Raw genomic sequence first — 72,089 nt, 5'->3', positions numbered from 1 at the left:
ACGACAGCAGTTGATATAAATCTATGTTCGTTTCTAATACTTAAAGTTCCCGAGACCGTATGAGATCGCGGCAAAAGCAAACTCCCCCCACCTGGTCTCGAGCCCGCGATCCAAAATACGTCACGCTCTCGAGGTACAGAGCAACCAACCGCGCCACGACAGCAGTTGATATAAATCTATGTTCGTTTCTAATACTTAAAGTTCCAGAGACCGTATGAGATCGCGGAAAAAGCTAACTGCCCCCACCTGGTCTCGAGCCCGCAATCCAAAATACGTCACGCTCTCGAGGTACAGAGCAACCAACCGCGCCACGACAGCAGTTGATATAAATCTATGTTCGTTTCTAATACTTAAAGTTCCCGAGACCGTATAAGATCGCGGCAAAAGCAAACTGCCCCCACCTGGTCTCGAACCCGCGATCCAAAATACGTCACGCTCTCGAGGTACAGAGCAACCAACCGCGCCACGACAGCAGTTGATATAAATCTATGTTCGTTTCTAATACTTAAAGTTCCCGAGACCGTATGAGATCGCGATAAAAGCAAACTGCCCCCACCTGGTCTCGAGCCCGCAATCCAAAATACGTCACGCTCTCGAGGTACAGAGCAACCAACCGCGCCACGACAGCAGTTGATATAAATCTATGTTCGTTTCTCATACTTAAAGTTCCCAGAGACCGTATAAGATCGCGGCAAAAGCAAACTGCCCCCACCTGGTCTCGAGCCCGCGATCCAAAATACGTCACGCTCTCGAGGTACAGAGCACAACCAACCGCGCCACGACAGCAGTTGATATAAATCTATGTTCGTTTCTCATACTTAAAGTTCCCAGAGACCGTACCAGATCGCGGCAAAAGCAAACTGCCCCCACCTGGTCTCGAGCCCGCGATCCAAAATACGTCACGCTCTCGAGGTACAGAGCAACCAACCGCGCCACGACAGCAGTTGATATAAATCTATGTTCGTTTCTAATACTTAAAGTTCCCAGAGACCGTACCAGATCGCGGCAAAAGCAAACTGCCCCCACCTGGTCTCGAGCCCGCAATCCAAAATACGTCACGCTCTCGAGGTACAGAGCAACCAACCGCGCCACGACAGCAGTTGATATAAATCTATGTTCGTTTCTAATACTTAAAGTTCCCGAGACCGTATAAGATCGCGGCAAAAGCAAACTGCCCCCACCTGGTCTCGAGCCCGCGATCCAAAATACGTCACGCTCTCGAGGTACAGAGCACAACCAACCGCGCCACGACAGCAGTTGATATAAATCTATGTTCGTTTCTAATACTTAAAGGTCCAGAGACCGTATAAGATCGCGGCAAAAGCAAACTGCGCTGGCCTGGTCTCGAGCCCGCGATCCAAAATACGTCACGCTCTCGAGGTACAGAGCACAACCAACCGCGCCACGACAGCAGATTTTCGTTTCTAATACTTAAAGTTCCAGAGATCGTATTAGATCGCGGCAAAAGCAAACTACGCTGGCCTGGTCTCGAGCCCGCGATCCAAAATACGTCACGCTCTCGGTGGTACAGAGCACAACCAACCGCGCCACGACAGCAGTTGATATAAATCTATATTCGTTTCTAATACTTAAAGTTCCAGAGACCGTATAAGATCGCGGCAAAAGCAAACTGCCCCCACCTGGTCTCGAGCCCGCGATCCAAAATACGTCACGCTCTCGAGGTACAGAGCACAACCAACCGCGCCACGACAGCAGTTGATATTTTTTGACAGTTCGTTTCTAATACTTAAAGTTCCCGATACCGTATAAGATCGCGGCAAAAGCAAACTGCGGCGGCCTGGTCTCGATCCCAGGAATCAAAAATCCATACCTAGATATCGCTAGATATTGCTATATATCCATAAAGTACAGTGTCCTTGGGATTTCTTGGGAATTTTTGGACCCTGTTCTTGGAAATAGCAAAATCGGGAGTGGTCACACTCCATGTAGGTCAGAGGACGACCTCTAGACGTGACTCATACACAACCCGATCACCTTTTATCGATTAAGTTGTGTGTTTTCGGATTTTGTCAAGGTTTTGGTACTGGGGGGGGGGGAGGTCTCTAATTAAGTTTCGTAACTCATCGGGTAGCGATTAGAGGCCGGGTGGGGCGTAGGGTTGTGGGGCGCGCGTTTTCATGCAGATGGGAACAATCTCAAGAAGTGATGGGTGCGTCCATAGTAGTTGGTTTCATAGCACACTTGTACAATTGTTTAAGGCGTCCATACGCACACACGCGTTATGATAGACCATATATATATATTTGGAAATTTTTGAAATATATATATATATATATAATTTTATATGAAATATTATATGAATGAAATATTATATGAAATATATATATTTGATTTGATTTGATTTATTTTGTTTTTTCACGTGCAAATATACAAGGTGAAAGGAAGTCTTCTATAAATCATACAATAGCTTAACAATGTAGAAGACTCCCTGAAGAAAGAAAAGAGAAGAAAAAATTAAAGATCAAATTTAACGTTTCGACAATAAATCAATTATATGATATTTTAATTAATATGATGCAATTGTTTCTTTAATATAACATTTTCTAAATGACCTACACGATAATTTATTTTTAATAATGTCAATAATAGAATATATATATATATATATATATTTTTTGAAAATTTTGAAAAAAACTAAATTTATTGAAATTAGATGACATTATAAAAGTTAATATTGCAACATTTACATACAAGGCTTGGAATGGATCATTACCAATCAGTTTTCGAAATTTTATAAATAGCAACACAGATTTCCATAATCATAATACCAGAACGGCTAGCAACGCACATTATAAATCATATAAAACACGCACTGGTATGTTAAGCCTCAGAAACCGTGCAACCAACATTTGGAATTCACTGTCAATAACTTTAAAAAATAAGGAAACAAGCTCCACATTTAGTAAATGTCTTGCTAAAGAAATTATCATGTCTTATTAATTATGATTTAGCTGCATAGTCGCAAAGCAGCATATTCACATATTGAAGCGTATACGTATTGTTATTAACATCATTTTCACTATTTTCTATCTTTTCATCATGGGAGTCTTCTGTTTTGCCAGCATAGTCAGACTTCCATTCACATTGTAATATTTATGTGAAAAAAAAACAAATAAATGAATGAATGAATGAATATATATATATATATATATATATATATATGTACATATACACTAGTGAGAGAGGGAAAATGGAAACGTCAAAAATGGAGTTGTTGGTGTAAGGGGTAGGGTGAGACGCACGCCCCTTCCGAAATCCTCGATCCGTCACTGGCTACCTTGTGTATATTATAGGGATCAGCGCTGTAATTATGTCACTGTTCCTCTTTCTCTTCCCGGTGTCTTGGCGTTTTTCAAGTCTTGTACTCCCTCCTTTTCTCCTTTTTCTCTCTTTCCTCTTTTTCTTTTCCCTTCCTTCCTCTCCTTCCTCCTCTTCCCCCCTCTGTTTCCCTTTTTCCTTCTTTCTAAATTTCTCTCATCTATTTCCTCCCAGGGGAGCGAGCACCTCAACGCCCCCTGGATACGCGCCTGTGTAAGTCGGATTGTCTAGATACCACTCTGTCGGATGAATAGATCTCTGTCAACCAGTTCTAGGGTAATACATTCATTACCATAGAAATAATCGTCTGTACTTCATTCAAGGAAATGGGATTTTCGGGAATAGGAAGTGTTATACATTCATGAACGGTTTCTGATGGCATTTGTGTTGGGATGACCTCATATATAAGGTCGCCAACCATTATAATATCCTCATCAATAAAAATACTGTTAAAAACAGTTTCACCGTTCTCTTCGCGTAAGAGAGAGTTATGTAAAATTGGTTGGATAAGCATCTCCTCTCTTGGCCTAGAGGGGACTTAAAGGGTGTGAAGACTCGCGCAAAAAGAAACGTATAATGCCGGTAACATGACCTAGTTTCGAATGAGATGTAACAAAAGTGTTAGACACCACCATCGATCCCAGAAAATACACACAGCTTGCTACCATCGGTAATTAGACACTAGTGTACAGTCAGTACATACAGCTGCGGTCAATACCTACAGCATAGCGTACAGACAATACAGCGCTGGACATCTTATATAACACGTTAACACATTTCATTACTGTACTGTCTGCATTTTGTAGCGACACGAACAAATCGTCACTTGCAAGCCACGGAAAGTTAACTGTTTCAGATGGCCGCACGCGGTTTGGGGCGACTCTTCAATGCCTTTAAATTGACCCAATTTTTGCTCAATATGTATGTTCATTTATGCTCTTCAACATGCAAGCCACAGAAAAACCCAGATCATGATTGATAACGGGTCAAAAAGAGATGTTCTCCTGCTGCTTTTTGGAACTTTTCCTGAGATTGAATAACAATCGGGCGGATAGATATTGATTCTAATAGGAGTATGCCACCTGCACCCTAAGGTAGCATACGCCTATTAAAAGCCCCATTGACTTACACACTAAATCACAAAAGTAATGTGGTCTCTTAAGTCTAGATAGAAGTTTTCACTAGCTAAACGCTACCCATCACCGGATAGCTGACAAGTTGGCCTTTCATGGCACCACCAATTTTCCGTACCATGACCGTGTAGATTTTTTGCTATCCGAGCCGGAAGGTTTCGTCACTTGTAAACAAACCTCTTCACTCAGTGGTAAACAAATTTCCTACGCTGCTCCCGGGAGGCCTAAAGGTCTAAAATTGCCTCAATTGACCCAATTTTCTCACCATATGTACTTCCATTCATGCTCTTCAACATGCAAGCCACAAAAATCTAGATTATGATTGATAACAGGTCACAAAAGATGTTCTCCCGCTGCTTTTTGGCACTTTTCCTGAGATAGGAGAACAATCGAGCGGATTGATATAGACTCTAATAGGAGTATGCCACCCTAAATCAAAAACTTTTAAGTTTTTGCAATGTGCAGACGACACTGGCATACAAACACATATTTTGTATAAAACGTGTGTAGGCTAGGCTAAAAATGGTTTTGTATTGTTTTAAAGAAAATATCTTGCCTTGCTGTGCGGCCTAATGTTGCCAGCATAATGGAGATAGAGTTCGTTTTTTTTTGGTTTGCCTACCAAAGTACAAAGACGAAAGATTTGGGAGACAAAATTTCAATTGCATGACTGTCTAGAGGCCTACCAAGCTGTGTGAGGTGGGGATAGGCATAGGACCATGGGCACTACTAGTACTACTACTCGGTACTAGGCTAGGCTTCAACAACTAGTGTTACGACAGTAAGAGTAGATCGGCATGTTTTGGTCATAAAGTCCAGGATTTCCTGTTGAGTTCCATTTTAGGCTTGGCTTACTACTTATTTGAGATCAAAGCAAACAAGCATAGGCCCTAGGCCTATGCCTTGCTTAGTCTAGGCCTACGACTGAGTTATAACAAGCCTAGCCTAGACCTAGTTATGCCAGTGCAACCCTGACTGTAGCTGGACAGAGTTAGGCCTAATGGACCTATATGCTGTGTATCTCGATCATAGGAATTGAAGTTGAATATGGCCATAAGAAGTAGCCTACTACTACTATGGGCATAGCAATACATACTAGGTCTAATGCTATGCATGAAGGCCAAGACTGTCTATAGATAAACAGTCCTCCTCAAATTCACTCGAGCATTAAGAACTTGTTACTTGATAGCATAAACTACCCCCAATACTGCCACTAGGATTCATCCTTGAGCTCACCTAATTAATTCACCAGTCAACATGTATGGTTGTAAACATAAGTGCTCTAAATCTAATGGCCAGCACTACTTTCCTGTGCATGAAGACATGTTTGGCTTGCCCTATGAAAAAATACTCTGTGTGCTTAATTAATCATGAATTTGTGCAGAGGAGCATTAAGTATGCCTAGCATTACCAAATGGGGTAGATATTCAATATCCCCTTTTTTGGCCAATGACAGGGGAGTCAGGTGGTATTGCAATAAGTATATGGAAGATTGTAATGGCTTAGCCTAAGATACTCCTAGGGTAAGCACCTAGCATGCTATGCAACAACGCTTTGATTGAAGATTTGATAACAGACTTATCAGCCATACGGCTAGTTCTAAATTAGCTAGGCCTTACACAGTTACAGTTTCAGCCAAAAATTCCATTAGGCCAATACAATTTGGCCTACTGCCACTGGCTAGAGTTTAAAACAATAGGGTTAAGACTTAGACTAGGCTCATGCAGTACATCAGCAAAATCGTTTACAACAAAAGTCGATGACTATTGCTACTGTAGGGTTTTGCAGGCCTGCCAACTCTCGCGGTTTACTGTACAACTCTCACTGCAAGTCTTCAACATTTTACAAAAGTTTGTTATACCTTTGAGTTTGACATCAGCGTTTTGGAAATTGGGTCTGTTCATGTTTCACGGTTGCCAAAGGTAGCAAATTTTCAAATTACAGTACAGAACTTCTATTCTAAATAAAAAAAAACATAATTAATATCTGCAATTTATGAATTAGAATTGACCAGACCTTAAACTATTCCGGAAATTATATTCAAGATGGTAGAAAAGTGTGACAATCTATAAATTTTCCAAAAGTGGTTCTTTTCTTAATGGTGGTGCCACTCCATTACTGCTACATTTTGGGAATTCTGTCGTTAGTTCCTTTATTAACATAAAATTTACTATAATCAGACAAGTTTTCAATGATATTGATGATGTTATCAAAGAAAAATTAGAGTATCGTGAGAAAAATCACAATTTTTCCTGAATTACAGTTTTCTCTTTAAAGAGCAAAATTGAAAGTAATTGAAACAAAATACCATAAAATCAAACCACAACATAAGCATATATATATTAACCAAAAGCTGACAGTTTTGGGTAATGTCCTCTCAGATTTTTTTGTCATGACTCTTGTTCCGAACATCACCTATCCAAATAGATCTTGTTTCAGACATCACCACCAATGCTTTACCTAATATAACCTAATACTTAGTAATAAAACATATATTGTTCATTTAAAGGCAATAATAATGAGTAAACAAACATGTTATTAATTGATAACCTTACTAAAAAAGATATATAAACTCTTAATAGGTTCCAAGTTCGAAACAAAGAAAAGTGATCAACAAGACATAAATTTATTAAACACAGGCCATGCTTGTTAATACTAAGCAATACATTTCAATGTGTGACACGCAGGCACACAAAATTCTTAGTAGTTGCATATTTGCATGCACTGTTCTGGCCTTCGGTTAAGCATTAGGAGTTGAGACCGTTAACTTACTTAGCCCGATCTGATATTACAAGATGACTTCTCCTGAGCTGGATACCGATGAAGAGTACAGTATCATTGGAAAATATCATTTGTCAGGACTGTGCCCTGAAAATTCAACATTAAATGTAAAAAGATCGATACGGAAAAGATCGAAGAGTTTAGACTAACGGGAGCAATAAACAGCCACCGAGCTTTGTGCTGAAAAGTGTGAGCAGTAATAGTTTTAAATCAAGAAAAGCCAAAATCATGCAATTTAAATCATTGAAATTAAAAAAGCTTCACTGTCCAGTATCAAAAGTATTTGCAAAATTTGATACAGCATTCTGTTCTGTACAAGAATGTTGTTGGTATGATTGTGTATGGTTCTGAATGCTATTTTCCTTTTTTTTTAGGTGGGTGTGGATATGATTGGACCCCTTGCAGAGACCATCAATGGAAATAAGTACATCATAACCCTATGTGACTATTTTTCAAAATTGCCAGAGGCTGTTGCTGTAAGAGACGAAACAGCATAAACCGTTGCAAACTTTCTGTTTGAAACCATGGCCAGGTATATATCCATGTACTTTGTTTTTACTTTACATAACATACTTTTGAAGTTACGTAGACCTGCATTTGTTCTCAGTTTTACCTGTGACCCAGAAAGCGGCAAAATGGTTACAGAAATTTCTTGAAGTTGTTTTATAAGTTAATGTTAATAAAATGTTAGTGGGATAACGGTCAGTGCATCCAAGACCAGGTGTTATGTCAGTGCTTAACTTACTTGTTTTGAAATCAGTGCTAAAAGAATCTCCTGATTAAACCACGCAGCCACTCTGAAGATGCCAATAGTTTACTGCATTACTCTAACCAGTACTTTAACAACTTGTTTAATTTTCCATTTATTTAGATTTGTGTGCATGAAAATTTTCATCTCAGACCAGAGAGGAGAATTTGTTAATGCTCTGAACAAGTCCCTATTTGACGTGACAGGGGTGAGCCACAGAGTATCCTTCAGCTACCACCCACAGACCAATGGGCTGGATGAAAGATTCCACCAAACTCTGCAAATGTCACTCATCAAAGTTGTCAATCAAAACCAAGATGACTGGGATGAAACACTGTCTTCCATTCTCATGGGGTACCGTACAGCAAAACATGGTTCAACAGGTCTTTCTCCTTTCGTTGTGATGTTTGGAAGGTTTGTAATAATTCAAACCTACCATTGCTGAATAGAGGTTTACATTTGTAAAGGTCATATACTGTACAGAGAAAAGCAATCAGGGACAAGAGAGTTTGGACAAATCCTGCATAGCTACACTGATCCTCTATAGGATAAAATCTCATTCGACACATCCCAGGTACAGGGAAAAACTGCTAAATAGAGGACCACCAATAACCCTATGTAAGTTACAACACCTAAACAAATAAACAGATTAACTCTGTATATGGTACACTCTTCAGCAAGTACAAAAGATGAACATTCATTAAACTATAAAAGCATGCCAATTAATTAAGATACATGCAATTAATGCCACTGACATTGGTTTTGTTTTTCACATACTATATATCATATTTTGGGCTGGTATGCAATTTGGACCTATAACAGCACAGAATATACTTTGGTTTTATATTTCTGCTGGTTTGAGTATGTGATGTGACTCAAATTTATGGTTCCAGGGTCTTAATAGCGAAAATAAAATATAAAAAAAATTAAATATTCTTCAGTCAACAAAGTGTTGGGAATAATTGATTGTTAATTTATCTTCATATATCCAGAGAGCCATTGTTACCAGTCGACATTGAAGACTCCATTGTCCAACCAGAATCTCCTGCTGCAGCGATGCACAGAGGGAGAGGGTTTTACAACTCATGTCACAGTCGCAGGACATAATCAAAGGTTTTGTGAAAGAAAATATTGGCAAAGCCCAAGAACGGCAAGAAAAAGAATTTTGATTAAAGGCAGCAATCAAAACAGGTTATTACATAATGCTATGTTGTGCATTGAAAACTGACTGTAGTTAAATGAATGGCAACATATACATTGTATTATGATGTTTATGTATATTTGCTGGATTTTGTTTTATTCAGAGCTTCAAAGTTGGTTCTAGTGTTCTCGTCCGGAATGCAGGAAAGGATGCCCGAAGAGGAGGGAAGTTCGAAACTCTTGGCTTGAGCCGTATGGAGTCAAGGCTGTGAATGAGAAAGGGCTGTACACACATACTAACAGTTCCACAGGCCTTCCTTTGAAGAAGAAATAGGACCAAAATAGATTTTAGCTGACGTTCTCTTGTTAGCTCCAATCTGAAGAATGGTAGGTTGGTTTGAGGTGATCCTTGAAGCAATGATGAGCTAAGGAGGGTCATTATTGCTTTTGGTGCAGATATTGTGCAACAAAATGAGTGGGCAGGGCTTAACATTAATAACTGTTAGCTCCAATCTGAAGAATGGTAGGTTGGTTTGAGGTGATCCTTGCAGCAATGACGAGCTAAGGAGGGTCGTTATTGCTTTTGGTGCAGATATCGTGCAACGAAATGAGTGGGCAGGGCTTAACATTAATAACTGTTAGCTCCAATCTGAAGAATGGTAGGTTGGTTTGAGGTGATCCTTGCAGCAATGACGAGCTAAGGAGGGTCGTTATTGCTTTTGGTGCAGATATCGTGCAACGAAATGAGTGGGCAGGGCTTAACATTAAAACCTGATCTGCAATTGCTCACCAACCATATGTGGTATGACTAAAGTTTATTGGGCTGAGCAGGTTGGTTACCCAATGCAATGTTTTCAGTGCTATTTTGATTTTGCTGCATATTGATGAGATGTGTGACAAAACAGGGCTCAGCTGAATTTTCCTTATAAACACAGAATCGGAAGAATTTTATTCCATTTGAGTTGATACTTAACATAATGATACCTCATAGCCTGCAGGAATAGTCTGTCTCGTTTTCTTGGCAGATATTTTCCATTTTCGCCCATGTTTGTTGCATCTCAATCATCATTGTTAGCTTTTTCTAATATTTGTAGAACCTTAATTACTATTAAGTGTGTGCAACCCCCCTTCCCTCCCCCCTCCCCCCACACACACAAACAAACGCATACACAAATTACTCATGTTACATCATGGAAACCATAATGCATTTTAACTTGGTTGATTTTTCATATATTGAACAAACTAATATTAAGAAAATGTCCCTTAACATATTGCTTAATTCAAAAGGGAATTGCGATATAGCATCATTACGGTAATGTTGCTTTACTATTCCAATATTGTTGTTATGGTAGAAATGATATACTGCTTAAATCTTCATGGTGGTGGCAGCAACCCAGTGAGATTCCTGGCTTGCAGCCGACAACATCAGGAACTTGGACAAAGTTGGTTGAGTTGATAATCTAACACACTGTCTAGACTGAGTTTGCAGGAAGAACAGCCATCAAATTACCATTTCCCCATAGAGTGGTGTAGCTGGGAACCACATTGCACTTTGCATGTGTGATTGGAGTATTAATTTTATACAGGTTGTAAAATACTGCATGAAGTCACATTTATTCTTTCATCAACATTGATTCTATCATCACAGTAATCCTCATAGAGGCAGTTCCAGAATAGGGACTGATATTGACCATCTTAAATTTCTGTTAGTTTAAAAAAAAATAAGGATACATATTATACATACAGTATATTTGATAGACAGTATACATAATATATGTGTTCAAGATCTTGCCACAAAGGCCAGTGTCTGCAGCTCAGCATTATGCAAGTATGGAAGTAGATGTTGTGTTACGTGGCCAATATCTCAGGACGTAACAGATACAGGGATATTGTGACGCTGGCCAGTTTCTTAGGACATAATCATCACACTTCATTAACTTTGCTATATGGTGCCATGTTTTACAGATAAAAACGTTGTAATTAAGCAATGTGTAAGTATACTCGAGTTTTCAAATTTGCTTGCAACTATATTGAATCAATAATTTCCATGCATGAGATATTTTCAACATATATCACCCAAAAAATGGTAATATTTGCAGTGGTTGGGATAACTTGATAACTTGTTGGTACATGACTCTGAAAATTATTACAGTACCAGCTATACTTGTAAGACTGTACCCATGCTATTGGTATAGATCTGCATTTATTGGTTCTTAGCAAATAACCATCCAACATATGAAAATCAATTTAATACTGTATAGCTTCTCAAATTGATTCAGTTGAAATCTGAATTTTATTGTCAACAACAATTAACAATATGCCATCTAATTGCAATGAATGAACTCAAGAAAGCATTTATTTGCAAGGAATAATTTGTCCTCTAAAATCCAAATTGCTATTCAAAATGTAAAGAGAACTTTTTTTTTTCCAACTTGACAGTTGCTAGAAGTACCACATACAGGTTTTAAACTGCTCTAACAAGTTCAAAGGAAAAGTTCAGTCATAGAGGTCATCTAATTTTCATCTTTTTTTAATTGATTCCCCTAACTAATTTTAATTAAACGTTAACTCAATTAACGATTTAATTAATTGACTGATCACTCACTCAATCAATAATTACAGTGAGACAATTCATTAAAAATGATTCAATTGAAATAACTGGTTGACAACTTGTCAGAATATATCAGCTTTATCAACTATTCATACAACTCATTTTAAACCATTTGACCAATATGTACAGGGAAGTTGAAAGAACAGAGAAAATTCAGAAAACAAGTCATGACTTTGGAATGAATTTGTCCCAATTCAGCCAACTTAAAGGACATCATATTTCTTAATTTGTCCAGTTTGCAATTTTGTCTTAAAAGCATGTAGTGGTCCTTCAAATTCAAATTAAAGGTAAGTAACCTAAGACAACCCATGCAGCTTTAGAAATAATTCATTAAGGCAGGGATTGCAAGCTATGGAGGTGCAAGACTTCATGTGACTTGATCCTCCCCACCTGGAAATGTTGAAAAATGAAAGACTTTTACTGTGCCAGGACCATATCCTTGACAAAACCTTATGCCTGGAGAAGTAAAGGGAAAAACCCAACCTATATCAGCACAATTGCAAGGAGCATTTTGTGATGTTCCAACCCCATCCCAAGGATTGGCACTTATTGCAGAATATCATAATTTTCACTTCAACAATGAAGGGTTTTAAGTTTTATTATCCCCCAAATATACTAGATTTTCCAACATGGGCACTCTTCTTTGTCAAGTTCATGATACCTCTACTCCTTTCTCCCAGTAGCATATTCCAACAAATGGTTATTAAGATATGATGTGTTTATCATTTTACTTGATGAGAGTAACTTTTCAGCTACAGAAGCTAGTGACAGACTTCCAAGAAAGTGCTTTGAAACATCAAGCAATCATTAACAAAAAATAGATAAAAATGAAGGTTGCAACCCAAATCTTTTCCACTTATATTGATGAGCCACCCATGTCAGATGTAGATTTCCTACAAATCTAAATTTTCCTTCTTTTTTTTTAGCTTCTTTGCAGCATCATTCGACACTATAATGGATATAGCTCTGAATTAATGGAAGTAATCAAAGCTCTCTTCCACGCAATTTCAACCTAAACTTCATGGGCCTCCTGTCTCGCAAGGTTGAAACAGATTCTTCCAGAGTTTGATTCAACTGCACAGGAGGATGCATTAGAATTCCTTGGTGCAGTTTACACATCATCATGCACTTCCTGTAACCAAAGCCAGTGCAAACTTTTAGATGAGTAAGAGATATAGATCGTTCTGTGAAAAGCATCAAAGCAACACAAACAAAAATAAGTGAACTTTTCAATATATTATTTAAAATTATGCCATGTTGGCCAAAAATATGCAAATATTCAAATATGGTCACCTTTGGTCAAAATTCTATAAACTGTTTTTATTACCACTTTTGATGAAATTTACCTCACAGGGACATTCAGTCATCTTGTGTGTTCATTAAGAATGTCTGAGAACAATTTGGACTAAGGGCCTCCATGAAAGTAACTTGTTGAAAACTTCTAGCAATTATAGCATCCTATAATTTGGGGCATATACAGACTACCTTTAACATTGAAACTGATTGGGAATTTGCTTAGGTTTGCAGGGAATTAGTCATTTTTGAAAGAGGTATTATGGCACCAGTTAGATCTGACTGATAAACTTGCATCAATACAATGAGGATGCACATTTTGTAAGGCTGGGTTTAGATGATAGTCTGTATCTGATTGATAAGTTTGTTGCTCTTAATAATAATTCTGATAATTTTAAGTAAAAGCTGAATGAAAGTTTTCATTTATACCTGATAATCCAGAGGGTAAAGGAACAAATGGAAATTGCAATAGAAATGCAACATTGTTGTAATGAGTAACTTATTTTTTCCTTTCCAGGTACTTCTTCTTACATACAACAAATGAGATGAAGTGGACTTCCTGCAATGAGACTTGGCACTGTCGGACAAACTCCTATCCAGTAATTCCGATATATCCTAGTAACAAGGGCTATATGTCATGCTTGAGTATGCAGGGGCACCTTGAGGTGTGTCTAGATTGCAAAGATCTTGAAGGCTTTTGTGAGTCCTGGTGAGTTCCTGCAAACTCCCTGTTTTTGTCATATTGTTTTCATTCCATGCTGTTTTGTGTTATGTAAAATTGTTTCAATATGTAACACAATGCATTTTTGTGAAGTAGCAGTATGTGTGTTTATGAGTGTAATGCTAACAGCCTGTCATTACGATAACTCAATAAACTGACAAATGAACAGGAGTCAAATTCTGAAACTATTAGTGATGTAAGCATGGGCGTCAGCAGGTTTCAGAAAGTGAGGGGGACACTATACTATCTAAGCGGAGCGCCACCATTGGTTGGCGCGTAGCGTACCAGAAAATTTTGGGTACTGCATAAGACCCCCTAGATCGCAGGAGACGGCCTTCCTGAGTCGTTTTTAGTTACATCAGAACCAGATCTGTGAGGAGAAATTTTGTCTCACAAAACTAAATCCCGACAGAAAGTACTGGTAGAAAGATGCCGTTCTGACACCAAGGGAGACGAATTACACAGCGTCCATCTCAAACGAAATATTGAAAAAGTGGCGCCGTCACCTCCGGGACGAGTGGAGTGGTATATATAATACATGCATGTAGGTGCGAGACGTCAGTTGTTATGTGCCCAGGTACTTTAATAATAATAATCAGAAAAAGGCACCGCCCGCAGAGCGTGTGTAGCGCCTAGCCGGCACTCAACAATAAAGATCTACCATATCCGGCGAATACATGTAGCCTTAATTACTTAACCCCTACACCCCTATTCGTCCGTCCAGTCCAAGGGACTGGAGGTAGTGATATGAACATAGTAACTCATCACCGTGTACCTGTATGGCTTACCTAATCCCTTGGAACCCATAAAAACAACATGTGTGCAAGATTCAATACACTTTCGAATGGTCTCCCCCCCCCCCCCCCCGAACGAATTAAATGGGCAGATTTAGGATATTGGGAGAATGGGAGATAAATGACGGTGCAAGTGATAGATAGCAGGGGCCCAGGGAGTCCAGATTTCTTGACCTTAAATAGAAAATCGCGCATATGCATGTGATTTTTTTTAATAACTACTCTGAAAAGTGGGTGGGACAAATGATATGATATCCCCTCCACTTTTGAAAGTGGGGGGGGACATGTCCCCCCCGTCCCCCACCTGTTGACGCCCATGGATGTAAGTTAATGGCCAGAATTCATACGTTGAAAATTTTCAGGTTTAGAATCCAGCTTGAGTTGTAATGATCCCATTGAGCAGTTCTAAATACTGTATACAGGCATCTTTTCATATTGACTGTAGATCTCTGGTCTTATGTCTTTCTCAATTTATTTATTTAAAGTGTTGTGGAAAGAGTTAATTTCACATAGGGTGACATGTATATGTGAAATTAATTAACTATTTAATTGTATTCTTTGCTATATGTACTTTGCAAAGGGATTATTATAAATAGTGCACATACTGGAGAACAATGGTCCAGTGTGACGAAATTACACTAAATCACCATCGTTGCCCTAAGTGGTGAGTTTATGCTATGTCGTCCTAAGTGTTGTGAAAAGAGATGAATTCACCTAGGGCGACAAAGATGTCGCCTTAGGTGCTTTATGTGCAATTCACTATTTTTTAATTAAATACCTTGGTATTTGTATTAGGCAGAGGGATTATTATAAATAGCACACCATCAGTCCGGTTCTCCTTCAATACTTCTCTCCAGAAAGGACACAATTTTGGGTCAATGGTTCAAGAACGGGATTGATAAAGTATACCGTTTGTATTAGAAACCATTACTTCATCTAGCTAAGGATGTGAAGAATTATTAGTCTCCAGTAGTTCTTGATTCAGTGGTCCATATTCAATTCATGTGGAGTTTTCAGGAACTATTACCAGTTATGCAACGAGTCAGGGCTAGAGTCACTAAATTTCAGAGTAATAAAGTAACTCAAACACAAGTTCATGGACAGTCTTCCCATAGATCTAGATTATGCAGTGACCCAAGTCCAAGATTCAACTCAAACGTAGGTTTCATAAAAGTGATATCTTGATTAAGTATCTTGATAGTCACTGACTTTTTCATGTTTGCTAATAGTGGTTGTACCAGATGTCATTGTCTTAAACTCCACAAGTCACAAAGTAGCATTAATATTCGGCATAACTTTTTTTCTAATAGGGTTGTGAATGAGTGGAATGGCTCGCCTGAGAAAGTTGTACTTGCAAGTACTGTAGTGTGAATGGGTTTAAGAATGCTTTGGACAAGCACTTTAAGCATTGTAATCGGGTCTGATCGTTTGTGTCATCAGTTTTCTTCCCTCTCCTATAGGGTCTTTGATGGGGACTTGAGTGTCCCTCCTGATCCTTTTTCTTTACTAAACTAATCTAAACTAATAAGGTCAAGCATAAAGTATGTGTGCTTAGGCCTACGCAATTGCAGAAGCCAATCTCCTTAACCTTTTTGAACTAGCACTTTTAAGGTTAACTTAACCTTTTAGAAGGCAAGCTTAACTTTTTCTTTGCAAATGTAACACGAACACTGTTGAGCAAGAGTCGTGCCAGCAATGCCACTGCATGAGGGAAATTCACAGTGACAGAGTAAATAATTGCTTTCGCACCCACGGATGAACACATGTTAGGTATATTACTATCACTAATCTGGGGAAATTGCATTTAAGAATATAAATATGTTTATCAGCTAGTCAACAGTTATTTAAGGTATCATTTAATTCTTTTCATTTACTCCATTAGTGATCTTCCCTTTTCCAACAGCTTTACTGGAAAGACTCTTGCTCAGCCGCATTACACAAACACCTTACGAACAGAATACTGCAGATAGCTGATCGTTAACTATGTTAGGAATCCACATGCAGTTCTGGTTATGAAAATAGTAAGAGACAAGATCTGTTTTTCAATCTATGTTTATGGTTAACTACGATTAAGAATAATGAGTTGTAATTTTAATAAATGAGCCCTTCAGTACTGATAACCAGGATTTTAGTTATCTATTTTTGCTTTCTTTACAGTACAGAAATGCAGGGTTGCACTACACCATTTCCAACAGAGGAAGTATGGCAGAAAACAGGTGGAATTTTACATATAAATGCCGAAAATGTGCTGGACAGAGAGGTTCAATAAACTTTTGGAACATTGCACCTCATTCACTTACATGAGGAAACCTTTTCTCATAGATGTTGAATAAACAGTTGTAAGAAGATTAACATGTAGAATTGGTTCTGAAACTAAATCAGTATTTATGAACTCCTCACATCTATGATCTCACCATAAAAGAACAGAAACAAGTTGTTGAGTTTGAAGAGTTAGCAACTTAAAATTAGGAAAAAGCTTCATATTCAAGAAGAAATCAAATTTCAACTTTATGATAAAGAATGGGATGATTGCATGGGTAGGTGTGAAAAACCTCTCAGTTACCTCAAAAGGGAAAAGTGAAAGTAATACCCATCACCTCAGTGCTTATACCATCACAGACTTACACTCACTAAGTAGTACATGTAGCTTATTTGATAGTGAAGTTGTTCATCTGGTGAGTAGCCTTCTCTGTGCAGTGTACCTAGTAGAGCAAAAGTGACTGTCAGAAGTTTAAAAGCATATATTACTACTCAATGTGGTGTAAGAATCAGCTGAACTGAGCCCCAAGCTGCATTCAGAATAAGCTTAGGCCTATATACATTTAGAAATATGTAACTGGAAAGCTCACACCTTTGCAATTTCAGATTGGATGGCATGGGCTGATGACATAAATGAAAAGTTGGCAAAACATACGTTAGCCCCAGCAAGTTACACAAAGGGATGCAGAATGTGGACAGGTGCCTACACCATCAGTAAGCCAGGGTCACCAGCATATGGCATTATTTTCACAATGCTAACAGCAGAGTCCACATTCTGACATATATGCTCTTCAAAGTATTGTGCAAAGTAAAGAAATCTTAAGGACCAAACCATTTGACATCTCCTACATATGCCACAACAGCCTACATGTGGAGAGAGATGTCACATCTCTCAACAGTATCTTGCAGTGCAACACAGCAGAAAGCCTTGAAAGTTTGATGGCACTTGCCAAGTTTATGGTTATCAGCTTGATTGCCTACTTCCCTGAATGAGTGATACTGTTTTAACTCATAACAGTGAGTGTGGATAGACTCAGTTTACAAATTACTGGCATCACTGATAAATATTGTCATCTTTATCATCAGTGTAGTTTTTCATCCTAGAGTAACTGGTCATGAATCAGTTGATCTTTCTTATAGATACTGGACTGGTTTATGTTTATAGTTCTACCATGTAGCTTGTACTTTCTCTCTCTGAGTTGTGCTCTCTTCCTTCTGTATGCTCTAGCTGCCTCTCTTACGTAATTCATCACATTGCTGTTTTCTTTGCATCTATTTCAGAGTCTGGATACATGGACTATTTGAGCTCACCTTTAATACTGCACCTTCCATCTTCCTGGCTATGGACTCTCCAGGCACATTATATGTTATGTGTATGGAACTGTAGTCCCTGTACTGACCATTGCATGAAAATGTGGTACTATGTTTTGGATTGGTCACAGTGAAAGCCTAATTGACGGTATCTACATTTGAGTGGAATTAAGTCTCAAAACGAGTGGACCATAATGTTTGCTGCAGGTGGGTGTCTCAGGTATTTTGTTTAGCTTCCTGCTGTCAGTGTGCGATATTAGCAGAGAACCCTTTGTAGCATTTGGCATACATGGAAATGTGTACTTCCTGGCCTCTTGCATACAAATGAATGCTTTGGGCAATGTGAATGATTTCCACTGTAGTCCTTTGCAAGGCAGTCTAAACATGTTGATAAAGTGCTTTTGATATTTAAGATATAAGGATCTTTATTGACCATAAAAATTGACATTCATAAATACATAAAAATCTGATTCTTAAAACGAAAAATTAAGACTACTAAGTCCATGTTCTGACACATATATTTGGCCTATTTCCTACATAATTCATTGGCAAGATTGAGAAGAGCCCTTTGCAAGAAAGAACGCCTGTATCTCTCGGTTCAGCATCTCATGACAATTAGTCTGCCCGTTTGATTGCTGTAATCTACCCGATGCCCCAGAGGATGTTGGGATGACATGATTGACTTCATATTACTCTGTGATACTCTGACAAGCAACTCATCTACTGAACTGAGGTAATGTGACCGACAAACTTTCCTTGCTTTAGAAACTAGTCTATTTAACTTGGTCATGTCTCTAGCAGTAGTATTTTCACCCCACGCTGCTAAACAGAATGTAATGGTGGTCTTGATTGCCGATTTTAATATAGAATAGAGAAATGAGAGTTGGTCTAGTCTGAATAAATTAAGCTTCTGTAATAGGAACATACGCTGATTAGTTTTTGCTAGAGTACGTTTTACATGTTCATCCCACTCCAATTTATCAGTGATGGTTTCTCCCAGGTATTTATAAGATTGTCAAGTGCTTCTTAGTCACAGTTTTTGCAGGAACATAGAGGAGAATACTGCTTTAATATAGTCAGTGCTCTGCGGAGTGACTTGAGTAGGTGAACTTGATCTAACAGGTTAAGTTCACTTTCAGAATGAGTAGTTACAGCCATTGTACTACTGAACCCTTTACATGCCTTGCCATCAGCATCAGTTGTGAGACACTTGACCGTTAGTGGATTCTTAGCTGTAAGTAATTTGGATTCACAAATCTTTCCACCATTTTGTTCATGATCTCCGAAATAGGGCATCTTTGCTGAACAGCTCTCATTGCCTGGACATTGTACCTTGTGATCCCTTCTTCTTTTCATTTCACCCATTAAGCACAACTTGTTACTGTGATGGTAATCAATAACAAATGTATCCATGGTGACATTCGCAACTATTACATCTCTGCATTGGCTTGCTGGAGCAAATGGAGTCTTACTTCTTGCATTATACTCAGAGGGTTGTGATATGATCATATTCTGCCTGAATTGGAAAGTCTTTGGAGAGGCCATGCAGTTGCAGTGTCTTCTTAATTATACCCCTCTTTTGTGCCATGTTATGTTTCATTAATTTCTTTCATTACCTGTAGGTACAAACTGGTTGTAGTGTACTGACAGCAGGACTGGGAAGAGACATGCTGTTGAGCAATCTACGAGCTGCACTTAAACTGCCCACTACTCAGAGGCAGCGGGGGTACCCGTTCCTGGGAAAGGCAGCCATATACCTGGAGCTCATCCTGTAGTAAGTAATGTTGATATGCACATGCTATTGTGTCTGGGCTGGGTAAAATATAATTCCTTATGCTAGGTTGCCAAGGTCAGCTCTGTGCATCGTTGTCTTTGTAGAGAATTTCAGAGTGTTTGGTAGACCAAACCAACTGTGAATAGGAAATAACGGCTTTCAAACAGCATGTGTTTGTATTTGATTAGATGTGTGTGTGTGTGAAGCTATGGGGTTGGAATGGGATTTATTTTGATTGGTGATTACCTAGTATGTGAACATAGAGCATTCGATATTATTTATAATTCCTTTTGAAACAGGAGTACTGGAGCATGAAGTTGATGGACAAATTAAGGAATGAGAGGAACACATGCAAGCAGAAAAGAGGAGAAGAAACATTGGGGGCACCTGTTCCACTGAAATTAACCAAGTAGATGACCCAGCTAGCAAACATAGGCATAAAATGTAAGTTCAGGTATAACTTTTGAGAATGAAGCTCATCTTGAGGAGAATAGACATTAAATAATTAACATACTAGGCTAAAATTGCATTATGCAGTCCTATTCACAAATTTGATTTGATTTGATTTATTTGTTTTATCACGTGAATATATACAATGTGATAGGAAGTCCTCTAAAAAATCTTCAGATGGCTTAACAAAGTAGAGGACTCCCTGTTAAGAAAAGGAAAAAGTGAACTAAATATATAAGAAAAAATGAACATGTTCAATTAATAAGATGCAATAATTTTTTGAATAAAGTTTCTTCTGAATGATTTTGCAGAAGGTTTATTTGTAATATTTCCTGATAGAGAATTCCAAGTTTTGATTGTACGTGCCCTCAGTGATAACATCCCCATTGTAGAATTATACCTGTTATAATGTGCATTGCCTGAAGATCTGGTATTGTAATGATGAATATCACTGTTACATATTAAGTAGTCATTAAAAGCATTTGGTAACAGTCCATTCCAGGCCTTATAAGCAAATGTAGCAAGGTTAACCCTAATAATGTCATCAGCTTTTAACAACTTAGAACGCTTAAAAAGAGGATTTGTGTGGTCCCTCTGGTTTGGCATGTGTTATATGGCGGACTGCTTTCTTCTGTGTAATACAAATGGGATTCAGATTGGTATATCTAGTACCAGACCATATGTTACAACAATACGTAATATGTGGCTGGACTAATGTCTGATAGAGAATCTTTAATATGTGTGTGGCAGATAATGCTTAAGCTTAGCTAAAACACTGGTGTTTTTTGCAACTTTTTTACAGACAGTTGTAATGTGGTCACACCATTTAAGTTCATGATATATATATATGCCTAAAAATCTAGTACTATTGACTTGTTGTAGTCTTTTACCACCCATAGTAATATCAGCATTCCATGTAAAATTTTTATAAGTATTAAAAACTATATAGTTTGTTTTATCAATATTCAATGATAATTTGTTGCCAGCGAACCAGTCGCTGAACTTGTCTAATTCAGTTGATACTTAAATATGAAATAAAGTTCTCGATTGTGATACGAAGAAAATATTTGTGTCGTCAGCAAACAAAACAACTTTAACTTTATCAGGAACATTGGTAATGTCATTAACATATAGGATAAAAAGCAATGGACCAAGTATAGAGCCTTGTGGCACACCACATTGAATTCTCTCCGGTTGGGAATGAGCATTTTTGTAGGATGTATATTGGTAGCGGTTTGCTAAGTAACTGTTGATCCATTTTAGGGGGGTTCCTCTTATGCCGTAACAGTGTAATGTATTAAGCAGAATTGTGTGGTCTATTGTGTCAAAGGCCTTTGAGAGGTCCAGGAAAACCCCGACACAGGTACTATTCTTGTCAAGATTACTATACAAATTGTCAATGGCATCAGCTAGTGCTAGCTCAGTGGAGTGTTCAGGATGGAATCCATACTGTTTCTGGCATAAAATGTTATATTTTGAAATAAAGTTAAAAATACGATTATACAGAAGCCTTTCAACTATTTTGGAAAAACATGATAATAGTGATATAGGTTGATAATTTTCAAAGTTTTCTGAATCCCCTTTCTTAAAGACAAGGATGACCTTGGCAATTTTTAGCATATCAGGGAAAATACCGGTACTGAACGACAAATTGCAAATATGGGTTAATGGTTTGGTAATAAATAAGATAACTTGCCTTACAATGCCAGGCTTAAAATCATCGTATCCAGCTGCTTTATCAGGTTTCATGCAAGAGGTTGCTGTTTTTAACAACTCCTCCTCACTGACAGGATGAGAAAACATGGAATGAGTGTTAACATCAATGTTAACAGATTCCTGTGATTTACGTTTGTGGTTGATTTTACTTGCCAGTGATGGCCCCAGATTGACGAAAAAGTCATTAAATTTTATTAGCAATATCATGGTCGGTGTTAATCTCTTTGTCACCATCCTTGAAAGAAGAGGGATACGATGATTGTTTACGACCTTTATGGAGTAGTTGGTTAATGGTATCCCATGTGCCTTTTGGGTTACTCCTCGCATTATAAAATTTATTGTTGAAATATAATTTTCTAGAAAATTTGATAACATGATTGAGCTTATTACGATATTGAGAATAAATAGTTTTATTTACACCAGACGGGTTCTTAATATGACTTTTAAATAGCTTATCTTTTCTTTTGATAGAAACTAGAATACCTGCAGTAATCCACGGGTGTCTCTTTCGACGTTTCTTAGATTTGGTGACACATTGCTCAGGAAAGCATTGATTATATATGGCATTGAAATTGTTATAAAACATAGAATAGGCAATGTGTGCATCAGTTTGGGATGAAACATTTTCCCAAGAAGCATCTCGGATTGTTGAGAAGAAATTCTGTACATTTGTCTTGCAGTAGTTCCTTACATACATAGGGCCCCTTTGTCTACTTTTGTGTATGGCAGTTTGGAGAAATATTGGATAATGGTCACTGAGATCGCTTACAAAGATACCAGTTATTAGTTTGCAGTCATCATTGGTTGTAACATTATCTAAAAGAGTTGCAGAAGTGCAACCCACACGGGTAGGTTTGGTAATAGTAGGAAAAAATCCACTGGCATATAGTAAGTTTAAAAAGTCAGCAGATTTAATATTGTCAGCAAGATCAATATTATAATCACCCATAATGTACGCACTATGTCGTTCATTGGAGAGTTGGGTTAAAATTTTGTTTACGTGTGTCAGAAAAATATGCAGTGAACTTTTTGGAGGCCTATAAATTACGCCTATGGTATAATTTTTCATTGCTGATGTTATGTCAACCTCTATGAACATTGACAGAATCATTGAAAATGCTTATATTGTTTCTGAGTTTGAAATTTAGATCTTTGTTGAAAAATGAACAAACACCACCACCTCTCCTTTCGGGACGATGCCTTTCAACAAGCGTATAGTTATTGATATGGATTAAGGGGGATATATCTGCAGTAAGCCAGGTTTCGGTAAATCCAATGACAGAGAAATCCTTCAATAGAGACGTAAATGTAGTTATGTCGTCTAAGTTTTTGTTAAGGCTTCGACTATTATGGTGGAATAAAGACAATATGTGTTCGCGAGACATCTTGTTGTATGAATCAATATCGTAGTAATTGCATGCGATAGCTTCCTCCCCTGTTTCAAGGTATTTTGCAGCTTGCATCACTATAAATAAATAAATGTACCGTATAACATGAACGCCATCATCTTTGCATAGGTTCGGCCGAAGAATCCTTTGTTCTGACATTTCTCGCTCTGCTGAGATTAGGAATAAATGTTTTCTTCTTTAGTCTGATAGTTTGAAAGCCGTCCTTGTCTAGGGATATTTGCCTTTTGTGGGATTGGATGTTTCCCCTTTGTGTGCTTGCCCCCTCCATCCGCTGAGATCCAGTCTCCGGTTGTGTTCTCCGTTGTTCTACTACTTTTTGTGTTGGCAATGTCGTCTTTTGTTCAGTTCGCTGTTGTTGGTGGGTTTTCTTTAACTCCTGGTTAGGATTACTCGGGTGTCTGGATTTCGCGTTATTGTTCTTCTTTGCTGTTGAATCCGTGTTTTGTTCGGATTTCTGTGCCCTGACCTCGTTAGCTTCTTGAATAGCGTGATCGTCCTGTTCAACCGACCCAGTGACTTATCCCTCAGACTGATATTGTGTTTCGTTTTCATGTGTATCTAGGGTCGAGCCAGTGTCTGTGTTGTCATGGCGATACTCTTCAAACGTTCTTGGCATTTAAAGCATCTGACCTTTGGGCAATTAGCTTCCCGGTGCCCTTGGACATCGCAAACTTAACATTTGTAGTTAGGACAGTTTCTCCTGATGTGATCGCTTTCCAAACACAAATTGCATACTTTAGTTTGACCATTGTGTGTTAAGGTCATATTAATCCCGTTAATTCTAATTGCGTAAGGCAAGCTCTTGTGTTCTTCAGGTAGTTTTAACTGTACATATCGTATTCCGTTCCCGATATTTGGGAATCTGGGGAAGGTCTTTCCTTTCCATTCGCCTCTTATTTTACACCCATACTCACAAAGTTTTCCTGTTAGATCTTCGTCCTGTATGAATGAAGGTACTCCGAAAACACTAACAGTTAGGAACGTTCTGTTGACACCAGTAGAAACTGATTCCCATTCACGAGGAGTCCACTGTCCAAAATAAGATCAGCTTGTTCCTTTGCTTTTAATGTGATAATCCAGCATCCTAAAGATTTCACACAACTTGCAATTCCATCTCTACCAACATCATTCATGATAGCATACATAATCTCAGTATCTTTATATGAACTGTTGGCAACTCTGATGCTACACTCCTTTAATTTCTCCACTGTCGCAGAATCCATACTAACAATCTTGTAGGCTAACGAACGTCGCAGGACGTCGTTGCCGAGATCTCCAGCAGAAAAAGTATTCCAAAATTGGAACAAAATAAAATTTTCTGCTAAATGTTGTCTCAATTAGTGTCTCAAATAATACAATTTGCAAGATGTAGTGAAAACCACACTCTATTTAACCTCGGAGATCATTAGAGAGTAGAATATATAAGAGCTCCTCAAGGAACAGTGTCAACAGGTTGACGGTTGGTTATCCAATAATGGTTGGTTATCCAATTTTTTGACTTCATGAAGTCAGACCAACTTAAAATTGATCTCAAGGATTGGGCTTTTTGATAGGTCTATTTATATGTAGAGATATGCACTAGTTAATTGCAATTTCAGCCCTCCAAACTAGTGTAGGGATATGCATTAGTTAATTGCAATTTCAGCACTCCAAACTAGTATAGGGATATGCAATAGTTTATTTGCAATTTCAGCGCTCCAAACTAGTGTAGGGATATGCACTAGTTTATTTGCAATTTCAGCCCTCCAAACTAGTGTAGGGATATGCATTAATTTATTTGCAATGTGACCCTTCAAACTGGTGTAGGGATATGCACTAGTTTATTTGCAATTTCAGCCTTCAAAACTCCAGGAAGTTGCGGGTAAGGAACCTGAAAAAGTTTGTGGTCAGGACCATTGACAATGTAGTTTATACACGAAACCTAAGATTTATGTATATATCCCAAAAAATTTGTTATTTTTAATTAACTTTCCCTGCGTCAGTTTATCATCAAAAGCTCTATGAGGTAATAACATGTTTCATTTGTAACTTTTCTAAGATTTTGACTGATATGATGCTTTTTTTGTAGTTTGACGTGAAGTTAGGTGTTGCAGAAAATGTACGTTTGCAGTGTATGCTGAGGGCAGCTATGGAGACCAGGTACAATCAGGTAAGTTTGTTCCTCACTTTTTAAACATCTTAGGTCCAAGCATGTATTATATTATGTGATATGCCTGCTACTACTGTACTAGATCCAATAATTATTTCAGTATGTGACAGAAGACGTTACAAGTATTCATATTTGCTTGCATTTGAATCATTTTTATGTTGTAGGTGATTTCTGTTGGTAGACAGCATAAGGCTAGATAGGTTGTACATATTCTGCAGTATTTGCCAGTACGCCCTCAGTTTTATCACAAGTTTTTGTAGTATAAGATGGCCGTGTCCATGTGTATGATAAAGGTAACTGTTGTGTTCATATTGTTGTTGGCGTTGGTACATAATAGTATTCCATGGCATTGGGTTTAGTTGGTCATATGCACACTTAGAGTTGTAATAAATAAGCTGTATTGATTCCCTTTAGCTATCATCTATTGACAAAGCAAATATTTTTTTAGATAGTTATGGATTTTGGACAAATTTAAGATTTTATATCTTATTTTTTTTTATCATATGTCGGTTATAGCCATGATTTTTAGAATAGAAGGTTAATTTTTGACATGAGAAGCATTGTGGGTTGCATGGCATAAGCATTTAAAAGAGCCTTCTACTCCTTAATATTAAAGAAGCCATTCACTCTTTAATATTTTCTGAGCATTAAAGGAGTGTTCCAACATTTAAAAGCTAGTTTATGATTTTATCAAGCATTGTTTATTACACATTTGTTTTCCTTTTCCTCCTATTTTTTGATGTAGAGCTTGCTAGTGGGGAACAAAATACCAGCGCTTAAAGAGAAAAACTGAGTTCTGCCTTCCCTTGCCATACTATATCTCCCCCCCCCCCCCCCCTTGGATGTCGCAACCAGACTCCTCTAACCACCCAATCCTTTACATATAAACAATGTCCAATCAATTGCCAGGTAGTGTTTATAGAGTTATAGAACAACAGTGTTTGCTTCAATTATCTAGGAGACTTCTCTGCATATGCTGGTCTTCTCTACTGCTTTCAAATGCTAGCTAATGGCTAACTTGATCAATTGTCTTTCTTGATATAGTTTTGCCTTCTTTTGTGTAATCTAAATAATTAAGTCACTCACTGTTTTATTTAAAGGCAAAAATGAACTAAGGGATTTTTTTTGGATCAACAGATAACTTCTGGAGATGAGTGGAATAACCCCAATGTTGGATGCTTCTCGGCCAAAAGATGTTTTTCTCATCAACTTCAAAGCAGTTGCTACATATTGATAGATAGTGTTCAAAGTTAAAAGTCTGCGAAAGCAATAGTAATAATAAATCCAGACCAGGTACTAAATGCATTTAACATGTGCACACTTCGGCAGCCGCTGCTGTGAGTATCCACCTTTATAATTACTTTCATGATTCTTAGAGCAGGTTCCTTTTTTCTTTACTTGGATTTTGATCATTTTCTTTAACATCTTTAGCTTGACTTGTCACATTTCGATTTGTTTTGATTAATACCCAGTTGGCTTTATAAATTTGCTGACCACAAAAAAAAAAAACTACCTTAAAAGCAATGATGTCATAGATTATGGAGGATTTTTAAATGTTCTTTGAATATTCAATATGTTTGCCTAGCATTACCCTTCCTGCAAGTTGTTGACCAAAGCAAATCTTTAAAAGCAAAGATGTCATAGAATATGGAGGATTTTGAATTTTTTGCTTTGAATCTTGACAGGTCTCAACTATGAAGTGTGGCCTTTTGTCGATGAGTCAAGAAGCCTTGATTTGTGGTGAGATCTCTACACTATGACTACACGGGGATCGTGGTCGAGGAGGAACAGGAGGATCAAATCATCAAAAACAAGATCCTATTCTTGCATAACCATGGTATCGTCTGCTGTGGTGGGTCCATAGAGGAGGCGTACTTCCTATCCCTCAACTGTGTAGCAGCATGCGAGATACAGGTAAAGAATTAGCTGGACTTGGTCCAACGTGGTCGGATTGCTTGTAAAACTTAGCAGTGTGAGGCCAAATGTTCTCTGGTTATATTACAGTTTGTTCATTCTCCTCCATTTCAGAATATTTTCGAGACCTGTGAAATTTACAGAGTTTTCCTTTTTTAAGCTGTTTTCTAAAGAGCCGGGAATGGGGTAAGGGGGTTGAGGGATGAAAATGGACAAGATTAGTCAACTCCAAACACAAAGTAAATGGTATGGATTGAGTTAATCTTTGTTATGACCCTCTCCTCTGAGAAAAGTTATCTGAAATTTTCAAACTGTTCCAAACAATATAATCAATTTGGAATTTTGATTGTCTTGGGAATGATTGTATCTCCTAGCCTACACGGAACTTGATTTTGCCATTAGCGTAGTCTACTTCTGTATCAATATGTAGTCATTACACTCTTCTAACTCTCTCCACCTCTGAAGATTCTGCTTCTGTACAAACTTTTGTTTGCTTTTCTCCGAGTCAAACTAGGCTCTGAGTAACAGCAGAAAGTCACCTGCAATAGCAAAGCCTGCTCCATGAAACGAAAAGAACAGCGGTTGAAGAAGTATGTTTGACTGGAATAATTGCTAGTCTTGATGCGACTTGCCGACTCCAAATCGGATTTATGGATTTAGATTAAGGCATAGTAGGGAGATGTTTGCTTTCTAACATGTATGGGCACTAATAATGTTGACATTCATTGATAAAATTCCCATAATATTCTTTTTGATGTCTGACCCCAAGGGCAAGGTTACCCACCTGGGAGATGTGTTTCATTATTGACCTTGGAATCCAGGGTCTTTTGGCTACTGTAAATCCTTAGAAAAGCTACCAGTTGAAACTGTGGGAAAAATCTCACTTAGAGATCTTTTATGAAAGTCATAATTGAGTTTTCTATTTGTTTGTCTTGAAGGTTCAGCAACACACTTTACTAGTGGGTTGGGATTACAAGTGGTGGGGGAAGTGGGGGGTGTTGATGGGCAGGAATGGGAGTACTTGGTCCTCTCTTCTCCCTGCAGCATCAAGAGCTGGTTGTCTGGGTTTTGTCAACCTACAATTTTATCAATCGGTGTGTGTGTGGTTTTTTTTGTCGAGTCTGGGTAACAAATAATGGTCGTTACAAAGCGGATTATCTGCTTTCTAATAAAGCCACCCTTACCTTACACAAATATATTCGATAAGTATTCAAAAAGTATTCAAAGATTTCCTCAGTATTCAGAAAATTTACCATATAACACACAGTACAAAATAAGTATTCCAATACTAATATGAATAACTATAAGCCTTCCTCAGAGCCAAAATATGTAAATGAGTGAAGTATTCGAATACCTGTTAGGTATTCAAATAGGTATTCGAATAGGTATTCGAGTAGATTTGGAATAGCTATTTGAATACTTAGCTCATTTACATATAAGTATTCGCTCATTTAAATAATTTGGCTCTGACGAATACTTATAGTTACTCGAATACTTATTCGCTAGTATTCGAATACTTGTATGCTAATTAGTTATTTTATGAAGGCTTAACAGGTTTTTGAATACTTACTCAAATACTTATTGAATACTTGTATGCTAATCAGTTCCATTGTAAGGAGAGTTAGGAATTTGGCCAGCTTGTTGTCCTAGTTATTGATTAAAACTCTCCAAACAAATAATGAGAATAACCAGAATTCTGAAGTCTCCTTTTTTATGCAACGACTATAAAATTACAAAACAAAACAAAAATAAAATACAGCTTCTTCAATTTCATGTATCTTTCTTGTAGCATTCATGCACTTGTATGCAAACCGTTTGTTCATCGCTTGTGGCTGTGGCTCTGTCCACTGGTTTCTGCCACACATACTGTGAATGTACTCTGAACATAAAACAAATAGAAATAATTAATAATGATAGGGCACAAATATACATTGGCACAATAACCACCCACCAGAAACGGAAAATATAATATATAATATTCAGTGCATAATGGACGTCGCAACGCGAGGGAGAGATGGGTGGCTTTAGACCCCACTTTTTTTGCAAGCAAGCATGTTTACACATGTCTTACAACATGTCACAAAGTTTATATATAACCTTACTAGCCCTCCCCCCCTGTAATAATTATTAAAATGATAAAAAATTTGGCCATTGCATATAACCACATATGAAAAACAGAAATGTAATCACATTAAACCCTGCATGCCCAACACTCAAATGTTTTGCATTTTTATAACGCTATTTCAATGGTAAGTAAAATCTCTGTAGTACGGTAAGAGAAACGTCAGACTTGAACGTGAAGTTTGACTAGGTAAAACTAGGAAACTAATCCAAGTACTGAATGTCCAAATAATTACCAAACATAGGTATTGCCCCATGCACCCATAAGAATAAGCTTAACTGTAGTAACCTTATAAGTTTAGGCCTAAACAAGAAATATTCTACACATGTAGCCTTGTCTTATTTTAATTTGATTATTAATTTTATTAACTGCAAATATGCTGTTTATCGTTGCACTAGACAGGATAAAATTAGAAGTTGATCTTGGTTATTGTGCCACTGTCAGAAAGTTTCATATGATTACACATAGAAATGAAACAGAAAAAAGGTCAACATACCACTTATTTTGATGATTTTTCTAGAATACGGCCGCTTTCCTCTCCACTTTATCAAGCAGACTGCATTTTCAGTTGCATTTTCTTTGTCCATCACCGACTCTGTACTAACTTGTTGATCTTTCATCCAATAAATAACACATTTTTTAGGCTTGGTCTTCTTCGATGGGTCAACAATATTTTCCATATTCTTGGATAACTGCAGCAAGTTCTGAACATCCATTATTGGATATTTAGGCCTAGGCCTATCGCTGTGGGATAAAATTTATTTTCTTCCAAGTTTCAGTCTAATGTTAATAAAGTTCAGTCGGGCTGCAAGGACTGGAATAAATTTAGTCCGACTCAAAAACTGAAACATTTATTTCTGCGAACTCAAATTCAATCTGCTAATAAAAGTTGAATAAAATTCAAGAGGAATAAATATCTGTTCAAAAGGGAGTATTAAGCACAGAATACTAAAACAGTAAGTCTATGAATATGATCGATGAGATTTTGGAAAGGCTTCAGTTTTCAATCCTCCGCGGTATATTCAAATACTGCCGTGCCTGTGCACTTCACCTTGGCCAGAAAGCGTATTATAAATACTAATGTGATGACACTAACATCATGAAAGGAAAGCTGGGATGCTCCTGAGGGTCTTTGTAAGTTTGATGAGCTCAGCTTGTGCCCGCAGGCATCCACAGGATTCTGTATCAAATCGTTTGGAGAAGAGGCTTATAAACACAAACATTCGTTTTCCTGATAGTGTTACAATGCTTCTATTGTACCTCATACATATTGTACATAATGCTTTTGCCTGTTTGCTATCAAGGTGCTTTGCAGAATCCAGGCATTGGTTATATCCACCATAGAGAAGTTGACATCTTTTTGTTCATTAAAGAGCAAATAATCAAATAGCCAAGTTTGGTCCAGTTTTGTTGACAGACAAAAAAATTTTGTTGGATAGGAACAAATGAAGTATTATTGCCCAGACAGACAGTTGGCTCAAATATTTGCCTGTTGAAGGAGAAGTGCATTTCTCTGCTTGTTCTGTAATGGCAGTATTTAGCTCTTTTGTCCCTTGACAGAGAGATGGAAGACAAAATGCTTCAATTGAGAAGGATTCAAAGGTTTCATCAAAAGGACGAAATTTCAAACCAGATTTAAGCTAAAAACGACTCTTTAGTGGGTCTTGTATTTTTGAAGCATAAATGCCAAACGGATGGTTTCTTCGGCAAATCATGTACGATTTTGTCGTCCTCTTATATGAAATTGTTGAGTTTCATTCTTCGGATGGCATATACAAGATGACAAATATAAGAATCTCCTTAGTAGTGTTAGGACCAGCAGAGCAAAGTCGGCAATGAGAAACGACAAAGGAGGAATAAGAGAGATTAGAAGAGTCGCTCGTAAGACTTGTGTTCGATAATGTAGCAACAAACTGCATTCAAACGCTTTACCGTATGCTAATTATTCGTGACAGATACATGCTGTAGGCCTGGATAATGTCATCCACCTACCGGATGAAGTCAGAGACAAGGTCGGCGAAGCGACTGCCAAGGACGCAGGTGGGGTCAGTGAGACAGGACACAAACTGAAGGTCGGTAAACTGGAGTTTGAAGCCATGATGAGACATTTGGACAATATGGTAAGATTTCAAAATGCAAAAATTCCAACTCACTTGGCCTGCAACGTCTGTGCAGCAGACCAACTAGCCTTATTTGCATTTAAAGATCTGGGCAAACATAGCTAGCATTTACTATGCTAATTGCCAACCGATGGCGTCGCTAGTTAACGTATGAGGTTTTTGATCATATGTGTACCAAGCTAATACGCTTTATTAAGTGAGATAATTCAGTGAGAAGTGAGTTGTAGGAAGTCAGTGTGGATAAGCAGGTAGCTTCGTTCAGTCAAAGTAAACAGCTGTGACGTATCAGGATGGTTGGATACACCATTCGATTTGATTTGTGTCTTACTTGAAACTAATTGTTACAGCTTGATACTCTCTTAGATTCACTATATATATATATATATATATATATATATATATATATATATAGTATTGGCAAGCTCTTGACTTAATAATCAGAATGGTTTCATACGCTATTGAACATAATCGATACTTTATCGGTTTGGGGAACTTCATGAAGCTCCCCCATGTGATCTGTTGCACACCCCACCCATTTTGAAAATATTTTCAAGATCACCTGCATCCAAAATTGTGCAATATTTCATGGAAATGGCATAGAAACAGAATGTTCCAATTAGTTTGTCCTGAATGCACCAAAGACAGCGAATATGTGAGATTTTCAAAGAGATACTTGTGGAAGACTTGATATGTAATCATTTCATAAGTAAAACAGCAAAGATGGAGGAATGTTGTGCTGCTGATGTTAGATGTAAGAGTGACTTAGATCTGCAACCAGCACAAAAATTTGATCACAGGAACTTTTTAATTTGTTACAGGGTTACATAACAGGCAACGTGTACGGCCAGCCGTTTGTGAGACACGAACTGAAGCCCAAGAGCGACGTCGCCTACCCAGCCGCCTCCACCAACTTCATCTACATCTACGACAACGAATTTGAGAAGAGCAGATACGAGTCACCGATCAAGATGTTGAACAGGAGGCAGGCAGAGGAGAAGACGAAATGGCTGAACACGCCAAACACATACTCCAAGGTGAAGGTAGCCCAAGAGTACGCCAACTGGGGAGAGGAAGGGGAAGACGAGGGCTACAAGACAAAGATACACCTGAGTAGTAGTGACATGTAATTGGTGGTAGGCACATCATCTGTTTGACAGAATCACCCGACACAATCCTTAATTTTGGGCAATTTGGGGACTTTGACAATTCAAGACATCAAAGAGGCACTTGCCAAGGTGATGAAAATGTTTTGATTTTAGCACTTTCCAGAAACAAAAAAATATAAATCTAAAATGTCCTACAGATGGAATTATCAGAAGTTAGTCATCCTTTGTTTGTTTGCTATTTATTTAGCAAATGTTTGATCTTTTCAGAGGGAGAACAAGGATAGAAGGGTTGTTGGGGGGAGGGGGAAGCGGGATTGTCACCATTCTGGACAATGTGATCCGGGGCGGTGATTTGTTTCAAATATTGATGGGGTACATTTGCTTGGGTGCAGGTGCGTAGCAACTTTCATCCCCCAAATTGTTCTCGCGCTTTGTGATATTTTGTATATTACTAACTAAGCGGAGCGCCACCATCGGTTGGCAAGCAGCGTACAAGAAAATTTCTGGTTTTGATAGCCCCCAGATCACCGAAAATGGCACTTCTCAGGCTTGAAAATGACCAACCAGATGTACACTTTTGCCTGAGAACCAAGTTTTTTCCAAATAGTTTTTTTTTCCATCCATTACCTATTTTAAGATTGACACCAGTCACACATCATGTTGGACCTCATTGCATCTCCTGTGGATCATTGCTTTTGTAGGTAATACTACGTAACGGCCCAAAATACCCGTCAGCCCCACTTTTCAAGGTTTTAAAGCCCATTATTTGTTCAGAATCTGAATAAAAAATTCACTTCAAACATGCCCATAATGTTGCACAAAATATCATCTATGGACAACCAATATATAGAAAAAAAACCTTCAACCCCTAACAGACCTGTCAAAATTGCACGAGTAGAGGGAAGTATGATGAAGAATGTTGGTCAGGGAAGTTTCGAAAATTCAGACACAGTTAATGATATTAAAACCTCTTATAACAGCTACTATAAAACTTCCATATCATAAAAAAAAAAATACAAAAAAAAAATTGAGGGGGGGGAGCGGTCTCCCCCTTCGCCCCCTGGCTACGCTCCTGCGGTTAGAAATCTTGTAGGAAACAGGCCAAATGGAAACCCAGTAACTCTTCTCTCTGGTTACATTTTTCACAGTGGGTAGGTGACAAGGACCCCAAGAGTGGTGATGCAGTCGCTATCACCGATCTACAACAGTTTGCAAGACAGGGACAAGGTCATAAGGAGTACAAGAAGAAGGTTAAACTGTACGTTGATGACGTTATACACTGTTATTTCTAATTGATTGTTTTATTTTTGTTATTTGTCACCACTTTCTCCTTCCTCTCACTTCTTTCCCATTTTTTCGCCTTTCCCCTAATTCGGTCTTCCGAGGAGTGAATGATGTATCTGGTATGTTATAGAAAAAGTGGTAAAAAAAAAAGATAATGTAAAAGTGTATCAGTGGGTGTTGCCCTGGATTCGTTGAAGCGGACTCCGCACGTAGGTAGGGTTCTCCCCTTGGAGGGAGCGGACTCCCCATTTAGGGAGCCATTTCCACATGTAGGGAGGGTTCACCCAAGAAAGTTTTTTAAGATGTGGTATTTACTACTTTTGTATTTTTATGGTAGGTTGAAGCGGGTGGGTGTATATTTCCTCACGCCCCCGACCCCCTTCCCACCCAGGATCATTTTACACACAGCAGACCCTTAGCCAGCCTCAAAAATTTGCTGTGAGAACTTTAAACATTCTTAAATCACTCCTCCTTAGTATCACTATTCAATGTCCTCTTAGTGTTATGTTATGTGTCTTCTTAGTGCTATGTTATGTGTTGTGTCATTCTGACATCTTTGATAGATGTCCCAAAGAGTGTCTGCCGGTGAAGTTTCCGTAACCATATTACCCAGAAATGAAAATTTGATGAGGTCACACCTGCATCCAACAGAACGAGGCATTTAGCACTCATGCCACATGCTCCTTGCAGCTGGTGCCAGGACCGCGGTGGCAAAAGGCATGAATTTTTAATGCCTCATCCTTAATGGCAGAGAGACTATGAATAGAAGTGTTATAATGTTACCAACGAGGATGTTGTCTACTCTTTGAATTTCAGATTAGGCAAGAGCGTTTTGGGGATAAGACACACCCTGGACCCATCTCTGAAGTTCTGGCAGGTATAACTTATGGAGATGCTTGGAGAACACAGGTGCGTTGGAATTTTCCTTGTCTCTGGCCCCCCTACCTTCCATTCTTCTCCCCACCCCCCACCCCCTCTGCATTTATCTATTAAGTCCACATTCTTAAAGGATATCTCTTGTTTTAGATTATGAAGAGCAGAGCCACCCACCTATTTCTGTTTATAGATTGTTTATGATTTGCATACTAGTATAAAGTATACCGACTAAGTTCAGTAGTATGTCAGCTGATAAGGCTTTTTGTTTCATGGACAAGACCGTAATAAGTTGGTGTAGGGGTACATAGCAGTTGTACGGGTATGCTACTGTAGACAAGGACAGAATAAAGCGCCCTCGCTACCTGTTGTGTTCTAACGCGTCTCATACCAGCACAACAGTGTCCTGTTTCATTGAAGCTTTTACACTGGTTCGAGAGTAAACCACTTGTATCAGCCCGATGACCCTCTAATAATATTGTAAACATTGATCAAGATCTAATAATATGGTAAAGTTTGATCAAGGTACCAGTTTACTTAAGAATAGAAAGTCTTTTTTTTTTCTGTCTGTAGTTAGGTAATAGCTTGGCTGGCCTATCCCCCAATCCCAACACTTATTTTTATGTTATTTGATTAAGCATTATCTTGACCGCACCTACCAATGGGCTGCCAAAGACTTAAGTATCCTTGCTTAGAAAAATTGGAAAAATCTTCATCATTAATCCAAAACAAGCACTAAGTAATAGAAAGAGAGAAAATAAAAGGAAGGGGGGGGGGGGCAATTTTGTTTTATCAATGTGCCTGGTGTGACAGTCGTTAGGATACGATTCATGTGTACTTAATAAAGTGTGGTGAAAATGACGGATGGTCTCCACATTCCTGCCGTTAGGTTCTATGTAAGTAATATCAGTGAATGTACCACAAGAAAGTACATGAGCTACAGGGAAAAGTTGAGATATTAGCCCTCCTCCCACCACCCCTGCACTCCACCCAGTAAAATGTGTGGGTAAATTGACACTGAAGCTAGTAATTGGATATGCCACTGGAGTTGCACTTCATGTTAAAATCAATAGGTTGAACAAACTTCCATTGATAAGATCGAATTAATTGATCAATCTCAACTTACTGAAGCCAGCTTACTCGGAAACAAATATCTTTCAGTTATGGCTTGTTTTGATATTCTTCATTAATGATTACACAAAGTGATTGGTTTTAAGTGTAGAAATCATGTCACCTTTAATGTGAGTCATAAATCAATGCTTTGCTTTACTTTTGTTGGTGAACTCGGTTTGATCAGTGCTGTTCTACCCAACCTCTACCCCCACCTATCCCCACCCCCCAAATTGCAGTTGTTTTCGGATCGGTTTGACTAGACTCACATGTTTGAAAGACTTGCCTGCAGCTTTTGTTTACTTTTCAATTGAGTGTTTTGTTTTGAATTTATTTTTGAAGTGATATTGTTTTCGTAAGCTTCACTTTCACCCTTTTTTGCATGAAAAAATGTTTTTATGGTAATGTGTGTATCTTTGCTGAACATCAGAAAGAAAAAAATACAAGAAGATAATTTCATAATGAAACTATAGTTTAGAGAATTAATACCCAAGAGATTCTCAAAGAATATTATTTTAGATTTGCCAGATTTTCTGAAAACATCGGTTCTGATCCTGCCAGACTCTATGTTTATTGTTCAGTTAAAGTAGCATTCAGCTTGAAAAATCTCAATAAAACACCAAACCATGTATTCCATATCAAATACGAACATAATCGATGTGCAAATGATAGAAATTACACAAAGAGGAAGTTTTAACCTCCGACTATGTCCATATTAGCTGTTAGCGTTAGTCTTTACCATGTTTTTACTGTTTCTAGTTTTAGTGTTTGACTAACAAACAGTTTGAAACAAAAAAATGGGGAAAAAAGTGCTCCTTTAATCTAAATTGCCTGCATGGAATATAGCTCCACTTTTAGTCAAATTACAGTAGTGCATGTCACCTTTAAACCCTGTCATTCTTCAATCTCCTTAAACTAGATCCCCCAAAATTGCTTGACTTTCTCTCCAAACTACGATGTTGCCTCGACCAAAAAGAGGGGAGAAAGGAGAAACTGTTTTCTTTCTTAATTCAGCCATCTTTTTGGGCATTTGCTACAATGATGTGATTTTGCTGTGACGTTGTCACAACTTGTCACAACGTGTCACAAGTCTGTATTTACTCTGTCGTTGTCGTTGATGTTGTTGCAAGTTTTGGTTTCCTTCCCCACTCGGTCGACCAGGATGCGCCACTGTCGGATTCTCGTGACGGTATGTAACCAGGCCAACAGGAATAGGAAATAAATTTAATAACAAAACAAGGACAATAGCGCATCTTGGGAATAAAAGCAACCGAAATATCATCATTTTGTCACGGTGGATTTATATTGCAGACTTGAGGTTTCTGTATTATCTATGAGGACATTATTAGAACAAACATCAGTAGCAACTGAAGTTCTCTCTCACCCTGTTTACTTCATCCATTTTCATTTTTCTTGGTGGTGAAGGGTGATGGGTGTGGGGAAGTGGGGGGTTAAATGCCACCCTGAATATTTAAAATATGCAAAATTCTTAAAACCACAGAAAGATCAAATGTAAGAGAGGATCAAGATGTCTTACTTGACTTTTCATATAGCAGAAGGGACAGAGGTGATCAGGCTAATTAGCCATGTGAAGTTGCACCTCTTTGGGCGTGGGTCGGAGGGGGAGAAATACACCAAGGGTTTCGTACAGAAATATTGCATAATATTGCCTTCACCTGGTGGTAATTAGAATTGAATGAAAAGTGTAGTACGTTAAATGCTACTTCACAAAATTGATTGATCTTTTAGCTTTCAATGCAGTCTTCGTCTCTGAAATGCTCTCTCAACCGATTCTCCATTCAGTGATAAAAGGACATCTGGATTCAACTTTAAGTCTCTGCTTGTTTGTTTGTTTCTGTCCTCTCTAAATATGAAAGTCTCAATATCTGTCCCATCCATGTTTTGCCATGCCAAGCATCATATATTTACAGACTAATTGCACCCATTTCGACAGTGCTGAAGTAAAACTCTTTAAAGTGTTTTTAGGGAACTATCTAGTAGCTACTTGACCCGACTGTCAACTTATTTTCTATGGTATCAATTTTTCTTTAAATCCATTCGGATATGGGTATTTTGAGTTTTTCATACGACGTAAACACAAACAAAAATGTTGGTCATGAATAGCACACAGCTCCTCTGTTTTTACTTACATTTCAAAACTGAGTAAATTGGTTGGTTTTATAACTTGCCTCGTAGTTGTGTTCTGATGAATATCCTTCATTGTTTGTACTTACTTTCATGTGATATTTAGGTATAAAGCCCCATTATGCCTTCCGTTATAAACACGAACAAACTGTTCCCTAACCCTAGTTTGGTACCATTGTGTAGTTAATAAGCAGACAATCTTGTAGGTGCATTGTTTGCCAAATATTTTGGCTGAATCTCAGAGAACGAGCGAGAATAGAAACCTCCAAACCATTATTATTCAGACCGTCCAGATGGAATGCATAGTGAGACTTTAACATCAAAGGACAAGATGTACAGTGACCTTTGAGTTAATGTTATATATTCTTTGATGGTATGATATTCCTTTTATTACCCTTATATTTCTTACATCATGGTGAAGCGTGTAAAACCTACCTTTATAATCCCCACCGGTTTCATACACAGTGTATCAAAGACTGGAACAGTATGAACTATCTTTTTAACTGTTTCCATTCATTTAGAAGATAGTGTGCTTAACAGGTCCCATTGGCCCCAGTAAGCTTTTGCCGCCCTATCTAACCCACTAATCTGCTCCCAGGGAGGACGAGAACCACTCTCCTTCCAATTCAACACTGGCCCAATATTACTATCCTTTAGTTGGTACCCCCTGAGCTGCTCCTTGGTACAGCTCTCAACCTAATTAGAGTCCGCCGTAACTATGTTACATAACCCTGGGGTCTCTTTCGGAGGGTTGGCAGGCAATGCTCCGGAATGCACCATGGGGGGATCACTTCTCGACAAAGCGTCTGCATTGGCATGCACTCTGCCAGGCCTAGTTTCTATCTGAAAATCATATGTGCCCAGCACTTCCAGCCACCTAGCTACCTGACCCTCGGGGGATTTAAAGTTATATAACCAACGGAGGGAGCCATGATCCGTGCGTAACAAAAATTTCCTGCCATAAAGGTAGTGGCGGAAATTCTTAATAAAAGTTACAACAGCAAGAAGCTCTCTACGTGTTATGGAATACTTCTTTTCACTACTGCTTAGCGTAAGACTGGCATAGGCCGCAGGATGTTCTTCACCCCGAATGGTCTGAGACAACACAGCCCCTATTGCTGTATTGCTAGCATCAGTATCAAGGATAAACATCTGACTAAAATTTGGGTAGGCTAATGCAGGAGCTGTCATCAGTTTAGATTTCAGAGTCTGAAATCGTTCTTCACACTCCTCAGACCACAGAAACCTTTGGCCTTTCTTTGTTAGTGCATGTAGGGGACTGGCAATTTCTGAAAAGTTCCTAATAAATTTCCTGCAATAGGAACACAGTCCCAGAAATCCCCTTAGTTGCTTCAGTACGTGTTGTGGGAGCTTCGATCTTACTGGGATCGGTACCCACCCCGTGATCAGAGACAATGTGACCTAAATACTTGACTTCCTTTTTGAGCAAGTCACACTTGGAAGGCTTAAGTCTCAACCCTGCCCCCTTAATCGGTCGAAAACTTCTCCTAGGCGTACTAAATGCTCCTCTATCGTGGTGGCATATATTATATCATCGATATATATAAGACATATTTGCCAATGTAACTCACGAAGTACCTGCTCCATTAATCTCTGAAAAGTGGCAGGGGCGTTGCACAATCCAAAAGGTAACACATTAAACTCATAAAGACCACTACCCATTGAGAAGGCTGTCTTCTCCCTGTCTCTACGGTCCATTTCGACTTGCCAGTACCCACTTTTTAGATCAAGGGTAGAAAACCACTTAGCCCCTGACAATGCATCTAAGCTATCATCTATCCTAGGCAATGGAAAGGCGTCTTTATTAGTAACATCATTTTACCTACGATAGTCTATACAAAACCACAAAGAGCCATCTTTCTTTTTCACTAGTACCACTGGGGAGGACCACGCACTCTTAGAAGGAGAAATGACGCCTTGCGTCAACATCTCATTCACTTCGGCCTGTGCTTCTACCTGTTTATGAAAGGGGAGTCTCCTAGAGAGCTGTCGGATTGGGGTTGCATCACCCGTATCAATGCAATGCTTAACCAACCCAATCCTTCCTAAGGGGTCACCTTCGCAAGAGAACACACTACGGTCATCCTGCAAAAACTGCCTCAAACGAATACGCTCACAATCGGGTACACCCTCCCCACTTCGATGGAGCAAATCTTCCATCTCGGCCGGTAACCCACTGGTATAATTGTTCTCTACCTCATCTACCTCCACAATGTTGGCAATGGGGGAAACTATGCCTACATGGGTACCTTTGTACAATGTTACAGGATTTGAAGTACCATTTAATAGTCTAATAGGGACAGTCCTTCTAGAAGTATCAACTAAAGCAAGTCCAACCATAACATGGCGGCTTTCAGGCACTCCAGGTTTAGTTTCCAGTAGGCCTGGCCCATTCAGCTTCCCCGGGGGCACTCCATACATCAATTCTAACACCCCTGACACCATAATCTCGCTCTCTGCAGGGATAAAGACTGTCTCAACCAGTGCTACCCTAACTGGCTGATCCAGCGGAGTCTCACAAAGAGGAACAGCTAAGCGGGTCCTACCAACAAACAATAGGGGTTCACCTCCCAATTGTATCAAACATTCATGTTCTCAAAAGTCAATTCCAAGTAAACCAGGGGCAGTGATACCGCCAACTAGGACTTGCACTGGAATCTGAAATTTGAAGGTTAAGTTACATTTACCTTTTACTTGGAGTGGCCTACCATCAACATCGGCAAAACTGGCTCCCGTCTCAGTAAGTGGAGCCAAATTACCTGCAGAGCATAAATGCTCCCATGTCTGAACACTAATGATGGTAGTACCAGCGCCAGTATCTACTAAAAAAGCAATCTCGGTATTAGAGATACATATATTTGCACACAAAGCTCCCCCTGACTTGACCTTCTCCCCATTTCCAAAACGTTGCAGGGCTTCAATTTGCTCAGTCGAGGGGCACCCCTCATCCCCGACTGACTCTAGTTTCCCGATCCCTGTCTACTTGGCTTAGAGGGACAGTACCGGCTAATGTGACCTAACTGCCCACACCTCCAACACTGCATGGGACCAGGCCCAGACCCAGTCAAAGGGGGTGGCGCTGGCGGACCTTGCTGAACAAATTGACTTAACCTAGCATTGTCCTCCAAACCTTTTCCCAATTGTACTTCCAGCCTATCCAATCTTTCAGTAATTCCGCCAACCGTATCCGACGATGCCGAAACAGTATAGACAGAACGCCGGGGTTTCATCACTCCCTCTGCCTGGTCAATAGCCTCCACCTCAAGGGCAAGATGCAGAGTATTTTCTATTGTCTTGGGTCTACCCCTTCGAACAACAATCCTAGCCAAGGGTGTAGGAACCGGGGGGGGGGGGGGGGGCTGGGGGGTACCAGCCCCCCCAGTGAAAAATGTGGAGGGGCGGAAGTATCATTCCGCCCCCCCTCCCCCACTTTGCAAGTCAGAAAACCCCTTTTCATTTCCAAATGAGAAAAAAATCTCATTTGGAGCATCAAATTGCATCTAAGGCCAGGTGAAAATACAAAATTAAGTTTACAAAACGGAGTGGGTGTTGAAGTGTGCTATATTGCACCAAATTGCATCTGAGACCACCTGGAAATGCAAAAAATTCCAAAGGGGAGGGGGTGTCCCCCTCCCCTTAGACCCCTCCCCCAGGCCGGCCATCGATCTTCAGCCCCCCCACTCAAAAGTACCTTCCTACGCCACTGATCCTAGCATCCCTGTCACGTAAAGCACCCAAAAAAGACTCTAGAGCTAACTCGTCATGTGCTCGCATATCAAGGCCGGGATAAGCCTCTATCACTTCCCGACGGATTGAAGAGCACAGCCCAGGTAAGGTCTCACCCTCTGCCCGTACTCTAGATCTTAATTTTGCCCTTCTAGCGCTAGTCAGGGCTGCTGGAGCAAAAAATCTAGAAAGTGCGTTTACAGTGGTCTCATAACTACCACGGTCTGTAGATGATAGTCCCATATATACCTCCTGGGCGTGCCCAGTTAACTTAGCTACCAGGATTTTTGATTTTTCTAATTCCGTCCACCCATTAATCTCCGCACAGACTGTAAAATGAGTCAGCTAATGATCCCACTTTCTTCTCCCATCATAACTATCTGGCATAATAATAGGTTTACGGAACGAGTCACCTAAGGCATTTGAATTACGAACCCCTCTGCCTGGCGAAGTACCCCTATTATATAACCAATCCCTATCCCTGGTAAGATTAAATTGACAAACTTCAGCTTATCTCTCCAGTGCCTCTATCTCGGCAATAAGCCTCTCCACTGAGTCCCCCTCACTCTCTCGTCGTGCAGCCATCTCGCCTCCTTCCAGAAACCAGGCTTACTTAAAGGTAAAGAAACTTGGTATGATATTAAATTGTCAAAATAAAAATAACTCGCAAATACCATGGGGCTCCAAAGCCCTGCCAGCAAACTTGAAATAGGGAGGTGGGGTGACAAAAATAATCCCACTTCTGACACCAATTTCTGTAACGCCCTTGTACCCCGGCCGAGCGGTAGCGTGGGAAATCAGGCAGCTGGAGGCCACCTGATGTCAGGGCAGGGGAAGGGGGGAGGCTAAGACTTATGCTAGCAGGGCTTGAACCAATACACAAAAAAGAGAGAAGAATATAGTAAAAGAGAACTGGGTCTCAAATCAACAATTTAATAGCTTAATTAACTTTAAACATACACTTAACAAAAATAAGGCAGTGACTTTCTGCCGTACACAAATATAAAAGCAAACAACGTTCCGGGCAGAGATTCAGTTTAAATAAATAACAAATACACTACATACCAGGGCGTGGGCAGCACGGCTCTTAAGAATCACGAGAGTGAATACCTGACACGTGGCGCCAACGGCAGACTAAACAAATACTGCCTAATGTGGTCCCGCCCCGATTAACTTCTGCAATACCTCCGGGGAGAGCCCTAATTTGACCCTACCTCCGGAGTCTATAACATGCAAAGAAGCCAACCAGGACGGGAAATTATTAGTTGTACAATACAAAAGGAATCGCGCCCGGTAGTCAGCCCTCACTCCCGGACCCGCTCTCTAAAATAAATGAACCTTGACTTTAAAATAATACTATACTCTAATTGCCATGCTGCTCACCGCTGGTCTCCAGTTCTCTGCCCGAACTTCAACGAAATAAATTAAGTGTCCACAAAACAAAATACATAAGAAAAACAACGTCTTAATTAAACAAGGTAAAGAGAGCAAGTGAAAGTACAATAGATAAACGGTAAACAGAACAACTCGCGTAATAAAAGAGCGAATGCCTGGAATGCTGGTGATGGCAGACGACGGGGAGAGCGAAAGAGACCTGCATAATAAAACAAAAGTAAATGGAATGGTGAATGAATGGACAACAAATCGCAGGGTAAATTATTCAAACAAAACGGGAAAACATATTCTTAGTAGCCCTGGGCGCATTCTAAATACGGGGTACACGCATCCCGAACAACCCAGGGCGTAACAATAGTACAGTATTCAAATGGTAGCCTTTACTGTAGAGTTGTTAACTCTATTGTTCACCCTGATAGTTGAGTATAATTAAGTTACATAATATATGCTGCAATAATATATGATCTAACTGTTAACAATGAATTATTTGACAACCTGTAGGCTTTATTTTCACACTCAAATGAGTACTTATTAATGATTACCCACATTTTTGATTATTATAGATGTGATTGAACACACAATATCACAACCTAATTAAAAGGCTTGTATTAGTATACATCTCTCTCCAGAGGCTCCAGTTCACTGTACTTTGATCAAGGGATGTCATTTTCTTATCATGTTTTCAGTTTTAGTACTTTTATCTTTTATGTTACTGTTTAATTATCATTCAATTATGGTGTGTATGTATGCTGTTGATAAATAAAAAGGATTCCAGCTTCCACGGAGTGGTAAAATAAATGGCTGTCCTTTGAGTTTCTTATAAAGCAAAGATTCATATCAGAGCTGTAACATTATGTAAATGTGGTTTTCTGTTTCTTAATCGATCTTGGTGTCCAATTGCACTACACATCCAACAAATGCAGATACCCCCTCCAACCATACCAAAGATAAGAATGGGGTTACACGGCCCTTGTAATAAATAGATAATGAGCAGTTATTTTTACAAAGCTTAACCAAACACAAATGTGGGAGAAGCCCGCGCACAGGCGTATGGATCACAACTTACACTACGGGTGGCTTCCAATTCAACATTTTATATAAAATTTAGAAACTCATTTCAGATGGGAAAACTGTAGACTGCTCTTGGATGATAAACCCACCATACATAGAACCTCCTGATTGCCAAACCTCATTGCTTCAAATGCCATTGCCTTTATCCACTCGATCACAGAACCAGTGGTTCATCCTAGATGAAACCTAGCTGGCAGAGGGAGGGGGGGGGGCACCTAAGATACAGTTACAGCAACTGAAGTAGATATAACTTTTGATTATATTAAAATTTAGCAAACCTCTCCTTTACCCAACCTCTACTTCAAGACATGCGAGGAACAGATGCTCTAGAACTCTGCACAAAAAGGTAAGACTGTACTTTAAGAACAAAACCTCTACATGGATCAGAGAAACAGTGAATTTCATTTAATACCTTCATTTATATTGGGGAATGGGTTAAAAATTCAGACAGTTTATCTAAAAAATCTCAAATGTGACATTTTATCACAAAATTCAAGCAGTTTTTGCCAAAATTTGTTGTATCTGAGAATGTTCATGCAGCTAGCTAAACAATTTTAGGTTGACATTTTTATGTCAAGATTCGCCCCAAGAGTCCGGCCCCCTCAAAAAGTGTAAATTATTATCTTTAGAATGTCTGTCCCATGGATACGCCAGACCTACACCCTCGCCCCCCCCCCCGGGCTGATCATGACAGTACGCCTACTGTCCCGCCTAGGCCTAATGCCAGACCAACCCATTCGAGTAATGATATATTGGTCATTAAAACAACTTTTGTGACGAGATTCGCAGCGAACTCAATAAATTATCTTGACCATGCAACATGTTTAATGACCTTAGGCCTATGTTATGAGAACATTTGAATTGTTTCGTTGTAAATGTAATGATTTCAAATGGATATGCATCTAGCATGTCATTGCTAGTTTATTTTTTTGCAATTAATACGTTGATATATTATGCGGTGTTTGTCCCACATGGCTTGCCATAGACGCACACGGTCGTGGTCAAAGGTTAAGCAACGGAGCGCGAATTATGATCTTTATATAAAGCTCACGAAAGGTTACACGAGCAGTACGTGCAGTTCGCTTCCTGGCAGCCGTTGGCTAACAATTCATACGTAATTGTAATTTGTAGCCTATTCTGTATGGGGGGGTAACTGCCAAAGAATGTGAATGGCAGATATATTCGCCAGCTCGAAGGTTGTGTATTAGTTTTATGGAGCAAGTTAGTACTTCACATTGTTTGAGTCAGCGAGCGTGAGAAATTACGCTAGCCTATCATATAATAGTATAGCTTAGGCCTAACGATAGGCTAGCTCACGTAGGCACTGGCGTCTATACTAGTTGGAATGCTAATCTAGGCCTAATATGATTATTCACTAGACAATTAACGTGAGTAAAGTAGGTCACTTTATATCTTCCGACAAAATACTAGACCTAGCTGGTTGGGCCTAATTACTTTCTGGTTAAGGCTAGTACAGTTAGGCTAGGCCTAACTTAATTAGCCTAGGCCTAAATGTCTTTAAATTCCTACCAGAGTAGCCTACCATAGCCTAGGCTATGCCATCTAGCACTTAACAATAACAGTAACACATCCACAAGAAACTAACTCGCAGCCGGACAAATTAGCTTAGGATGAAAGCTCTCTTTCCTTTTTTTTTTCCATCATGACAGGCAAGTCCGTTGGTTTCTTCTCCAACTTCCAAGAATAAAAACAATAGTTTCCTCCCTGAAATTATTTTTAGGGGTTGAAACCAATGTTTTTCAGGGGAGGAAAGAAAGACGGCTTGGCTGTGGAAAGAATTAATTTAGGTAGTGAAGCAACTGCATGTAGTAAATGTGTCTTGTGATTTAGGAGAGTTTGGTGAAAGAAAGGAACATATTTCAAGAGACACTTGTACCTGTAGTAATTGAAGAAACTGGTAAATAGGAAAACAAGGAGAGGAACCAAGGAGGGCATACCTATAGGCTAAATTTTCTATGTTATTTCATTCCCACAATGAATGCCATTACAAGCAAACGACCCATTACCACTATGAATTCCACGCATGTATATTACCCCATGTTCGCATACAATCCTATGCAAACAATCCGGCCTATTCACAAACACTTTTTTATCTTCCAATCACTGAACAGTTACACAAGGAAGATACCTGGTCACATTTTCTATTTTCATACTATCACAACTTTCTTAAGCTTACTCTACAAGAATATGCAGTCAGAGCCTACAGAACAACAGTCTCCTCCCTTGAAAATAGTATGTTAGTTTCCTTAACCGTGTTATTTTTCACCCTTAACTTTACCTTTCTCCCTTTAAATCTTTTCTTACAGTTATTCCACTTACAACATCTATTCTTTCCACATAGCCTAGCCAATATGCCTCCCATGAAAAACCTTAGTTAACTCCCCTGAAAATGTTAATGTAAGTTGTTCAACTTTTAAGTGGGAGGAAAATAACGTTGTTAGGGGAGGGAACAGATGGCCCCAGGCTAGGCCTACCACCAAATGAAAATGGGAAACCTAGGCTAGCCTACCAAAGCGAAGGCTAGATAGAGATGAGGACTAACTAGCCTATCCTAGGCTTCTTATACAAGCAACAGTACTTTGTAAAATGAAATTCTCAAGCAATTAGGCCTAGCTCTGGTCTAATTGATGTTAGTGATGGTTCAAGTATGGAGAAAACTCTCCATGAAAGCTGATGTTACCTAGCGTAGGCAACTAAATTGATATACATGTATTAATTTGATCAACTAGCATAATTTTGACCTGAAGCTAGGCTTAACAGTATTGGTCCAACTCTTGGCATATCTTTATCAGATCATAGCCTTCTTTGATGCCTAAGGCATGATTTTATGGTCTGCAGAACTGTTTCACTGAAACTTTGATTATTATTAAACCGAATTCAAACTTTGCTAAGTCGACCTCTCATTGTTGAGTAATTGTCTTTGATTTGGTTTTCAATTTGAAAACATTGATTGAAAGCTGTGAGGAACACAACTCATGGTAAACACATATTAAGAGTATTGAGAGATAAGTACAATATATAGTATCTCTGTCCTTGTTGATATAGAATATTATTACACAGGTGCTAGAAGTCATGGAAGCACATGATGGTTTACCATGAATATACTAATATGTTGTTGGTACTTGTGTGTTGGCTGAAAAGCCAGTTTTCATCTTTGCTAAGTGTACTTGTTGTAGCTTAAGTGTCGGTCCTTATTTCACTTGTCAAGTTTCTCGTTTCAAGAATGATGTTTATTTCAGACATTTTTCAATTTTCCAGTTCCTCATGAATGTGCTTGCTAAGTTTGTTTAAACTAGTACATGCTCTCCAAATTGTTTGACTGATGAAATGTTCTCAAATTGTGTTGAATTCATTCCTTTCAATCAGCTTGACCATTATAGTGAACAATATACATCAAAGGAAGTTTTGGCATTTTACGAAGTACTCCATAGGTTTGATAGCAATGTCTAGTAAGGTTCATTAAAGAGTCATATTGCAAGTATTAAAAATAAACAGGCACTTAGTAACAAATAGAGGTACAGTTTATTCATGTTTGTAAACATTCATCAAAAAGGTATCTGCATATGCAAACAGAAAGATGATCTTATGTAAAACTACTTTAAAAAAAATACTTAAATTTATGTCACACCAAAGGTATATATATACTGTACATATTGCTTTGATATTTGTCTTTACAGCATTGCATTGGCCACACTGATTCACAAGGAGACTCCATGAACTGTGACTGTAACATCCTGCTGGAGGTCTGAGACATTGAAGATTCTGTAATGCTTCCGTTTGGGTATGCAGTTTACTATAGTAACACAGAAATATTTAAGCTCTGGTATTTGTTTCGTTTATTTCTGCCATTAAACCACAATCATATACATTTGTTTATATATTGTTATATCAATGAGGCAGCAGTCAGGGTTGTTTAGGTAGTCAGGGGGAGGGAAGGGAGGGAGTGTATAAAAATGAGTCTAGTTGCAATGTCTATCTGCTTTCCAATATATGAAATCTTCTTATCTTTTACAATACTGTCTCAGGTGAAAGAAGAAGATGAAGAAAATTGAAGGAAAATTGTGAGTCTTGGATGTCTGTAATGAAGCTGGATCAGGTTTAGAACAAGTGGTTGAAAGATCATAAACTCCACCAAATACGAGAAGATCCTTCAAGCCTGTCCTCTACAGAGAGATCTGGAAGTGTTATCTGGAGGTGATTTAATAGAAATTGGAGAAAAAGTAAGATTCAAGGAAAACATCAGTGTGAGCCAGTATCATGAACATCAGTCTTGTCCTCTCAACAGTTGATTGTTGTCAAGATAATTTCTAAATGTAAGAGACACGGTGCCTTAGCCTGTTGGAACCAGTCGGTATTTGGTGTGGTCTGTTTTTGTGCTAAATGTACGAGACACGGTGCCTTAGCCTATTGAAAATAGTCGGTAATTGGTGTGGTGTGTTTTTGTGCTAATTGAATGAGACACGGTGCCTTAGGCTGTTGGAATTATTTGGTGTGGTCAGTTTTTGTGCTAAAGGTACGAGACACGGTGCCTTAGCCTGTTGGAACCAGTTGGTATTTGGTGTGGTCAGTTTTTGTGCTAAAGGTACGAGACACGGTGCCTTAGCCTGTTGGAACCAGTGGGTATTTGGTGTGTTCTTGTTTTTGTGCTAAATGTATGAGACATGGTGCCTTAGCCTGTTGGAACCAGTTGGTATTTGATGTTGTTTTTTGTGTGCTAAACTACTATTCTTACAGAAAGGCTGAACAAGTTCCATGATATAGTTTGAACAGAGTGACACATTCCACTCATTCCAAGCAACCATGACAACATCAAAATGAACCTAATTGGTTTCTTAGTTTATTGGCATGAGATGTAGTCTGTTTTTGTGCTAAATTATTGAGACATGGTGCCTTAGTTTATTGGTATTAGTTTTTAATTAGAAATGTAGGAGACATTTTTGTGCTAAATGTATAAGACCTCAGCCTTAGCCTATTGGAACCAGTCAGTAATTGGTGTGGTGTGTTTGTATTAAATTGATAAGTTCTGCCTTAGTTTATTGATATGAGTTGCTAATTAGTGTGGTCTGTTTTGTGCTAAATTAATGAAACCTGTTGCCTTAGTTTGTTGGAATGAATTTGTAATAAGTATTTTTGTTGTCTAAAATTAATAAGACATTGTACCTAGTTTGATGGAACGAGTTGGTATTTAGTGAGGTCTTTTTTGAGAGTTGTTCAAACCAGTGTCCAATAACTTTGATCTGACCATAAAATTTCATTTCTTTCACAAATTGCCCCTCTAGAAGAGTATACATGTTTTGTCTCACGGCTGACAGTTTGGTTGTTAACAGGGTTTGACTTTTTTACTTTTGCTGTTACTTTGAAGAAAAATGACTAATTTGTTTTGTATTCCTCTCCTTTCATCAGAGATCTCTGGCCTATGTTGCTCAACAAGCTTGGATCCAAAATGATACCGTGAGAGGAAACGTTCTGTTTGGTAAAGATCTCAACTCCACCAAATACGAGAAGATCCTTCAAGCTTGTCCTCTACAGAGAGATCTGGAAGTGCTATCTGGAGGTGATTTAACAGAAATTGGAGAAAAATTAAGTTTCAAGGGAAACATCATTGTAAGCCAGTATCATGAACATCAGTCTTGTCCTCTCAACAGTTGCTTGTAAAGATCAGTGCTAAATGTTCGAGACATGGTGCCTTAGCCTGTTGGAACCAGTCGGTACTTTGGTGTGGTCTGTTTCGTGATAAATTAAAGAGACATTGTGCCTTAGTTTGGTGGAATGAGTAGCTAATTAGTGTGGTCTATTTGTGCTAAATTGAAGAGGAGTACTGTGATAATTTGTTGGTAGTTAGTGTGGTGTGTTTGTATTAAATTTATAAGTTTTGCCTTAGTTTATTGATATGATTTGCTAACTAGTGTGGTCTGTTTTGTGCTAAATTAATGAGACCCGGTGCCTTAGTTTGTTGGAATCATTTTGTAATTAGTAATTTGGTTGTCTTAAATTGATGATTGTTGCCTTAGATTGTTGGAAAGAGTTGCCAATTAGTGTGGTCTGGGTTGTGGTAAATTAAAAAGACAGTTGATTGTTGTCAAGATCAGAAAACTCAAAGATGACTCAAGAAAACTCATTTGAAGGAAAAACACAAGCTAAGCTGGAAAGCTGCAATATACAGTCAAGGTTAGTCATAAGAAAGAAAGGTTCATAAAAATACATATTTAATTATGTTTCCACCAGTAAAGTTTCAATCACAGTCTAAACTTTGTTGGAATTAGTTGCTAATTAGTTTTTTATGTTTTGTGCTAAATGTACGAGACTTACTTTGAAGAAAACTGGCTATTTCTTGTGCATTCCTCTCCTTTCCTTAGGGTTCTGTGGACTATATTGATCAACAGTCAGCTTTTTGACATAGCGCCACCCCATCATCCTTCACTCTATGACTTACCCGCCATTTACAAAACGTACGCCTCCTTGGATACCAACACAACGCCGCAGAGTACACTTTCGATTCATAGTGTGTCTCTTCAAAAGGAGTTCCTATTCTTTCCGTCCGCCGTCTTAGGCTGGAGACTAATTCTTTCTAGTAAGTAAAGTTTATGATCAATTTCATTGTATAAAAGCCATTTAAAACCCGTAGGGAGGGGCTGTTTTGCCAATATGACAACCCCTTACCCACCTATAACCGCCCCCTTAGTCGAAAACCTAAACCTCTCTGATTTTGACATAGACATTAATGACTGGATCCCTGTACAAAAATAGCAGAAAAAGACAACGTCCAATATACGTTGAAATAAACCCATCTCCAAACTCCAAACCAACCACCAAAAAGTCCGCTCAAACAATCATTGTATCAGGAATCTTACCAGAACTATCAAAAAACCCAATAAACACTTGCTGAACTAATCAATGAAGAAAAACCAAATGCCATGATCTCAAATATAAACCGTCTTCGTAGTAACGACATCCTAATCACCCCCATGACCCTAAAACTGCAAATATCCTCCTGAAACCATGGAATCAAAAGACTTAACTAGGCAACCCCAAACCAAGAATCCCAAAAAAAGTATGACAAAGAAACTTCTCCGTAGTAGCCTGTGGCATAAACCCTGAAATTCAAATCAAAGATATTGAACAAGAACTCAAAGACCAAGAATACACCCCAGTACAAGCTAAAAGACTCATTAGTCATGCCACAATCAATACAGCTTGGAAAGTAAAAATGACGTTTGAAGAACAAGAGCCTCAACAATCCCTAATCAAACAAGGTTTCTACTTAGGATACTCTAAACACAAAACAGAAGAATACCACGAACCCCCCCAAATCACTCAATGTTTCAAATGTCAACTCTTTGGACACACCCCCCATACTTGCAAAAATCAAACCAGATGTCTCAGATGTGGCAAAAACCACAGAGTTAAAGACTGTCCCAAACCAAAAGAAAACCCAAAATGTGCCAATTGCTCAGGGACTCATGTCGCCCTTTACAAAGGATGCACAAAATTTAAAGAAGCTAATACTGAAGCTAATAACAAACAACAAGAACAAAGAACCTACGCGAATGTAACCAATTTTACCCCTAAAATTGAAATAACGAATAAAATCGTCACTGAAAAAAAACTTAATATCGCAACCTTTGTAATTGAATTAGTACAATACACCTTCCAAACAGCCAACATTAATATTAAATCTGACGACCTTGCCAGTTACGCCACCGTGTTAGCACTAAAACACCTAAACTTAAATATCCCAGAAACTAATTATGGAACGTCTCCACCATCCTTCAATATTTAGCCATCCTCAATCACCTACATGACAAGCACACTCCCTCCTTCGGTCAAGTTCCTCCACCTAAATATCAACAGTATCCTTCCAAAATTAAGCCTCCTACTTAGTATATTCGCCAACCACTCCCCGGATATCATTTCTTTAAACTAAACTAAATACAAATTCCCACCTTAGCATCCCTGGTTACCAAACTTTCAGACACGATATCTCTCGATATATGGTTTGAGTACTTATTGCTGAAAAAAACAACCTCAAAGCCACCCTCCTCCCAAACAAACCCAAACAATTGAAATTGTACTCGAAAGAGACAATAAACCTCTCCACATTATTAGCTATTATAGTCCCCAAATGAGCCCATATCCACAATCAAAAACAGTTCTAATAAAAATACAATACTACTAGGAGATTTAAATGCCCACCACATCATTTTTGGTAGCACCAAAATATCTGAAAAAGGCATATCCCTCTTAGAAATATGTGATAAACACAACTTAACAATAATTAACCAAAATACCAAAACTAGGATAAACCCAATAAACAATAATACTGAACTACTTGACTACGCCATAACCTCAAACCACCTTGCAACTAAAACTCATTCGATTCAAATCCTAGAAGATGACCTAATCAGTGACCATTTTCCACTCCTTTTTGAGCTAGACATAAACCTCAGTCGCATCCAAAATAACGAATTAACGTATAATTACAATAAAGCAGACTGGACATCATTTAAAAAGGGATCATAACAAACAACACTATTGCCAATTACCACAACAACAAGCTAAATTACATCGGCATATATTGTGACAGCATTGCCCAACATATCTTTAATACCTTCAAAAAACACTGCCCCTTAAAAACAAAACAGAAATCCAAAACTAAATAGGAATATTCTTACACTAAATAAATCAGACGTCGACTACATAGAACCTATATGATCTCCCCAGATCCAACTCTAAAAACCTAAATTAACCAACTTGAAAAACAAATAAATAGACAAATATCGGCGGTCGACCAAAACCGAGTCCAAAACAAATGCGATTCAATCATTAATGACAAAAACCCAAAACACTTTTGGAAAAATTAAAGAAATATCGAAAACCCATTACAACCCAAACACAGGTAATACAGACGAATGCCTTAGAGATAAAGTAGGTAACCTCATCACAAAAACTTAAGACCAAATAAAGCTTAGTGAATCATACTTGAAAACTATATTCAATATCTTAGATGGCCCTCCATACGATAACAGATTCCAACACAAAATAAACCGTACAATTATCTGTAATGCAACCAGCTTTATCCCCAACTTCTAAGGATGTCTCAACAAAAACATCCCTCTACTCAAAGAAATAGATATAAATGATTGGTATAGTGCCACTGAATATGCAAAAATGCCTCCTCCCCTGGTCTTGATAACATAAATGACCTAATGCTAAAAGATTCCCCTCCGTGGGCCTCCGATATTCATTAACTCTCATATTTTCCCATTATTTAACAAACTCCTTAGACTGGGTCATTTCCCAACCCTGTGGACATCCGCCAAAATGATTTTAATACCGAAACTAAGTAAAGACACACCAAAATTCAAAACTATCAACCAATTAGTCTCCTACCAGCCTTAGGTAAGATTTTCGAAAGAATTATAGATAACCGCACCAGAAACCACCTTGAGCAAATTAATCACTTTGCCCGTATCAATCAGGCTAATTCCGGGCACACAAATCTACAATAAACCAAACTTTCCACCTTTCCAAAGAAATTCGCATCGGCTTCATAAAAAAACATGATACCACTGCCCTCTTCCTTGATGCCAAAAAGGAGTTCGACAAAACTTGGCACAACGGCATAAGAATTTAACTACTTAACTTTAATCTCCCCTCCAATTACACCAGACTTCTTTCCTCTTTCCTTAGTGAGCGCAATGCCAAAATATGCTACAAAAACCAACAATCAAAACCTTTTCCACTTGGTGCAGGGACTCCACAGGGCGCTGTTTTCAGCCCCCTCCCCTGCACCCTATATGTTAATGATTTGAACATCCCCCCTCTATCTAAATGCAGCTATAGTCAGTACACTGACGACATAGCCATTTGGAGCACCAGTAAAAATATCTATATGACGGAACTAAATATTAAAAGAGCAATTACACATCTCGAAAAGTGGTGCTCGATGTGGAGAACAAAAATATATCCCTCAATATCTAACCTAGCCAATTTCTCCATAATAAACTCAAAATACCATAACCATATTGCCAAAATGAATCTTTTCAACACCTCAATCACTGCTACTCCTAATGCAACCTTCCTTGGTACCACTTTCGATAGCAAATTATTGTTTAATCTACTTTGTAACAGAACTGCAGGACGCTGCTGGTTCCAACTTAAATCCATTCAAATCCTCTCACACAAATATAACTTCCCTCCGAAAACCATTATCCAAATCTATAAATCCAAAGTAAACATGATTCTCAGTTACGGGAGCATCTCCCTGCTTACCATCTCTAATCCCAATAAACAAATTTTAAACAGAATCCACACCACAGCTTATCGACTCGCACTCAAAATCCCTACCTATATTGCTACTTTGTACGTTCTCCGTGCAGGAAACACAAAATCTACTTTCACCCGACTTGAAGAATTCAACACCAAGTTATACAAAAACAACCTCGAGAACGACCCTTTGATTGAAGACCTCCTCCTGAAATACAAAGTCGCAACAACTCACTACCCCAAAACCAAACCCTTTCTGTATTCACAATTGTTACTACTTAAAGTCTCATTCCATTAAAAAAATCCTTTCCTAAATGGTTCTAGGCCCAAGTATACTTATATATACAGATTATATTGTTACCAAACAATAGAAACCACAACCACTCCCTACCCAAACAATAGAAACCACTCCGTCTCCACAATTCTCAGTACTTAAAAAATTCCTCTCCTTTAGAAATCCCTCCCTAAGTGACTCTTTGACTCTGACCTCGGGTATGATTATGGCTATCCTGTCCAATATAAATATATAAGACTTCATTTACCAGCAATTCCCTGACTGAACATAGACAACCTTTCCAAGAAAAAAAAAAAAAATGTCTATTCTATAAAAACAAACTTATTATCCCCCATAGGACCTCTCGCCAGGTCGACCAGGGGTTAAACTCCTTTTGATTTGATATCAACAACAACAAAGACAAAACTTTTACTCAAATTAAAAAAAAAAGGTAACTAATTTCATTTATTTCATTTCATTTATTGATTTTTGTTCTATTTTAACATCAGTATGACATAAGTATGACATATGACATAGAAGGAGATAAGAAACAAAACTTGTGAAAGGAAGTGTATTAAAAAACCCTATAGGGCTTGTCGGGTAGTGACACTCCCTAAAAACTCCCTAAACTCTAAACTCCCTAAAGACATCATGATTAGATTTTGGTTTCATTTAATCAATAGGTAGAGGAATTGGACACTCTTGCGCAAGATATCAACGACTTGAAGTACTCTGCTCAGGCGGCCTCCATTCTAGGTATGTACTTAATAATAATATAATAATAATAATAATCAATGTACTGTGTTTGGAAAGAAACTTTTTGCTGCTTTGGATGAAGATTAAGGATTCTTGTTTTTCAAAAGGCAAAATGCAAGATGGACTATATATGAAAGGATGAATACCAAAACTTTAAGAAAAGAAATTGGGTGGGGGGGAGGGGGAATCAGGCAGAGACCATCATGTTACTACCCTGTTAATTTTGTGTAGGACGCTGGTTAATTTAAAAGGAAGAAATCCTTTAGTACCCTTGAGTTTCTGAAAGGTTTCTTCTTTGGGATAACAGTGGAGAGACATATCGATGTTCTCTTTTGGGTCTGATCGTCAGGAAAATGCAGATTAAACTGCCGTGTCCATTTGGAACCTTGGAATTGAACCCTGCTACTGGAACAAATGTATTCCATCAGAGCATAGACAATGATTCAGAGAAATATGGCCTTTATATTAATAATCTGTTGTTTTCTTTCCCCAATTTTTCTCTTTGGTTAAACAATGAGTGAAAAGATTCATTCGGTTGGAAGCAGCACCGCCCCTTTTCACACCTTTTTTTTTGGGGGGGGGGGGGAAGAGACCTATTAGCCCTTAGGGTCTGAAAATATTACAATAGGATTATTGTGGTGGACAGGACAGACAACAGTTATTTTTGCTTGTAGCTGAATGTATGATGTTCAGGGATCACAAGGAAGTATCAAAAGCCTGATCAAAACTGCCGTCTTTTGTACTATCGAAATTTGTCAGAATAAAGAAATTGAAAGCCAAAATATAAAGAGTTTATCTGGCCTTGTAGACTGCGATTGAACCAGTCTCTGTCATCTACAAATAATAGAAAGTGGGTATCCATTTCTGTTTGTGATAGCAATAACAAAAAATGACTGCAAATTAACAAGTTTTTGTAAACTTTCTCTATTCAGGGATTTGAATCCCAAATTCCACTCGAATATACCCCCCCCCCTACTTATGAACTGTCACGTAGCTCAAGGTGACAAACTTACTACAAAGATGAGAATAGGCCTTAGGTGGTTCTTAATTCAATGACATTTCTCACAGTTAATTGAATTGACTTCCCCCACCCTCCAGATTATCCTCACCCATAGAAAATACCCTCCACCCAAGAATACAGAAAAAAAAAACCATGGCTTACCAAGAACCTCTCTGCGTTCATTTTTCAGATTCCAATGAACCTTTCATCAGCAAAGGAATGGCGCAACTCGGTCTGAAGGACAATCGACCGCTGGCGGAATGGCTTGACCGGTACAACGCCAACCAGCCGGACCTGGCCGCCAAGCCCAACTTCACCACATTTCCACTGGACTTTAAGCCGTCACCGTGCAAACCGCTCTTCTTTGACATAGCTCTGAACCATATAGAGTTACCCTCCTTGGATGAGAAACTGGAACAGAATAAATCGTCCCCGCAGGGGGGTCTGGGTGGGTTCCTGCGTGGATGGTGGAGCGGGGGTGAAAAGTAACTCTCGATTTGCCACGATGTCGGAAAAAGGATTTCGGAAAAAGGTCTTTTGTATACATAAGCCGGTAGTATTTGGGAGGGCTCTCACTCTTCTCCTGCATGTGCTATAATCATCTTTTATTTAAGTTTTATTTGATTTTATTTGTTTTTTAGTATAGAAAACTACACCTTGTTGCAATGCAAACACCTCTGTGTTTGCATTGCAACAAAGGAAGGCCAAAAAGAATAACACTCACTTTTTTAACCTGGCTTGGCAAACAAAATTTGAAGAATATTCAAAATGGGATTTGGAATTTTATATATTTTGGATTTGGTGTTTGTGTGTTTATCTTGTTTATCTTGTTTAGAGAAAAAGAAGAAAAAAACAGCATCTTTATTTGATGGGGCTTTAAAGTTTTAAAAATGGGTTTCGGTTGTTGATTTCTTGGTCTACAAACATTGTGGTGCTTGACTGACTGACACTTTATGGGGGCATGATAAGGTGACTGAATTTAATATTGGCAGGAGTTATGGATGGTAGTTGGAAGGACCAGGGGTGGGGTGGGGGGTGGTGAGGCGAAGGATAGAGAAGGAGAAATGAAAGTGAAGAGGGAGAATCTTTGAATTGAATTTTCAGTTTGCAGTAGCACAGGTTTGCTGCATGATAAGGCTATATTTAAAGAAACTTTCAATAATGCACTCTTCGTGTATATAATTTGGGGTGTGGTAGTCGGAGCGGGGGGGGGGGGTGATTGAGACAGCAATGAAAGGGAGCAACCTTTCCACATATATGTTGTTTGTGCTATGGTAGTAACGTTTCCTTTTTCAAACTGGAGGGCAAAAAATGTAAAAATTGAGTTATCTAAATTAATTCAAAATCAGGTTTAGTTAATAAATGAAAGTTAAAGACAATTTTATTGATGGTAGCAGGGGCGCCATGGTATTGTAAACTGAATCAGCAATCAGCCATGGAAGGCCAACTCCTTTTTGTTGGGAACTTGTCGTCAAGCAAACCTATGGATTCAAGCCCTATCTGGCTAAAGTAAGATTGGGTTATTATTTTTATCTAGGAGAAATCAATTCTTTTTCCCCTCATGGTGAAATGGTCTTCCAAATGTTTAAAAAAAAATGTCCAAAAAGAATGTACTGGTGTGAATTGGATAGCCACCTGGTGTGAAGTAAAAAGGCCATAGGCTTATCCCATATGTACATGTGACTGCTTAGTATCATTAAATAACTGCCCTCCAGGCTGATATTAGAAATAATAGAAACATTATAGAAACTGTCTGTTGTCACCCAACCATCTCAATAGTAGATGCAGGTATCACTAAGAATGTTTATGAAATATGTATTGCATGTTTTGATTAGTATTTGCATAATAATTTGATGAGGGATAACCTGTTTCTGAACAGGTAGTTGAAGGGTATTAACTGTGGTGGGAGGGATGAAGGTATATCCTGTCCATGAACTGATTTGTCATTAAAAAAAAGAAGTTATTTCAAAGTATCATTCTTTTTTTTCCTTTTTTTCTTCCTTTTACATGAGTATTGTAAAAGGAAAAGCAAAGATTGAGTTTGAGCCAGGGACCTTGAGATGCAAAAGCAAAAGTCTTTACCACTAGACCATTAGGTGGGCCTCTGGTTTCTATAGCTTTACAAATATTTAAAGATCCTGCTGTTTGGACTTAGTCTTTTTTTGTAAAAACATTTTCTCCACTACTCCCTCACCCCCGATTAGCTAGTCAGGGGGAGGGGTGGCGGCGAACTCACCTTGTCCGCGTTGAACCTTGTCAGGGGGAGGGGTGGCGGCGAACTCACCTTGTCCGCGTTGAACCTTGTCAGGGGGAGGGGTGGCGGCGAACTCCACTTGTCCGCGCCTTTACCTTGTCAGGGGAGGGGGCGGCGACCTCACCTTGTCCGCACCCTCACCCCCTCTCATCCTGCCCCCTCTTACCTGTCACCCTTGGTACTCACCTCGTCCACCTGCCAGGAGGAGGGGGACCGCCCGCCTTCGGGATTCACCTTATCCACTTGTCAGAACTCCTTTTGCGAATACTCACCTGGGGCTTGAACCGATGCAATCCAAACCAATCGCTTACTGAACGATGGAATAACCAATTACACCATTTCGGTTCCCTCTGGAAAAACTTCATTTCTTATATTTATACTTCCACTCCCTCCAAAGAACAGAAAAGTAAAAGGCTCTGTCTAGACATTAACCGCAGACATGATGCTCTGTCTGGGAATCGAACCGGAGACATGGAGTTTGTCTGTGTCTCTCCAGTCCAGAGCACTACCAACTGCGCCACTAGAACTGTTGAGAATTAATGCTCGTTTCTAATATTTAAACTACAAAGTCCAGAATGGAAGAAGGAAAAGAAAAGAAAATCAAAATGCTCTGTCTGGGAATCGAACCTGAGACACGGAGTTTGTCAGTCCAGAGCACTACCAACTGCGCCACTAGAACTGTTGAGAATTAATGCTCGTTTCTAATATTTAAACTTCTAAGTCCAGAATGGAAGAAGGAAAAGAAAAGAAAATCAAAATGCTCTGTCTGGGAATCGAACCTGAGACATGGAGTTTGTCAGTCCAGAGCACTACCAACTGCGCCACTAGAACTGTTGAGAATTAATGCTCGTTTCTAATATTTAAACTTCTAAGTCCAGAATGGAAGAAGGAAAAGAGAAAAAATCAAAATGCTCTGTCTGGGAATCGAACCTGAGACACGGAGTTTGTGAGTCCAGAGCACTACCAACTGCGCCACTAGAACTGTTGAGAATTAATGCTCGTTTCTAATATTTAAACTTCAAAGTCCAGAATGGAAGAAGGAAAAGAGAAAAAATCAAAATGCTCTGTCTGGGAATCGAACCTGAGACACGGAGTTTGTGAGTCCAGAGCACTACCAACTGCGCCACTAGAACTGTTGAGAATTAATGCTCGTTTCTAATATTTAAACTTCAAAGTCCAGAATGGAAAAAGGAAAAGAGAAAAAAAAATCAAAATGCTCTGTCTGGGAATCGAACCTGAGACACGGAGTTTGTCAGTCCAGAGCACTACCAACTGCGCCACTAGAACTGTTGAGAATTAATGCTCGTTTCTAATATTTAAACTTCAAAGTCCAGATTTATGACTTATGAAAAAAATAGAAATCATAAACAAAAAGCCTTTTCCGGTCACTCGGTCAGATAATTACACGAAATAAGTGTATAACAAAGACAAGGGTGTCTTCTACTCCACGTCTAATTTTAATTTCGATGGGTGCTTCAGAGAGGACAAGAGAGGGGCCTTAAAAGAGGGGGTTTTCCAAATTGTGCACTTATAAAGAACACGTATTTCTATCGGGTCCTTTGAGACCACGTATCTCCCGAACGGAAGCAGATATGGACCTGGGAGTTGCAGATTTGGGCTCCTGAGCATCGGTTACCCCCTGTCACGTCATATGGGCGAAATCGATTTGGGGTCAATTTTTGGCAATTTTTATTTGCGACAAAAATAGGTTTTTTGTCTGAAAAGTTTAAAAAGTACTTCTTTTTGATACCCAATTCCAAAATAAACTTCAGATTCGTAATCAGCGTGTCGCGAACTACCAGAAAAGATACACATTTATCGAATTTGCGACAACAAGTTTTTGCACCTCAAACTTGAAAAAGTAAGACCGAAAAACTTTTACGACGAACAAAGGATTAAAATCTTTTGTTGCCCCTAAAAGTTTTTCCGTTTTCTATTGTTCCTCTGAAAAGTTGCAAACTGAGCGAAATAAAAGGGCGCTCGACGCATCTTGCCAGTGATACGTGATTTCAAAGCAGTCAAATCAAACCTTTGTTTGTCATCTTGAGTTTTATCTTGACATTTATGAATAAATGGGTCAAATTTTGGCATAAATTTTGGAAAAAACTGCTTACGGTTTTTAAAGGTGAAAAAACTTTTTGTCGCAAAGGTAGTTCGCGACACGCTGATTACGAATCTGAAGTTTATTTTGGAATTGGGTGCTGTGTGGGGGCGTGCAGGGGAAAAAAATGATTTGTGATTTATGAAAAAAATAGAAATCATATAAACAAAAAGCCTTTCCCGGTCAGATAATTACACGAAATTAGTGTATAACAAAGACAAGGGTGTCTTCTATTCCACGTCTAATTTTAATGTCGATGGGTGTTTCAGAGAGGACAAAAGAGGGGGCTGAAAAGAGGGGTTTTTCAAAATTGTGCACTTATAAAGAACACGTATTTCTATCGGGTCATTTGCAGTGGCGGAGCTAAGGGTATTGGTCGAGGGGGGCGAGAATGGTCTGTAGGGGCGCTTTCGAAACTATCTAAGCGGAGCGCCACCACAGGTTTGGCGCGGAGCGTACCGAAAATTTTGAATAAAGATGCTCCTTAGATCAGCGGAAATGACACTTTCCGGGCCTTGCTAATTTGCAGATAAAGGATAAATGTCAATAGGTAGATGAGAGCGCAATAAAAACGTCAATAATAGCATATAAAGTGGTAAAAAGCTAAAAAAGGGCGCCAGCAGTCCATTCGAGTCCGTCAGGGGGGGGGTATCCGCCCCCTGACTGTATGGACGCTGCGCCACTGCCAGATAGACCACCCCCTCCCCCCTATGGTACGCCATTTGACGAAAGAATAACACACCCTCAATGCAACCTATACCTAATGGACACTTTCGTGGTATGATTATAGTCCCCCAAATGAGCCCATATCCAGCATAGCATATATATGTTCTAATAAAAATACAAAACTCCTAGTAATTGCCCACATTATTTTTTCTGAAAAAGGCAAATCTCTTAGAAATATGTGATAAATACAACTTAACGATAATTAGCCAAAGTACCAATCCTAGGATAAACCCAATAAACAATATTACAGAACTACTTGACTACCCATGTAACCTCAAATCACCTCGCAACTTAAACACATTCGATACAAATCCTAGAAGATGACTAAATCAGTGACAATTTTTCCACTCGTTTTTGAGCTAGACATAAACCTCAACCGCATACCAAATAACGAAGTGACGTATAATTACAATAAAACAGACTCCCAAAATACAACAACCAAAACAACGAGCTAAATTCAGTGGCGGCGGAACCGGGGGGGGGGGGTAAGCGCAACACAACTACGTCTTAGGCCAATGATTTGCCTCATTTCAGCCAGTTCTCCAACATCCCCTGAAAGATATATCCTTCCAATGGTAGCACATTTCCCATGGATATATCCTTCAGGGACATGGGGGGGGGGGGGGTAGGTGCGGAGCATTGCAGCCAGAGCATTCAAACGATATGATAATTGATTGTCTCTATCATGCCTCATCGAATATTAGTGTTTTAAATAAGAGTGTAATAAGCTAAACGCTATACACTCATCAAAATTTGCGTTGACACTACGAGTACACGCAAGGCGTGGAACATGGTTCTATGTGCGCAATTAATTATTAAACGAACAAAAACACAATATTAGCATTTCACCTGTACTGTATAGGCCCAGCATTCGTGACTGTGCTTGGTTCATAGAAATTTGTTGGCAACTGCACATGGTTTGGAATTACCCATTTGTTGACATTAAGAAATGCTTTCTGTTTTTTCTTAGGACATTTATTTAATTATTGCATTTAATTGCAAGTAGTAATTTACTACACTCAAAAACGTCTTTGCGAGTACACTACGAGTAATAGCTACTCTCTTAAAACACCCTCGAATATACAAATTACAATGCTTTTACAGATTTTTTGGTGCAATCTGAGAAATTGCAGGCTTGAGACCCATATCTTAGGGCTAGGTATTCGCAGCATAAAACACTCGGCAAGTGCCGTTTCCGGGCATCTGGGGGTTTGAAAACCCCAAAATTGTCTTGTACGCTCCGCATCAACCCATGGTGGCGCTCCGCTTAGATAATCTTAACACATTAGCACCCCAATAATTTTCCCGTTCCGCCGCGCCTGGCTAAATTACATCGACAATTACTGTGACAGCGTTGCCCATCAATCATATCTTCAATACTTTCAAAAGACACTGTCATTTAAAAACAAAACAGAAAACGAAAACTAAATAAGAAAATCCTTACACTTATGAAACTCAGACGTCGCCTACGTAGAACCTATATCATCTCCCGAGACCTAACTCTAAAAACCCAAATTAACCAACTTAAATAGCAATAAACAGACAAATATTGGCGGATGAACAAAACCGCGTCCCAAACAACTGCGATTTAATAATTAATGATAAAAACCCGAAACACTTTTGGAAAATTTAAAAAAATCATTAACCCCATTACAACCCCAAACACAGGTAAAACAGACCAAGGCCTTAGAGATAACGTAGGTAACCTCATCACAAAAACTCAAGACCAAATAAAGCTAATTGAATCGTACTTTAAAAGTATATTCAATATCTACGATGGCCCCCCATACGATATCAGCTGTAAACACGAAATAGACCGTACAATTATCAGAAATGCAACCAGCTTTAACACCAACCCATTAGGATGTCTCAACAAAAAACATCCCTCTGCTCAATAAAATAGATATAAACAATTGGTATAGTGCCACTAAAAAATGCATCCTCCACTGGTCCTGACAACATAAATGACCAAATGCCTAAAAACTCCCCTCCGATATTCATTAACTCTCATATTTTCCCACTATTTAACGAACTCCTTAGACTGGGTTATTTCCCAACCCCATGGAAATCCGCCAAAAAGATTTTAATACCGAAACTAAGTAAAGACCGCACCAAAATTCAAAACTATCGACCAATTAGTCTCCTCCAAGCCGTATGTAAGATTTCCGAAAGAATTATAGATAACCGCACCAGATCCCACCTAGAGCAAATTAATCACCTTTCCCCGTATCAATCGGGCTAATTCCGCGCACACAAATCTACAATAAACCAAACTTTCTGCTGATCTTATTTTTTAAGCCTCTGAAGAAGATCCTGCTAGGATCGAAACTTTTACACATTCTATTACACAGGCTCTCTAGTGGATAAGCAGTTTGCTAACAGTTTCATTCTGCTTATCTTTTAGGCCTCTTTTGGCCTCTGCTTATCTTTTAGGCAGAACAAAGGTTTGTGAATCCTTTGTTCGTTTTAAAAGTTTTTTCGGGTTTCTATTGTTCCTCTGAAGTTGCAAACTGACCAAAAAAGAGGCCGATAGAGAGCGCTCCACGCATCTTGCCAGTCATAAGTTATTTCAACGCAGTCAAATCAAACCTTTCTTATTCATAAATGTTCTCCAGTTTCACGGTGTTGTTTCCTCGGAAATTGTATGCTAAGCGATAGAAGTGTTCAATGTTTTAATCGTAATTTTTTCTTCAAAAATGGAACGGAGGGTGATAAAATACTGCCTGATACTGTTGTTTTAACTGGTTGTTGTATATTAATAGTTTTCAACCGCTCCGCGACATGAGCTATGCAGATTCAGGAAACGTTGTCTTGACCATTACTTTAGCAACAAGGCAATCAAAAGAATTAAGATCTTTTAAGGACTCAAAATGTAGAATATATATTCCAAAATGTTTCAATACCCAGAGAGAACAGTCTTCCTATGTGATATAAAGACATACAGATGCTCTATGTATGAGCACATGGACATATTCTTTGATCAATTTGAGCAAGAAAAGCAGCTCTGCCAACCCTTTAATAATTAATGAGTAACATGACATTGTTTTATTTTCACTATGAAACATTTTCACAAGTTACTGCCAAACCTAGAGTCATGTAGTATAAAGCACTGAAAATAATGCCAATTTTGAGACAATTTGAAATATGAAGTTCAATAAAGGTGTACGTTTTGAGTTATCCTGTACAGCATTTGAACATCACCCTCCGTTCCATTTTGAAGAAAAAATTAGCATTATTTCTCAACAGTTGCAGTGACGCAGTGGTTAGCAAGGGCGTAGGAACCGAGGGGCTGGGCTGGATCTAACTGCGCCAAAGTTCAATACAGGGGAACTTGAAATGCAGCTATTGGTCAAGAAAAATTGGTGGAGACACGGAATATTATGTCCCCACTACTGAAAAAAGTTGATGGGGACGCGTCCTGCTGTCCCCACCAGGATCTGCGCCCATGGTTTGAAGGCTGTTCATCCTGGAACGCCATTTTCATGCTCACTGATATGATGTGATATCTGCTGTTTGCTTAACAAATTCGAATAATTGAAATGAGACTGAAATATATAACTTTGATCTGTTTATTGTGCAATTCCCCACATTCTTTTCATTTCGAAAGACGCACAGTTTCAAGTTCAGTTCACTGAAGGTTTCGATTCTCTATCTGCCTTCAGTTTAGGTAAGATCTTGGGATATTCATCCCTAGATATCGCTGGATATTGCTAGAAATCCATACAGCACAGTGTTCTTGGTATTTCTTGGGATTTTTCGGGCCTGATCTTGGGAAATTGCAAAATCGGAAGTGGTTACACTCCATTTAGGTCAGTGCACGTATGGCAAGCCGTTTTAACATTTACCTCGCAATTCGACTTAAGTCGAATACATTTCACTTAAGTGGAATTCAATTTCACTTAAGCAGAATACTATTTAACTTGAGTGGAATTCTATTTCACTTAAGTGGAATACCATTCCACCTAAGCTTAATTGTATTTTACTTAAGCTGAATTCATCAACTTGTCACTGCATCTTACTTAAGCTAAATCTATTTCACTTAAGTGGAATTGTATTTCACTTAGGAAATGCATTTCACTTAAGTGGAATTGTATTCTACTTAAGTGGAATACAATTCCACTTAAGTGGAATGTCCTGTCTATTTCACTTAAGTGGAATACAATTACACTTAAGTGGAATACAATTCCACTTAAGTGAAATGTGATTGGATAGTCTATTTCACTTAAGTGGAATGTGATTGGCTAGTGTATTCCACTTAAGTGGAATGTGATTGGCTAGTTCATTCAACGCCAAACTTTGCCCATGCCTTTGCGCGCCATTATAAACAACTTGCCGCGATACGTGTACGTACGTGGTGTCGATATGTGCACAATGAATATCGGCTGTCCATCTGGATCCAGCTAGCACTTAACAGTTGTGCAAGGTGAGTACGTACGTACCTGACCTGGTACCTGACGAATACCATTACCAAAATAAAGCCATGGCAAATACATTACAAGTGGTTGGAGCTACAGCCGAAAACGCATTGACAAGGGCTAGAGAACGTATTACTTTTTTTTTATTTTGGATGGAATCTTTTACTTCGTCAAAAGTTTCACTATCTAAAAAGTTACGAATTCTGCCTATGTTACTTAAACAAGATGTAAGCCGCCTCTGTTGTGCATCATACTGATTGTTCCCCTGAGCAAGTGAGAAAACAACACTTCGAGTTGTGTCTGTAACAACAACAATTATTTGATCGCATTCCAGCAATGTTAGATGTGAATGATTAGCCATAGCCATAATGTACACGTGCAACGAGGATCGACTACATCATCATATGTGATGAGCAATTGAATGCGTTACGACGAACATTACCCTAAATTGTATTTATATATAAGCCACATATCAACATTTCCACTTAAGTGGAATTGTATTTTACTTAAGCAGAATAGAATTCCACTTAAGTGAAATTGACGCCCAAAAGATATTATTCCACTAAAGTGTAATTGTATTCCACTTAAGTAGAATACAATTCCACTTAAGTGGAAATGCATTCCACTTAAGTGGAATTGTATTTTTAAGCAGAATAGAATTCCACATAAGTGAAATTGACGCCCAAAAGATATTATTCCACTTAAATGAAATTGCATTCCACTCAACTGGAATTGTATTTCACTTAAGTGGAAAAGCATTTCACTTGAGTGGAATTGTATTCCACTTAAGTGAAATAGATGGACTATTTAGCTTAAGTGAAATGTTATTCCACTAAAGTGGAAATGTATTCCACTTAAGTAAATTACAATTCCACTTAAGTGGAATGTATTTCCACTAAAGGGAAATACAATTCCACTTAAGTGGGAGGCATTTCCACTTAAGTGAAATAGAAATGTCCATTTCCACTTAAGTGGAATGGAATTCTACTTTAGGGAAATTGAACTCCACTTAAGTGGAATACATTTCCACTTAAGTGGAATAACATTTCACTTAAGTAGAATGTATTCCAATAAAGTGAAATGTATTCGACTGAAGTCTAATTGCGAAGTAAATGTTAAAACGGCTTGCCATATGCACGATCTCTCTCTCTATATATATATATATATATATACACACATATATATATATATATATATATATATATATATATATATATATATATATATATACACAGCCCGATCACTAGACTCGTTATCTATCGATGAAGTGGTGTGTTGCCGGATTTTGTCAAGGTTTTAGTACTACGGGCGAAGGTTATTGTTTAAGTTTTGTAACCCATTGGGAAGCGATAAGAGGGGTGGGGCGTAGGGGTTGTGGGGGTGGGTGGTGGGGCATTTTCACGCAGATTGCAACAATCTCAAGAAGTGATAGGTGCGTCTGCCTGTCCCCCCCCCCCCCCCATGCACTACATGATATTCACAGGAGATGTGCTCAATTCTCTAATCACATGCGGAATTTATTTTTAGATTCATTGTATGAGTTACGGTACGAGGTTTAGGGTAACAATTAGCATTCAGGTCGGAGTATAACATTTTATCTCTGGATGGCAGTGTTGCATCGAAGGACATATGTCTAGTGCAGTTCGCATATAGATCCTGGTCTAATACTGAAAATGCATCATGTTCCCGACGACTCGGTCGAGTTCGAGACCAGCCACAGTTGGTTTCATAGCACAATTGTACAATTGTTTATATGTATATATATATATATGTATATATGTATGTATATATATATATATATATATATATATACACATATATATATATATATACATATATATATGTATATATATATATATATATATATATATATATATATATATATATATATATATGTATATATATATATATATATATATATATATATATATATATATATATATATATAAATATATATATATATATATATATATATATATATATATATATATATATATTTATATATATATATATATATATATATATATATATATATATATATATATATATATATATATATATATATATATATATATATATATATATACATATATATATATATATATTAGTGAGAGAGGAAATATGAAAACGTCAAAATGGAGTTGTCGGTGGAAGGGGTAGGGTGAGGCGCACACCCCTTCCAAAATCATCGATCCGTCACTGGCTACCCTATGTGTATAATAGGGATCAGCCCTGTAATTATGTCACTGTTCTTTTTTCTCTTCCCAGTTGCTTGCCGTTTTTTCTACTCCCTCCTTTTCTCCTTTTCCTCTATTTCTTCTTTTTCTTTTCCCTTCCTTCCTCCCCTTCTTTCCCCTTTTTTCTTCTCTCTTTTTTTCTCTCCTCTATTTCTTACCTGGGGGGCGCACGCCCCCAACGCCCCCCTAGATACGCGCGCCCCCCCTGGATACGCGCCTGATCAAGGTGGTCAGAATTTGACCCTAAGTGACCTTTGACCTCTTCATGGAACATTCAGTTCTTGTACATTTCTGAGCATGAGGATAATCGCAGCTTTGATTTTGATGTCGACAAGGATTTCAGGCTTTTGGCAGCTGTTGACTCCAATTTACATTTGACCTCTTAACAGAACTGCTCAAAGTGTAATGCTCAGTGAGGGGGACCTACCACCTAATTATGACATTTTACCGATGCTACAGATATTCACTAAACTAGACTACAAGGTTTTTGTATTTTGGCCGCTGATGACCTCAATTGACATAACTTCATAATTTCCATCTGTAAATATGAGAAAATTTTCAACATGATACCCTTGAGAAGGGCACTTTTGAAAACATGCAAGAGAGAATAAAAAACCCAGTATTTTTAGGTGCAGGGCAGAGATGGTCTTATGGTATTGCAGAAGTATTCAAGACTATGCATGAAATAAAGGTAGAGTTCCCCAGAAAAAAATTCTGCCAAACTATTCCTTAAAATTTAGGAGAGCAGTTTTTCAAGTGTTTTAAGTACAGCTTTCATAACAGTGTTCTCTATTATATCTCTTGCTATTTCAAGGAAAAAAACTGCATATCTTAGTGCTTCAATATTTACACACATGGTGATACAAAATAAAGAAGTAGAAAAGCTTACATATATATACAGTTTATACATATATATGTATATATATATATATATATATATATATATATATATATAAATATATACATGTACATATACATATAGATAGGGAGTACTCAATTCGATTAAGCCCAAAAGGGTTTCTTAGTTGACTTCCTTTCACATTTTTTACTTATTTGTACTTATATTGTCTTGTTCACCTTGTAATACTATGTGATGAAACAAATAATAATAATAAATATATCTTTTAAGAAGCTGCAACATCGGTGGCTCAAAAGTTTGTGATCCTGAAAGTTTGAGACCGGCAGGACTATCTGGTAGCTGGATCGAATCACTTTCCGATTCTTCTTCAACTTTAGTCCCATTTCTAATCCCTTCGGGGGAAACTTCCATCAGCTTGTCATTTTGGATTGATGAAGCGTTCGGCACGTCGCTACCAGAATTGGAACAAACTTTTCTGTCTTCTTCTGCCTTCAGGAGGTTATCGTCTTGTAAGCCTTTCCTGATCTGGTATAAGTTAGACTGTACTTAACTCGGAGGTAAGATGGAGGCTTTCATGTCCATAATGAGACTAGAGTAGGGATCTGAATCGGCTACAGGGGCTTGGGATTCCAATTTATTGTCTCTGTCTGATGTTTCGTCATCTTCCCAAGTCTCTTACAAATTTAAGTCTTCTGGAGGTCTCTCTGGGAGCTGTTCCATATTGGACACCATAGGTGGTTCTGTCGATAAAAGAGTATGAAAGAAAATTACTAGATAGGAATACACAAGCCATGTAGACGTAAGAACTCTGCATAAAGTGTAGATCATGCATGTTACATTTGAAGACTCAAATGAGTCAACGATAGCCAATAATTTTAAGGGCAAAAACGGATTGCTTTGGGTGATAGGAGGGGGTGGGGGATTAACACTTTCTTGGTGGGAGGGAGTCAGAGCCACAGACAGAGATCTAAGAACATTTAATGATTTCCCTAACTTATGTAATGTCAGAAATGTCAATTTTTTTTATTTTATTTATAACCCATCTACTAGTGAAATGTCTAGTATTGTTGTATCAACTACAGTAGTTACAGAATATTATTATAAAATGTAAAAAAAAATGTAAAATTTTTTGATTGCAATAGATTTACAAGCTATATTACAATGAAAAGACATGAAGGAAAAATTCATAAAAAAGATGACTTTAGAAACAAAGCTTAACAAACCTCAGTTAATTTGTTGTGAACGGTTGAAAAACAGCGTTATTAGGCCAGGCTGGATTTTTTTTGCCACTTTTAATTTGTAAGGGAACGACCCATTAATTTGCCGAGGTTCATCGGTTTAGAGTGACAAGACTATTTAGTCTAATACTTTAACCATTTAGCTGAGTTCCTCAGATCCAGCACAAAATCACAAAAAAGATATTTACCTGTCTCAAATGACATGTTTACAGTGGTAGTACAAATTTGTCAACTTTTGGATAGATGGTGTCTAATTTTCTTTCAATGGGTGCAAGGGTGTTGTTGTTTTAATATCAAGTTTAAGGAACATGCTTTGGTTGAGTGAGTTATTAGAATGTAAAGCAATGGGTTAACATTAACATTAAAGCCTGTTCTAGAAGAGCTGATAACATCATCAAGTTAGCCTTTAAAGGAACATACCGGAGGTTTAGCATATTTTAACGGTAAATAGCTTGGAACTGGATCAGCAATTAACCTTGTTCTGGTGGACTACGACATTATTGTGTCTAAAATTCAGCCTACATTTGTCATTTAGGTAGATACTGAAGAAGTGACTGATATGAAGTCATGCTGTCAAGGAAGGAAACTTTCTTTTACAATTTTATTAATTCTTATTCTCATTTCATTATCTGACAATAACACGGACGGAGAAATGTACTACATCTCAAACCTGCACATAATCAGAAAGCAAAGCCAGAATATTAAACTGGAGGGTGGAGTGGAGGCAATAAGTAAGTGTTTACTATTTTGAATACATGTGCTGAAAGTTTCTCCATTTTGTTTATCATTATATTGATGATAACACTAGAGTTTCTGTTAATGGAAAAAAAAAATGCCCAATATCTTTGCATTTGTGTAGCAAGTCAGTCAATTTCATAGCAAGATTTGCTCGGGTAAATGGAGCAACAGAGTTCGGAGTGGGTTTAGTGGTACTGGATATGTGTTTTGGTGGGGTTACTGACAAAATCTAAGAGATGGGGAATCTAGGTCCCACCCCTGGCTGCATCCAAACAGCAAAATACTAAGTAACTAGGTGTTAATTTACACATAAATAACAGGTCTTTAATTGAGATGGAGAACAACACACAATAACTGCAATGTTCCTAAATATTCCACTAAAACCCGCCCCCCCCCCCCTCCCATCCTCCCAGACCAATTCTCTCCTAGTCTCATTACGTGTAGGGTTTCCAGAAAGATCTGACCTGACTCGGCGTTAATTTTGTTACAAACTTTTTCAAGAGTTTCCTCTAAATATATTTATATTTATATCTCTGGGATTATAGGGAAAGATTATCACTGCACAGAACAAAGCCTTATTTGTCAAAACAAACGTGACACAATGCGCATACAATTTAAGGGAAACCCCCCCCCCAAAAAAAATAATGCACAGTACCATATGGCAAAACTTATGGCAGGTATAATATTGT

General features: G+C 38.5%; 1 protein-coding gene and 1 long non-coding RNA gene across 2 annotated transcripts; one reads left to right on the top strand and one right to left on the bottom strand.

Moving 5' to 3' along the window:
- The first annotated feature begins 16,210 nt into the window (after positions 1–16,210).
- Positions 16,211–58,805, top strand: LOC139961009 (gamma-adducin-like). The gene is made up of 19 exons (XM_071959795.1): positions 16,211–16,581; positions 16,718–16,820; positions 18,101–18,337; positions 18,684–18,863; positions 19,753–19,904; positions 20,204–20,348; positions 25,548–25,628; positions 26,766–27,542; positions 31,620–31,784; positions 32,603–33,019; positions 34,039–34,148; positions 34,991–35,083; positions 44,789–44,861; positions 48,214–48,317; positions 48,562–48,756; positions 49,940–50,140; positions 50,893–51,107; positions 55,760–55,832; positions 57,023–58,805. Exons 9-10 carry the CDS (start codon positions 31,761–31,763, stop codon positions 32,909–32,911), a joined length of 333 nt encoding a protein of 110 aa, XP_071815896.1. The 5' UTR covers positions 16,211–16,581; positions 16,718–16,820; positions 18,101–18,337; positions 18,684–18,863; positions 19,753–19,904; positions 20,204–20,348; positions 25,548–25,628; positions 26,766–27,542; positions 31,620–31,760; the 3' UTR covers positions 32,912–33,019; positions 34,039–34,148; positions 34,991–35,083; positions 44,789–44,861; positions 48,214–48,317; positions 48,562–48,756; positions 49,940–50,140; positions 50,893–51,107; positions 55,760–55,832; positions 57,023–58,805.
- A 6,661-nt stretch (positions 58,806–65,466) lies between these two features.
- On the bottom strand, positions 65,467–68,098 carry LOC139961439 (uncharacterized). Its single transcript, XR_011790888.1, has 2 exons — positions 67,506–68,098; positions 65,467–67,475 (listed from the first exon to the last, which is right to left on the bottom strand). It is a non-coding gene; the product is annotated as an uncharacterized lncRNA (long non-coding RNA).
- Between the last annotated feature and the right edge of the window lie 3,991 nt (positions 68,099–72,089).

The sequence above is a fragment of the Apostichopus japonicus genome, chromosome 20, assembly GCF_037975245.1.
Source record: "Apostichopus japonicus isolate 1M-3 chromosome 20, ASM3797524v1, whole genome shotgun sequence".
NCBI classification, from domain to species: Eukaryota; Metazoa; Echinodermata; class Holothuroidea; order Aspidochirotida; family Stichopodidae; genus Apostichopus; species Apostichopus japonicus.
The sequence above is the reverse complement of the archived record's forward strand: the minus strand, read 5'-3'. Positions and strand labels throughout refer to the sequence as shown.

Coding starts and splice junctions, on each gene's coding strand:
- LOC139961009 (XM_071959795.1), top strand. CDS start 31,761: ATGATGAGACATTTGGACAATATG. Junction 31,785..32,602: donor TGAGACATTTGGACAATATG/GTAAGATTTCAA, acceptor AATTTGTTACAG/GGTTACATAACAGGCAACGT.